The sequence below is a fragment of the Culex pipiens genome, chromosome 3 (genome assembly GCF_016801865.2).
Source record: "Culex pipiens pallens isolate TS chromosome 3, TS_CPP_V2, whole genome shotgun sequence".
In the NCBI taxonomy this organism is placed as follows: Eukaryota; Metazoa; Arthropoda; class Insecta; order Diptera; family Culicidae; genus Culex; species Culex pipiens.
In genome coordinates this window covers 57,450,717-57,522,805 of record NC_068939.1, presented here as the reverse complement: position 1 = coordinate 57,522,805, position 72,089 = coordinate 57,450,717, and the positions used below count along the sequence as shown (strand labels likewise).

At 32.1% G+C, this 72,089-nt stretch overlaps 1 protein-coding gene across 8 annotated transcripts; it reads right to left on the bottom strand.

Moving 5' to 3' along the window:
• Positions 1–26,218: 26,218 nt before the first annotated feature.
• LOC120416061 (uncharacterized) lies at positions 26,219–49,568 on the bottom strand. 8 transcript variants are annotated; one of them, XM_052710786.1, is made up of 11 exons: positions 49,293–49,560; positions 48,686–48,717; positions 41,334–41,367; positions 39,148–39,304; positions 35,053–35,169; positions 34,667–34,792; positions 33,228–33,614; positions 31,404–31,553; positions 31,132–31,232; positions 30,366–30,466; positions 28,940–29,997 (listed from the first exon to the last, which is right to left on the bottom strand). In XM_052710786.1, exons 4-8 carry the CDS (start codon positions 39,296–39,298, stop codon positions 31,405–31,407), a joined length of 930 nt encoding a protein of 309 aa, XP_052566746.1. In that variant the 5' UTR covers positions 39,299–39,304; positions 41,334–41,367; positions 48,686–48,717; positions 49,293–49,560; the 3' UTR covers positions 28,940–29,997; positions 30,366–30,466; positions 31,132–31,232; position 31,404. The 8 variants fall into 8 exon arrangements, with proteins under 8 accessions (XP_039433661.1, XP_052566746.1, XP_052566745.1 ...); XM_052710785.1 differs by having other exon boundaries at positions 39,148–39,273; XM_052710787.1 differs by lacking the exon at positions 41,334–41,367.
• Positions 49,569–72,089: the final 22,521 nt, after the last annotated feature.

Genomic DNA, 72,089 nt, shown 5'->3' with positions numbered 1-72,089 from the left:
TCTAACTGTTTTCTATTCAGAGTTATGAGAATTTCCGTAAAAAATCGAAGCAAAAAATGTTTGCGTGTAGTGGATCCTTTAAAATTATTGTTGAACAAGTATATATTTTTTTGAATACCTTAAATCGGGGTGATATAATGGATATAATTTAATTTTATTTTTCAAATATAGAATTTTCTCATAATTTATATGTTTAAAGTGTGTACTGGGCTTGATCACACAATGTCCATGTACAGGACAATTAAAAATTAGTGTAGCTAGCTTATAAACTAAACAAAAATTATGTAAATTTAAAGTAGTTAAATGAATAGGTTCAATTTCCAAACAACAAAATTCAAATTTACTTAGAAAATCGTTGTGCTGAAAATGCGTTTAAATCTGAAGATTTTTTTTATTTTTGTTTCAATAACGCTGAAAACATGTAACATAAAACAACGAACACTTATCTACCAAGCTTAGTATGGTTCTATACCACTCTTTTTGTATAAATAATTCGTATTTATCATTTTGCAAAACACTCCGAACATAAATGTCACCCCGATTTACAGTATTCGCGCAAGTGTGAACTGAAATGTGAGTGATCCCGAGCAGACGGAAATAACTTGGGAAGGTCAGTTATTGATATTGTGAGAAGATCGAAATATGTTATTGGGATGATCGGATTAGTTGTTAAAATAACAAAAATCAATAACAAAGATTTGTTCGAAGAATAACTTAAACTGTTATTATGTTGTTATTGCAATAACAAACCAATAACACAGAAGGAATCATGAAGGAATAACAAGATTTGTTATTTTGTGCGGAGAGGTGGAGCAGCATAATAACAAAAAATGTTATTGAACTGGTATGTCTCCATAACAAAAAAAGTTATTGTTTTGGTTTATTTGTAATTTGCAAATAAACCTGCAGTTGCCATAACTCCTCTGTACTAGTCAGGGCTGCAGAGTCGGGTACCTCCAAGCGACTTTGAATCCATACTTTGAAGACAACTCCGACTCTGGATGCAGGATATGACGTCAACGACGACTTTAGCTCTCCGAAAATACCCGACTTCACAGATTCCGATTCCAAGTAAAAGTTGCTGAAAATTAGATGAATCCGATGCAGTCTCCGAGGTCACACTCCAGCTCGAACTTCAACGTCAGCTCCGACTTCCTGGCTCTGTGAAAATAATAACAGTTTTTGTTATTCACACTTCAAAAATTCCCAATAAATAAATCAATTCCGTTAGGGAATATAACAAAATAAAAAAACAAGAACTCTCAAAAGTTAATTTATCGGATTAATTTTAGCTTGAAACCCCATTTCATGACCAAAATAATGATCCCGACGAAATTGGTAAAAATTATCCCATAGTTCTAGCCAATTTTAGCAAAGTCCCTTAGGGGGTATATCAAATAATTAAAAAAATCAACTTTCAAAATTTCAACTTTTTAGAATAATTTTAGCTTAAGGACCCCATTTCATGGCCAAAATAATGACCCTGACGAAATTGGTCAAAATTATCCCATAGTTCTAGCCAATTTTAACAAAGTCCCTTAGGGGGTATATCAAATAATTAAAAAAATCAACTTTCAAAATTTCAACTTTTTAGAATAATTTTAGCTTAAGGACCCCATTTCATGGCCAAAATAATGACCTCGACGAATTTGGTCAAAATTATCCCATAGTTCTAGCCAATTTTAACAAAGTCCCTTAGGGGGTATATCAAATAATTAAAAAAATCAACTTTCAAAATTTCAACTTTTTAGAATAATTTTAGCTTAAGGACCCCATTTCATGGCCAAAATAATGACCTCGACGAATTTGGTCAAAATTATCCCATAGTTCTAGCCAATTTTAACAAAGTCCCTTAGGGGGTATATCAAATAATTAAAAAAATCAACTTTCAAAATTTCAACTTTTTAGAATAATTTTAGCTTAAGGACCCCATTTTATGGCCAAAATAATGACCCTGACGAAATTGGTCAAAATTATCCCATAGTTCTAGCCAATTTTAACAAAGTCCCTTAGGGGGTATATCAAATAATTAAAAAAATCAACTTTCAAAATTTCAACTTTTTAGAATAATTTTAGCTTAAGGACCCCATTTCATGGCCAAAATAATGACCTCGACGAATTTGGTCAAAATTATCCCATAGTTCTAGCCAATTTTAACAAAGTCCCTTAGGGGGTATATCAAATAATTAAAAAAATCAACTTTCAAAATTTCAACTTTTTAGAATAATTTTAGCTTAAGGACCCCATTTCATGGCCAAAATAATGACCTCGACGAATTTGGTCAAAATTATCCCATAGTTCTAGCCAATTTTAACAAAGTCCCTTAGGGGGTATATCAAATAATTAAAAAAATCAACTTTCAAAATTTCAACTTTTTAGAATAATTTTAGCTTAAGGACCCCATTTTATGGCCAAAATAATGACCCCGACGAAATTGGTCAAAATTATCCCATAGTTCTAACCATTTTAAACAAAGTCCTTTAGGGGGTATATCAAATAATTAAAAAAATCAACTTTCAAAATTTCAACTTTTTAGAATAATTTTAGCTTAAGGACCCCATTTCATGACCAAAATAATGATCCCGACGAAATTGGTAAAAATTATCCCATAGTTCTAGCCAATTTTAGCAAAGTCCCTTAGGGGGTATATCAAATAATTAAAAAAATCAACTTTCAAAATTTCAACTTTTTAGAATAATTTTAGCTTAAGGACCCCATTTCATGACCAAAATAATGACCCTGACGAAATTGGTCAAAATTATCCCATAGTTCTAGCCAATTTTAACAAAGTCCCTTAGGGGGTATATCAAATAATTAAAAAAATCATCTTTCAAAATTTCAACTTTTTAGAATAATTTTAGCTTAAGGACCCCATTTCATGGCCAAAATAATGACCCCGACGAAATTGGTAAAAATTATCCCATAGTTCTAGCCAATTTTAGCAAAGTCCCTTAGGGGGTATATCAAATAATTAAAAAAATCAACTTTCAAAATTTCAACTTTTTAGAATAATTTTAGCTTAAGGACCCCATTTCATGGCCAAAATAATGACCCTGACGAAATTGGTCAAAATTATCCCATAGTTCTAGCCAATTTTAACAAAGTCCCTTAGGGGGTATATCAAATAATTAAAAAATCAACTTTCAAAATTTCAACTTTTTAGAATAATTTTAGCTTAAGGACCCCATTTCATGACCAAAATAATGACCCTGACGAAATTGGTCAAAATTATCCCATAGTTCTAGCCAATTTTAACAAAGTCCCTTAGGGGGTATATCAAATAATTAAAAAAATCATCTTTCAAAATTTCAACTTTTTAGAATAATTTTAGCTTAAGGACCCCATTTCATGGCCAAAATAACGACCCCGACGAAATTGGTCAAAATTATCCCATAGTTCTAACCATTTTAAACAAAGTCCTTTAGGGGGTATATCAAATAATTAAAAAAATCAACTTTCAAAATTTCAACTTTTTAGAATAATTTTAGCTTAAGGACCCCATTTCATGACCAAAATAATGATCCCGACGAAATTGGTAAAAATTATCCCATAGTTCTAGCCAATTTTAGCAAAGTCCCTTAGGGGGTATATCAAATAATTAAAAAAATCAACTTTCAAAATTTCAACTTTTTAGAATAATTTTAGCTTAAGGACCCCATTTCATGGCCAAAATAATGACCCTGACGAAATTGGTCAAAATTATCCCATAGTTCTAGCCAATTTTAACAAAGTCCCTTAGGGGGTATATCAAATAATAAAAAAAATCAACTTTCAAAATTTCAACTTTTTAGAATAATTTTAGCTTAAGGACGCCATTTCATGGCCAAAATAATGACCCCGACGAAATTGGTAAAAATTATCCCATAGTTCTAGCCAATTTTAGCAATGTCCCTTAGGGGGTATATCAAATAATTTAAAAATTCAACTTCCAAAATTTCAACTTTTTAGAATAATTTTAGCTTAAGGACCCCATTTCAAAAGCTTGACCCCATCGGGGTCAAAATATTGACCCCGACGAAATTAGACAAAATTATCCCAAAGATCTAAACATATTTAACAAAAGAAAAAATAATAACAGATTGTGTTATGGACACTTAGAAACTTTTCCATTTGTGCGATTTGTGGTAATTTTATTTCTAAGTCAGTATACCGAACGAATAACAAATTTTGTTATTAGGAGAGTTTTTGAAATGTATAACATTTCCTCTTATTGGCGTGTTATTAAACATTTTCAATATAATATCACTTCAATACCAAATTTTGTTATTTTATCAGAAACTGTTATTATTTTTTCTTCTTGAAGTTGAACTTCAGGTTAAAATAATAACACTTTTTGTTATTTTAACAGGATTTGTTATTGAAATATTATCAATTTTGTTATTACCGTCTGCCCGGGATGTGATTAATTCATATTTTTAAAATGTTTTAATTACAGATTAGGTGTCGGAGTCGGAGTCGGAGCCGGAGTCAACAAGTTGTGGAAAGCTGGAGTCGGAGTCGGAGTCGGAGTCGGCTAGATTTGGTAGGCCGGAGTCGGAGTCGGAGCCGGAGTCACCAATTTGTAGAAAGCCGGAGCCGGAGTCGGAGTCGGAGTCGGCTTAACTCAGAAAGCCGGAGTCGGAGTCGGAGTCGGAGTCACTTGAAATATGACCCGACTCCACAGCCCTGGATATAACTGTTCGAAACAAGTGCTGAAAAGTTCAGCTTTTCAGCATCCGTTTCATTGCTGAATAAGAGAACTTTTCAGCATTTGTTTTGAAAAGTTTTTCTATTCGAATCTGTCGTTTTTAGTTGAGAAAAGTAGGATGTTTCATCGCTCTAGAATGACAGGAAACGTGAATGGTTTCACGAAGGAATTGCAAAAAAAAATCTTCTCAAAGCATATTTATCCGTCTAAACTATTAAAACAATTGAAAATAAACTAAATTGTAAAATTAACGGCATGATTTCACCTAAAATAATGCGAAAAGTCTGATGACCGGCAGTTTACCCTTTAAAACTTGATTTTTTTTATGTTACCATCCCAAATTTTTTGAAACCAGCGATGGCATAATCATCATCAAAAGAAAATCTCTAGATGTTCATCAAGAGAAAAAATCCGTAGGGAGCTTGGCTCTCCTCTCCTCCGTCGAAATATTACCTGTCACATTTAGTAGATGGGCAATGTGTGTAAACAAAGTGAAATTAATATTATAAAGTGGTGCTGACAAGGAAATTCACAAAAAATCATCAGCAGATTGATTTTCTTGGAGAATTTCGGGAGCGATTTTCTTTTGCGTGATTTGCCTCCTATCTCTTTCGCGGGTGAAGAAAGTTCACAAGCGAAATTGATTTTTTTGCGATTATTCCATCCCTGTTTGTAACTGTGTAATATTCACAAAATGTAGTTTAAAAAGGGGGAAAGGTTATTTACTATTTTTCACACATCTTTTTTTACAAATTGTTAATGCAAACTAAAGTTACAGCATAGTGACATTTCTCCGTGCACCGCAGTTTATGTCACCAGACGGCAACAAAAAACATACCCTAGAAATGGAGTTTGACTTAGTTGCAGATAAATAGATGCTGTGTGCTACGCTTTACATCACTTGAGCAGATGAAAAAGGTCACTTGTCTCCGCATCTCTATGTATCGGGATGAATTGGAGCACTCCGACGTCACAGCACGGTTTCGTTTTCGTACCTGGAAGTGATTTTGCTGAAAAAGAAGGGATTTTCACTCGGTGATGTCGGGATTGTGAGTCCTTATGAGGACACTCTTTCCCCCTTTTCCCTTTCCTTCTACCCTCAAGCGAATCCTCCGATAGGGAATGTTGTTTATTTGTTTGGCCGGATTCATTAAATAGCTGTGTGATGACAGCAAACACACACACACATAAACACAGCTGTGTATGAGGTACGGATTCAAGAGCATTGCCATCCTAGTCAAAACACTGTCCTTTCATAAATGTGTGTGCTCGTAGGGAAAAAGAACGAAACAGGACGCAGATACGTTGTGGTGGTCCTTGGTGAAACCATTGAGAGAAGTTTGCTTCAAGGTGTTTGCGTCCAGCTCGCTCTGTGTGTTATGAACAGAACAGAACTTCCGGCACCGAGCTTGAGGCTTGTATGTGTGTTTGTTTGTACTTTGTGTACCTTCATCAAGGACGACGACGTCGACACAGAGTGTCAACAGAGGATTTATTTTTAACTGCTTGTGAGCTTTGGGAAAAAAGGAAAGGTTTCTTTAAATACACTTCAGGTGATGTGTGAGTGAGCTTCAAATGAGTGAAATAAAACTTCAGGGCAACTTTTGGATATTGATGTCAACATAATGATGAAAATCTAAAAATATTCCGATATTGACCTATCCACACCAACGTCTAAGAGCCAGCGCTAAACCTGGAAAAAATTGTTGTGACTTAAGTTCTGCCGGATATCATCCTCAACTTAGAATAGAATCACTGCAACAACGGGTTTATGTAACATCCAATATAACCAGGACAATTCACAGTATAAATTATTATCCCTCAAAGGCACTCCTTATCGTCTGCGTACACGTGACATTCTCACCACTCAATTTTCCGATAGTTACATCATGATTTTCCAGCACCAGCCGCACTTTGTACTATCAACAAAAGCTGCCCCCTCATTCTGCCCCATTACTGCAGCAGGCAATTCTACTGCTGTGGCCAAGGCATGACCCTAATCTTGGCATCGAATTTGTAGTGTGCAGTGCCACCCTTCAAACTAGTGGTGCCACTTCCATTGGCAAAATGCAAACGACACCGACGACTGACTGACCCATAGAACAAGCCCACTCAATTTGGCCACCCGCACAACAACAATTCGCCCCTTCTTCTTGCCGACTGCAGCAAGCCCGATATCATTTATGCAAATGCTTACAGTGCAGAGTGTGACAATTTTTTGCGGTGTGTTCAAAAACGAGAATGTTAATAAAAAAAATGAATAATAGTCCTTCCTTCACAATTTCATTACTAATTTTCAATTTCAAAATTATGTATTGATAGAAAAGGACCACCGTGAAACCCGACTCCACTATACTGATGGTGTCTACAAAATCATAGTGTTTACATTCTATCCCATCTCCACAGGCGAAACAACCCGAGAGCTAGATCATTCCGGAACACACCAGGCATCAGGATCCTCCAGCAAGTCCAGCAGGCCGTTGCACTCTTTGCCGCAGGATTCGGGTTTTTCGGCAACCCTCCCCCCGTTTTAGCAAGCCTTCCGCAGCGTTCCGATTCGTGCCACAGGATCGACATTCGTCTGTGACTTCGATATTTACTAGTTGGGTGTACTGTTGTGCATCTTCATAGCGCTTAAGTCGTGCTCTATCTGCACTTTTCACAGATCAGCAAATAGATTTGTTGGCGAACACCAATGTTGTGGCGCTGGCACTGACACCGAAAGGGCTGACTTAGGTGAATTACACCCCCGAAGCTAGGGCGTTTTCGGTTGAATGATGTATTGGTGATTTTGTGGATGTATTCCATCATAGTCACGCAGGTTACAGATTTTCTCATGAGTTTTCTGTGCAAAAAAAATAAACGGGAGAATCTAGATAAATTTTTCTCAAAAAAAGAAACCTTACGTAAACAATGCATTTAAAGTGTATCCGCTCAAGAGTGGGTCAAATTTTTGGCGCCTATTGCAGGGCTGAGAGCTGAAAGCAGGTGAATCGAACTATGATACGAACGCTTTGAATTAAAAATAAATTTAATGCTATCCCTTTAAAATGACAGCAAAAAATCCGATGGTAAAATCGCATGCAAAAGCATGCACATCACCTTCGTCAAAAAATTCACTAAATATTACACACTGCATGTACAATAGGGTGCCCAGATATGGGACTTTTTTCAAAACCACGCTCCACAAGCTGAATATTATTCTTTGAGCTATTTTAGGACTATGGGCAAAATATGAGCAAAATCGGTCATCATTTACTCATTGATACTTGAATGTGAAGTTTCTGTGGGAAAAAAGTAAAAAATGTACGAAAAACTTTTTTTACGGTTTAGTCTGCACGGTGCGCTACTTCCATCCAAATATTCCCAAAGTGAGATTCTTATTAAAAATTAAATATTCCACAACATTGTAGAACAGACTTAAGGTGTAAAACTTGATCCTGAAATGTCATTTTTTTTACTTACTTGAGGCTCGGGTATCAATAGATTAATCCCTTCTAATTTCGCTCAAAATTTGCACAGATGCTTAAAATAAGCATAAGCATAAGCATAGGTGCCCACCCGCAGTTGCTACTCCGTTATTGACCAGGACCTCCAGAAGTTACATCCACGAGCCGTGGAAGATAAGTGGGTGCTATCTTTCCTCGCTTCGCAACTTCTCAAAGGCCCCTATCATGCTGATCAATACCGGCGCCGGCCACGACCAGTGGTAGGGTCACGGGGAAGTGGATGGGAATGTTAGTCCGATACTTGAGTGATAGAGACCGCCCAATCGACTGCTTCTCCGACAAAGTATCACATGAGTTTTGAGGGGGTTAGTAGATGGGTATGAGGTCAGGATTCACGAGTGGCAGTGATGTGACCATGAGCATTTTGTTTATCGGTTGAAATTTTAAATCTTAGGCAGCCGGCTGCGGAAAGATAAATAATTGATTATTTAAAAAATTTGTTTTAATCGAACGCGTGCCAACCGAGCGGTAGTGCTATGGGCTGGACTTATCAGTATATTTTTACTGTTGGTACAATTAAGATAACGCGAGCAAATGTCAAAAATAGTAGATGAGTTAATACTAAAGCTGCCAGTTGGAATAAATTATTACGATCAACGAATATAAACGAAAAGAAAACAGGACACCACGTAACCGATTGTAATGAAATAAAAACAATAACTTAAACGAACTTAACCGGCGGCGTGCCTTCCTATCAACGATGGTAAAAGAAGAACTTATAAATTTAAAATATAAAAAGACTCCAAAAAATACGTTGCATAGTAACCGCGAAGTCCCGCTACTCACAATCGAATCCGAAAGATAGCTATCTAGAATTTTAAATATAGTATTAATTCGACCGCGATCCTCCAGAAATTCTTCGTCGGCGTGCCTTCCGATCAACGGTGATGTAAGAAGGGCTTTATTCATTAAAATGATTTTATATCATAAGCCTTAAAACATATTCGTCGGCGTGCCTTCCGATCATCGATGATATAGAAAGGACTTAATCCAGCAATACGACTTGCTTGTCTCGAAAAAAAAAGAATTCGGATCGTTTCTATCGAAAACTATGTAAAGAGAACAAAAATAAACTCATTGGCCAACGAACGCGCGAACTAAAAATAAAGAAAAAAGAAGAAGAAGAAGACCAATCACCCCATGCACACAAACAGCGACACAAAAGAGATGAAAACAACACGAATCAGAAGAAATCCAATCACCCCATGTACACAAATAGCGACACAAAAGAGATGGAAAATAACACGAAAAAAAACAGGACTGCGCGTCCACACAGGCACCGCACTACTGATGCCATTATTTAATTATAATGACCAATCACCCCATGCACTCGAACAGCGACATAAAAGAGACGGAAAATAACACGAAAAAACAGGACTGCGCGTCCACACAGGCACCGCACTACTGATGCCATTATTTAATTATAATGACCAATCCCATGCACTCGAACAGCGACATAAAAGAGACGGAAAATAACACGAAAAAACAGGACTGCGCGTCCACACAGGCACCGCACTACTCAAATTTGCACAGATGCTTAAAATAACCCAAAACCCGTTTTTCGCTTGTGGAGCAGGGGGTCATTTTTTTCTGGGCACCCTAATGTACAATTTTTGTAGACGCAAAAAAAAATTGCAAACGACAGGATTCAAACCCGACGCCAACAGTAAGGACTAGCGCCTCAGCCCGCTCGGCCATCGGACCGATGAAGAACGAAAAGGACAAAGGCATATATGTGCATGACGTTTCCGCAGCAATTGTTCGTCAATTTTTAGGAATCTGTTATTTGATATGGTCCTTGCCGTCGAAATCTTTATTGTGATTAGCAGGAATAATTCACTTTTTCTTTTAAATTAAGAATACGTTTTGATTTAAATTTGATTTTTTTTTTCTAAATTCAACATTTTTAAGTTATAAGTAGTTACAGGCAATTTAAAAAAAAAGTTTTCACAATTTGATAAAAAAAAATCAATTTGGCTTTGTTGATCTTTAGAAATGTTTTCTTTTTGAAACCAAGAAAAACTTGTTCAGCATTTCTACTGCAATCTAAATACTTTTTCAATTTTTCTTATCTTCCACATTCAAAATTGTCAGAAAATTATTTTAATTTTTGGGAAATATTTTATTTTCAGGGTTGTTCAAACTTGAAAATAACTTTTTCTGGCAAAAAAAAATCACAGATAAAACATGAAAACAATAATAAAGCTTTTGTTTGTTTCAAACTTATTTCTTCAGCACTTCCAAATGATTAATTTATTCATCTTATTATAATACCCAAAAGAGAACAATTTCAGTATTTGACATGTTCAAAAATATTATTTTGCGCAATTTTCATGTAAAAAAATGATAAATGATAAAAAATAAAATTTCGAACTAATTATTTGGGTAATTCTCTACCAACTCACACGAAATCGGGAAAAGTTGCCCCGACCCCTCTTCGATTTGCGTGAAACTTTGTCCTAAGGGGTAACTTTTGTCCCTGATTACGAATCCGAGGTCCGTTTTTTGATATCTCGTGACGGAGGGGCGGTACGACCCCTTCCATTTTTGAACATGCGAAAAAAGAGGTGTTTTTCAATAATTTGCAGCCTGAAACGGTGATGAGATAGAAATTTGGTGTCAAAGGGACTTTTATGTAAAATTAGACGCCCGATTTGATGGCGTACTCAGAATTCCGAAAAAACGTATTTTTCATCGAAAAAAACACTAAAAAAGTTCTAAAAATTCTCCCATTTTCCGTTACTCGACTGTAAAAAATTTTGAAACATGTCATTTAATGGGAAATTTAATGTACTTTTCGAATCTACATTGAGTCAGAAGGGTCATTTTTTCATTTAGAACAAAATTTTTCATTTTAAAATTACGTGTATTTTCTAACTTTACAGGATTATTTTTTAGAGTGTAATAATGTTCTACAAAGTTGTAGAGCAGACCATTACAAAAATTTTGATATATAGACATAAGGGGTTTGCTTATAAACATCACGAGTTATCGCGATTTTACGAAAAAAAAGTTTTGAAAATAGTAGTTTATGCAACAAGTTGCAAAAAGAGGATTTTTTCAGCACGAGTCCTACATTTATCCAACGAGGTTCACCGAGTTGGATAAATACGAAGAGTGCTGAAAAATCAAGTTTTGCAACGAGTTCCATACAACATTTTTTGCAATTCCAAAAAACACACACTGAGTGAAATTTTATGTCAAATTTTCATGTATTTTGTCAATAAATCGTTTAAATCAAAAAAATGTTGAAAAGTGTTACTTTTCGAAACAAGTGCTGAAAAGTTCAACTTTTCAGCACCCATTTGAGTGCTGAAAAGTAGAACTTTTCAGCATTTATTTTGAAAAGAGTTGCTATTCGATTCTGTTGTTTTTGGTACAGAAAAGTAGGCTATTTCGTCGTTCAAGAATGACAGAAAATGTAAGTAGTTTTACGACGGAATTGCAAAAAGTTACTTTTTGCGTTTCTCTTTGTTTCGTCGTCCGTGTCTGTCGCGGGTGACGATGAACGGCCATGATCGATGACGACCAACTTTTTCAAAACTTTTTTCCGTAAAATCGCGCTAACTCGTGATGTTTATAAGCAAACCCCTTATATATATATTCAATTTTTGTAATTGTCTGCATGAAAATTCATGTAATTGATGTATGAAAATTCAAAAATCTGTATCTTTTGAAGGAATTTTTTGATCGATTTCGTGTCTTCGGCAAAGTTGTAGGTATGGATACGGACTACACTGGAAAAAATGACGCACGATTAAAATACTTTGTGGTTTTTTATGAAAATTTTTGTCACTAAATTTTGATTTGCAAAAAAAACACTTTTTTGATTTTTTTTTTTTTTTGAAATGAAGACTTTTGTCCCCTAAAACATTTTAAAAATTGTGATTTTTAATTTAACTTTTTGTCACTAAAACTTGATTTGCAAAAAAACACTATTTTTTTCATTTTCGGATATGTTTTAGAGGACAACAAATGCCAACTTTTCAGAAATTTCCAGGTTGTGCAAAAAATCTTTGACCGAGTTATGAATTTTTGAATCAATACAGATTTTTTTCAAAAAATCGAAAAATTGGTCGCAAAAATAATACTGAATGTTTGGCCCTTTTGAAATGTTAGTTTTGATTTACAAAATATGTAAATATTTTTTTCGAAAAGATTGGAAAATTTCACGAATGTTTTACATTTTAACAATGTAAATGGAACCATAAGTTGCTGAGATATCGACGTAAGAAAATGGTGGGTTGTTTGGGTGAGACTTAGAAAATATCAATTTTCATGTTTTTAACCTTTGCTTGGTAATATCTCAGCAACTAATGACCGTATCAACAAAGTTCAAAAAAGCAAAATATAGAGAATATTCTCAGCTTTTCAATTTTTTTTAAAGTGGGCAAACATGTGCACTAATTTAAAAAAAAATGAAAAACTGTTACTATTTTCAAAAAAGTCACTAAATATAGATTTAATTTGAAAACGTTATCACTTTATCGAAATTTCATTTTAGTACTTTTTGATTTTACATCGAAAAATGAAATTGATTTTTTTTGCGACCAATATTTAGATTTTTTGAAAAAATCAGTATTGATTCCAAAATTCATAACTCGGGCAAAGATTTTCTGCACAACCTGAAAATTTCTGAAAAGTTGGCATTTGATGTCCTCCATATCCGAAAATAAAAAAAATAAAAATAGTGTTTTTTTTCAAATCAATTTGTAGTGACAAAAAGTTAAATTAAAAATCACAATTTTTTTACCGTGCATAATTTTTTTCCGTTGTTGTCCGTATCCATACCAACAACTTTGCGAAAACACCAAATCAATAAAAAAAATCCTTCAAAAGATACCGTTTTTTTGAATTTTCATACATCATTTTTGTATGAACAGCTGCCAGCTGTATGGAAAATTATATGGACAAACTAATAATGCAAAATGGCTTCTTTGGGCATACCAAAGTCACCAAAAAAGTATCAGTCAGATTAAAAAATACAAAAAAAATATCAAATGTCTGAAATCTGAGAGAACTACTCATGACCAAATCTTACTCCTAAAGCCCCTCCGTCCAGATCCAATGTCACTTATTTAAAATGAATTAGTTGAGAAGTAATTTTCAGATCAAATTGGCGTCTTGGGCATTTTTGCACTAGACTTAAAGCATAGACTAAAGGTACAATATCTTATACCGAAGATATGTTTTATTAATAAAAAAAAAGTCGAGTTAAACTATGATAACTCATGTAGTTTCCAAACGCCAACCTTTTATCCTTTTAAAACTGTGTTTTTGTGCACTATAGCTATGTAAATATTGTAACACTGTACAAAATTCTTAAAAGACACAAAATAGTAATGGAATATAAACACTAAAAAAATCAAAGAATTATTTTCCAAATGAATTAAAAAAGTCAATCTAGGTTACTTCAGTTTTTAAAGGAAAATTAAATTTTGCGTAACGCGACAATTTAATCAAAATCAAACTACCCAATCATTTCAAAACCTCATGACAAACCACCACTTTAATTTCCACTCCACAGAATTGTTATTAGTCATCCAAAACAACACAACTTAAAAACAGCCCCAGTGGAAAATTTGTCAAGTGCACTCATCCTCGCGACACGGGCATGGTGACAGTTCCCCCCCCCCCCCCTGGGGAAAATTATCAAGTACCACCAGCGTCCAGAGTCGGTGCCGTTGTTGTTATTGTAACTAGTGTGATGATGGATGATGGTGTTGGAATAGGAAAGGAGAGGGGCCTTTGGTAAGGGAAACCTGAAAACCACTGCAAATCGGATACTGAGGGCAATGGAACTTGGTAACTTGGTCACCTAAACAACTACACCTACACAAATTCAACTTCCAAGCTCTGGAAAGCGATTGAAAGATGTATGACGTGTCAGTCGTCAAGCTATTCACCCCTTTGAAGCAACTTTGTTACACAGTGTGGATATGAGTCGATTCACGTAGTATGAATTGAAGCTTTTCTCATTTTCTTGCTACTGTTACTTTATAAAAAAATAATCATTCTAATATATCTTTCAATTTTATTAAGTAGAAAATTTCCAACAATATTTTTTCTAAATGTTCTAAATTCAAGAAAATCTTCACAATTTGTAAGAAAAGCTTTAACAGTACAGCTGTGGGTTTGCAAATCAAGTGTCACCACCACAGAGAGAAAGTGGCATTGTTTCAGATTGTCAGTCAGAAGGGACATACGCCCGGCTAGGACAAGATTAACGATTGAATCTCTAGGAGCAGCAGCCTGCAAACAAGTGTTGTTGACTCACCGTTTGCGAGGTCGTGTCACTGCCACCGGCCAGCACTAGCGAAAGATTTATCATGTTTCTCCGGCAAGGACAGGAACAAGCTCTCCATCTCTCTCTCGCATTCTGGTGTTGATGTTGCGCCCGGATGATATGCAATCGGATTACGGCGGAGCATTCCGTAGCACTATAGTGCTGGTGTTTGGTAGATTAAATGCCAATCAGAATGGAAATCCGGATGGAATAGATATTGGTTATGTTAATTATGTTGACTGGTAAGTGCTGATTGGTGGGTTGGAGCTTTCAGTTGCAGATCAGGAAGATTAATGGTGAAAGTAGTAGCTGAACTCTGGAACAAATTTATGATTTATCAATCGTTTTGGAGAGTAAATCCAGCAATTCACATTGCATACCAAGTCCTTTCCCAATTTCACGAGCAATCCATTCTGAACCAATCGAGAAAATCACAAAAAAAACGTTGTCGCAATACGGAAAAGTAGCCGGGCAAGTGCATGAAAAATTGAAGCTATCCCGTAAACAGTTACTGTATTTATCATTTTTGTCACCAGAACCCAGAAAGGACTTTTGGCTTGCGTCTCCCCCTAGAGACTGATGGTTTATCAGCAGGACGAATGCCATCGATCCTTGGCGTTCTTGAGCTTGCAAAGTCGTCGTCGTTGAGCGCTTTCCGTATTAAGGGCTTACGATTTGCCGGGAAACAGCCCAATTCTGGAGACGGTTACAGTGCGTAAACGTTGTGTGGTGACATTTTAACAGTTTTGAGAAATATTTTAAATATTCTCACAAAATGTATTTTTATGGATCAGCATGCTTTTAAAACAACTGCAAATAATTTAATGTACAACCTAGTGTACAACCTCTTCAGATCAGAAGAAGTTTTGTTTGGTCAACATGTCTATGCATATCTTAATCGAACTTCATAATGATAAACAATACATTTCACATTGCTTTTCAGAATCAGGTGTAAAAAGCTAAGGCAATGCTCGTTAAAATCCATTAAAAACGTAAAAAATATGATGGATTTTTATAATAATCATCTTATTTCAGGTCTTGAACATGACTTTGTTAGGACAAGTTTAAAAAAAAAATCCACCTTATTTGCTAAAAACTGAATTGTTTTCAGAAAGTAATGTATTTGAAACATTAGAAGTAATAAAAAAATTCTTACTTATAATTTGATGGGTTTTTTTTTGGATAGTATTCAGTTATTACGGAGATAAATTGTAAATTTTCAAAATGTCACTATATTTTGAATGGATATTTTTTTAAAACAATAATATTTAAAATCCATATGGTACACTCGCCCCACCAGAAGAAGCAGTTTTAAATGTCTTCACCAAACGGTAAAACATACTTTAAAATACACAACAAAAAATCCGATGGTAAAATCGCATGCAAAAGCATGCACATCACCTTCGTCAAAAAAGACACTTCATTTTACACACTGCATGTAAATTTTTTGCAAACACAAAAAAAAAATTGCAACCGACGGGAATCAAACCTAGCACCATCAGTAAGGACAGGGGCCTCAGCCCGCTCGGCCATCAGACCGATTAAGAGTGTAAAGAATAAAGGTATATATTAGCGTGACATTTCGGTCAAGTTGGTTTCCCATACTGATGAGCTACATATTTCATGGTATAATATTACACATAATTTCATAAAATAAAGCAAAATTTATTTTACGCCCAGGCCTTTCACACGCAGCTGGATTACTACTTTTTTAGCTGTGTGGGTGCAAGTCATTGTAACACTTTTGGATACGAGAGCTGAAAAGTTATACTTTTGTACTGAAAAGCAATACTTTTGTACCGAAAAGTAATACTTTTAAAAATTGTTTTGATTTGAATGATGAATTGTCTTAACAAATTTTAAAAGATATTTTTCAGAATTGCAAAAAAAATGTATGCAGCTCGTTGCAAAACAGGCTTTTTAACACTCGTTGTATTCATCCAACACGGTACCCTTTGAATGGAATTTATCAATTCACTCATAATATCAAAACAATATTGAAAAGAATAACTTTTCAACACTGCCAAATTAAGTGACAAATTTTGCTCAAAAGCTGGCATTTTTTGTTGTATAAAGCACGACAAAAAAAAGTCAAAAAAAAATCTTTGGCGCAATTCAATATTTTTTGTAAAAAATCCAGAAAAACAGATAAATTGATGTACAGAGTGACTTTTTTTCTGAAGAGTTCAAGGTACAGATTCTTGAATATTTCAAGAGTCAAAATTGTAAGGAGACTACAAAAAAAGTTTCGTTGCATTAAAAAATTACAATCATTAATCCTTGATCAAAGTCTCAGAAAATTCCACTTGTAAATAATGAGTTTGGAAAACTACGGTTCCCTGACCCTTAATGTTTTTTTTTAGAGCAGTTTAATAAAAAAAAATTTAAAAGCATTATTGAAGTCATTTGATAAAAAATTACAAATTATTTATGACCAACTTAAACTATTTCTTTTTCACTAAATTTTTGAATAAGTGCAAAGAGGAGAGAGTGAAGCAAAAAAAATAATATTTTTTATATTTTTTTTTTGTAAAATCGTTTATTTAGTTCTGATTTGTTTTACATAGTTAGGTTTTTCACTGTTCAATCATGTTTAGTTCAATCTCGAGTGTTTCTATTGTGAGAGGACAACCTGGCTCTAGAATGTAATTTATATAAACAATAAAAAGCTTAAGAGCCTTGTGTTTTCTCCTTGTACTGCTATGAGTAAGTTCTGGCACTAAAAACATCTCAAACCTAACCCTTCTATCCAAAATCGCCTCCAACTTCGGCTGAAGGTACTCCCACAGATGTTTCACTCGACTGCAGTTGGTAAATTTATGCTTCAGGTCTTCAACTACATTGGGACAGTGTTGACACATTTCACTGTCCTGTCTGTTCTGCCGGAACAGCAGCGCTGCATGCGAGATCTTGTGGTTGACTAACAGGTAGTACGTAGACCTCTCTGCCGATGTGAATCTTTTACACCGGATGTTGTGCCAAACGAGTCTCCACGAAGTGGCCGAGCGTTCCGCCATGACCTTTGGTTTACTCAGCGTTTTCCGGTAGAAATCGTGCAACTCCGTAGCAGTCGGGTTCGTCGCCAGGCTGTGTGGTACATAAGCCAGCTCACGAGCAATCACCTTCAAACATGGGTACATCGCTGGGATTCCACTAAGATTAGGTGGATTTTCGAGTTGGCTCGTAAACGACAAAGCAAAAGGAGTTACCTCCGTATCACGAATGAAGCGATTGATGAGAAGAGCTTTACTCTTCACTCTGGGCGTGTACAGGTTGAGTCCACCATCGGCTATTGGCAATGCCAGTTGATCCATGGGTACTCTGAATGAATACCTTCCCCAGATAAACCGCCCCATCTGAGAAGTCATTCTAGCTACCGCAGCGTTTGGCATACTAAGCACCGATGACAAATACCACAATTTGGAAGTTACGAAGACGTTTAGCAGAGTCACCTTCTGGTGAATGGTAAGGACACGTGGCTTGAAAAGCCACATGAGGAAGGAAGTCTTCCTAATAAGTTCGCTCCAATTTTCGTCGATGGTCCGTTTCAAGGAGTTGAAGTATATCACTCCCAGGATCTTTACAGAGTCAGCAACAGTCGGCCAAACAGCTCCCGTTGCAGTTCCTCGTTGTATTCCCACGTTCACCGCTACGGTTTTCTCCAAGTTCAGCATTGCTCCCGAACACAAGCCGAAGTCCTCAAACGCCTGCTTGATGTCTGCCAGCTTCGACTCTTCCACCAGTATGACGGAAATGTCGTCTGCGTAAGCTACCAATAGCTCTTGGGGATGGTTACATATGGACAGGAGTTTCTCAAGGAGGGGATGCAGGAAAAGGACAAATAGATGCATGCTGAGGGGATCGCCTTGGCGTACCGACCTTTGGATGGGAAATTCTGCAGACAGATTCCCGTTGATGATAATTCGCGATCTAGCTGCTGCCATCAATTTGGCGATGAGAGCCACCAGGTCCTCGTTGAATCCCATGCTGCGCATCATGTTTAGCAGAAAAGATTCATTGTAATGTTTATATAAAATAATCATAAGAACCCTTGACCTCGGCCAGGGCCGAGGGACAAAAACTTTTTTAAATAATTGCATCGGCCTTAATAGAAAATATTGTTGTTCCAAATATATTTGAAATATGTTTGTTGTGGCAAGAATATTTCAAAAAATTCGGAACAAACTTGAACTAAAATATTACACAAAATTACAAACTTCACAGAAAATTTAACCTTTCGATACCTGAAATGTTTGACAACAAACCTTCTGAAAAAAAAAATTATTTAAATTTTGTTCTTTTTTTCACAGCACTAAAACTTGTATATTTTTAAATTTTTAATTGAAAAACATATATATTATATATATTTCAAAAAATTAGGAACAAACTTGAATTAAAATATTACACCAAAATTACGAATTTCATAGAAAATTTAACTTTTCGATACCTGAAATGTTTGGCAACAAACCTACTCGAAAAAAAATTATTTAAATTTTGTTCTTTTTTTTCACAGCACTAAAACTAAAATATTTTTTTTTTAATTTTTAATTGAAAAACATAAAACTAATATTTTTGATGACAACATTTTAATTTATTAAGAGACATTTACAAAAAAGATTTAGTTGTATATTTTGTGCATCCTTCTTCTTCAGTGTATTTCGAAACTTGTAATGTTTACAATGAAAATTGAGAAATTATTATTTAATAGTTGTTTATGCAACAAGTTGCAAAAAGAGGATTTTTTCAGCACGAGTCGTACATTTATCCAGCGAGGTTCACCGAGTTGGATAAATAAGATGAGTGCTGAACGAGTTCCATACAACATTTTTTCGCAATTCCAAAAAACACACACTGAGTGAAATTTTTTGTCAAATTTTCATGTATTTTGTCAATAAATCGTTTAAGAGGCAGTATTTGTGAATTCTGCTCGGTTTGTTCTAGAGGTCGTATCGAGGTGCTCCGATTTGGATGAAACTTTCAGCGTTTGTTTGTCTATATATGAGATGAACTCATGCCAAATATAAGCCCTCTACGACAAAGGGAAGTGGAGTAAAACGGGCTTCGAAGTTTGAGGTCCAAAGAACCTAAAAAATCTTAAAATTGCTCACATTTCCGTAAAACTTCATCAATTCCAACTCTCGTAGATGCATTTGAAAGGCCTTTTGAAGCACTTCAAAATGGGCCATAGACATCCACGATCGGTTTGACTTTTTCTCATAGCTTTTGCAAATTACTGTTAAAAATTGATTTTTTTAAAACCTTAATATCTTTTTGCAACAGCCTCCAACACCCATACTCCCATAGGTCAAAAGATAGGTAATTTTATGGACTATAAGCCTACGGAATTAACTTTTTGGCCAATCGCAGTTTTTCTCATAGATTTACGATTTTTCTACAACAAACATTTAACAACGTTAGTTTTTGCCCTGTAGGCCTCCATAGCTGCACTTTTTGGTCTCAACTTTATCATATTCGGAATCCTCGGAAAATTTCACGTTAGTTTGAAGTATTGGAGTGGTAAATTTGATTTAAAAAATAATTAAATAAAACATTTTTGAAAAAAGAAATAGATCTTATTTACTCTGTGATCAATACGTCAAATGCTGTATCAAGTAGGCGAAAACCTGTTTCACCCCTAATCCAACAAATTGTAAAAAAATATTTTAATTCATTCTAAATGGCAATTTTTCCAATCAAATTTACCACTCCAATACTTCTAACTAACGTGAAATTTTCCGAGGATTCCGAATATGACAAAATTGAGACCAAAAAGTGCCGCTATGGAGGCCTACAGGGCAAAAACTAACGTTGTTAAATGTTTGTTGTAGAAAAATCGTAAATCTATGAGAAAAACTGCGATTGGCCAAAAAGTTAATTCCGTAGGCTTAAAGTCCATGAAATTACCTATCTTTTGACCTATGGGAGTATGGGTGTTGGAGGCTGTTGCAAAAAGATATTAAGGTTTTAAAAAAATCAATTTTGAACAGTAATTTGCAAAAGCTATGAGAAAAAGTCAAACCGATCCTGGATGTCTATGGCCCATTTTGAAGTGCTTCAAAAGACCTTTCAAATGCATCTACGAGAGTTGGAATTGATGAAGTTTTACGGAAATGCGAGCAATTTTAAGATTTTTTAGGTTTTTTGGACCTCAAACTTCGAAGCCCGTTTTACCCCACTTCCCTTTGTCGTAGAGGGCTCATATTTGGCATGAGTTCATCTCACATATAGACAAACAAACGCTGAAAGTTTCATCCAAATCGGAGCACCTCGATACGACCTGTTACACATTGGTGAAAAACTCGCTCTTAAATCAAAAAAATGTTGAAAAATGTTACTTTACGAAACAAGTGCAAAAAAGTTCAACTTTTCAGCACCCATTTGAGTGCTGAAAAGTAGGACTTTTCAGCATTTATTTTGAAAAGTGTTGCTATTCGATTCTGTTATTTTTGGTACAGAAAAGTAGGTTATTTCGTCGTTCAAGAATGACAGGAAAAGTAGATAGTTTCACGAAAGAATTGCAAAAAAAAAAACATTTTTCTATCATTTTATTTGTCATTTTGTTGTCATTTTCAACATCATTTTTATTTTATTTACATACGGTCTTAGTATGATAAATTCATTTTAAAAATCTAAAAATTATTGAAAATGAAACAAAAATGGGTCATTTCGTGTGAACTTGACACACTTTTGGACTTGACCTTCACAAAACTTGGAGGGAACGTCCTCATGTTTGGGTCCAGAAATTCAGAGTTTTTATTTTTTAGAGGGCTGTTTCTTGGCATTGTTTTGGTTTAGTTTGAGATATGCATTGATTCTTATGTAAAAATGTGCGGGAAACACGATGGTGATGAAATTAAATATGTAAGGAATTAGTGAGAATCATGTTGGCATTTGAGAGTTGAATTTCTTAGCCAATTTCCTTTAAAATTCAACCAGAAGAAAGTCTTTTGGTCCATTAGTTGGATTGTTACGAGTAAACGAATTAAAAGTTTTTTTAGAAAATCGTCAAAAAGGAGGCCGATGCCAAAGAATAAGGGATGGGCCAACCGGCACCAAACTTGGGATTTCTCTTAACTATCGTTAGATGAACGTTCCTTCCAAGTTTGATCTAAATCGGTGAAGGTCGAGTCCAATAGTGTACCCAGTTGACACCAAATGATCCAAATACATTTGTTTAGTAGCAAAAGATGCTTGAATTACTTCTTGATTTTGGTAAAGGCACTTTTTTCCCTTCAAAGATTTTTTTAAACCGTTTCAATCCCAGCTCTGAACACTGTAGGACCTTGTCGATGTCGCTGCCGGTTCACCCGCCGCCAGCTGCTAGAGGGGGCAGCTAGTGAATGTGACTGCTTCCCATCGCATAATTTATCGTTCAGCGTCCCGTAAATTATGACCATTGTTATTTTTATTTCCATGAGTTATGACGCTCGGCCCCAGACCAGATCTGGGAAATCGAAGCAGCAAAACAAAAGTTCGGTACACGACCATAGTCAACCTACTCGATAGGCCTTTCAGTGTCGGGGATTACAGGACCTTTCTTTTTGCTGGTGAAGTTGCTCCTCGTAACTTCCTGGAGTTGTTGCTCAGATATATATATTGCCGCCTTTACTCCGATGGCAGCTGTCAGCGGATTTACGACAAACGCCACGTTTGCCAAGGTCTGGTTCATGGTAATGAAGAGTCATGACCATCGCCCGGTGCACATGAAAACGTCGTCGGCAACCGTGACTTCAAAGTCGAGCTGCGATAAATGAAAACGAAGTTAAGCATTAATTGAATTAGCACCACCCAACTCTACCTTCTGCATCCTCCTGCGGGTAGTCCTCTAGTTGTGCGTATGACTGATGTGTTTTTCGTCGTTCACCAGAAATATAATTTGTCTTCCACCTTGGATGCCGAGAATCGTGTGTTTTCGATGTTGTCATCTAGAAGACACGACACGGTGGTCATCATACCGTATCGTCACAAGGACCCTTTCGCGCACTGTGATTATGAATTATGAATAAAGTTGGCTAATAATATGTGGTCATGAGCGGCACCTCGTTGGTGCAGAGGTACACTGTTGACGGGCCAGTGCAAGCTGGTCATGGGATCGAACCTCAGCTCGAAATGTCACACTACGAAGAAAAGGTCGCCATAAAAATGCCATGCTAGAGGTTGTTCATGATAGTGCAAGAGTGTGCTGTATGCTGTGGATGAAGGACGACCACCGTAGGTTGGCTCCGAGCCAACTTAGCCAAGGTGTGCACCCCGTAACTTCCAACAACGGGGAACACCCGTCCGACCGAACGGGCGATGAATGAGTACATGCCAGAGCTCAACCAGAACACCTGTTTGTTTGCTTTTTTTTTTGTTGCTCCGGTAGATGGGCCATGCTGGTGAATCGATGATAATCTCTCTGGGAACCGTACACGAGTCATACGAATCAACAAGTTTGCGCTGTGAATTATTAATATAAAATATAATCGTCTCTGGGAGGTTGCACTCGTTTCGGGGTAACGATGTATGTATTTTTTTTAGAAATCACCATGAGACTGGCAATGTTGCGAAAACATTACCTAAACATTTCCATTAAAATTGCGTCTAAAGACAGTTGTTTACCCCCTTGATTGACACTTTGCATTAACAACTAGCTGCAATGAGATGCACATGCAGTTCAAAATACTAATAATTTACAAACATTTCATCTCCTCACCACACTAATTGACGTCCAAAGCAATCGTCAAAACTAAAAGCGCAACTTCTGGCGCACATTCATCCCACTTCTGGCGAATGTTCTGACCCAGTCGAGTCCAGAACCATTTCCACGACGACCGTGGCCCGCGCCCGGGACGTGTTTATTGATATTAAGATATATGGTATTATTGTTTGGCTGTAGCAAATGTAGCAATGTGTTTTTTTTTTGCCTGAAATGTTTATCTTACGCGTCTAGCTTGTTTCAAATTAGGGCAGCATGATGAGCCGTTCCGGAATGTTTATCGTTATTCATCATAACCGATTACGAGTTGGCTGCGTTCTGTTTTTATTTGGGAAAATTCTGGGAAATTATTAAGACTGACTTTACAGTGCCACCTGATAAACAGATTTCAGTTGATTTTGTTTTTTGCCTTCCTCACTGAGGTAAGGCTATAATCCTGCTCGAAAAATGAACTTTTGAAATACAGCTCGTAGACCTATATTCATGTATACCTATCGACTCAGAATCGAAAACTGAACAAATGTCTGTGTGTGTGTGTGTGTGTGTGTATGTATGTATGTGTTGAAAATTCTTGCCAAGTTTTCTCAGCACTGGTTGGACCGATTTTGATCAAACCGGTTGCATTCGACTTGGTTTAGGGTCCCATACATCGCTATTGAATTGTTTGAAGTTTCGATAAGTAGTTCAAAAGTTATATATAAAAATGTGTTTTCACATTTATCCGGATCTCACTTATATACATGAAAACTATGTCCGGATCCATCATCCAACCCATCGTTAGTTAGGTAATCAAAAGATCTTTCCAACGAGTCCAAAACATTGAAAATCTGGCAACCCTGTCTCGAGTTACGACCACTTAAGTGATATTTATGTACTTTTTTGAAGCCGAATCTCACTTAAATGTATGTAAACGAAGTCCGGATCCATCATCCGACCCATCGTTGGTTAGGTTATCAAAAAACCTTTCCAACGAGTCCAAAACATTGAAGATCTGGCAACCCTGTCTCGAGATATGTCCTCTTAAGTGATATTGATGCACTTTTTTGAAGCCGGATCTCACTTATATGCATGAAAACTATGCCCGGATCCATCATCCAACCCATCGTTGGTTAGGTAATCAAAAGACCTTTCCAACGAATCCAAAACACTGAAGATCTGGCAACCCTGTCTCGAGATATGTCCACTTAAGTGATATTGATGCACTTTTTTGAAGCCGGATCCCACTTAAATGTATGTAAACTATGTCCGGATCCACCATCCGACCCATCGTTGGTTAGGTAATCGAAAAAAATTTCAACGAATCTAAAACACTGAAGATCTGGCAACCCTGTCTCGAGATATGGCCACTTAAGTAATATTTATGTACTTTTTGGAAGCCGGATCTCACTTAAATGTATGTAAACTATGTCCGGATCCACCATCCGACCCATCGTTGGTTAGGTAATCGAAAAACCTTTCCAACGAGTCCAAAACATTGAAGATCTGGCAACCCTGTCTCGAGATATGGCCACTTAGGGGAAATATGCCCATTTTAATCACTCTAAGCCGTTCGACCAATTCTCATCACTTTTGCCTTTTCCGCTATAAAATCAACATTTTCAGATGTATCAACAATGGAGAGTTGCTTGCTCACTTTTGTTTGAGCTATTCATTACTTTGGAACAGTCAAAAACACTTTATGAAAGCTGTAATTGATGATCAAATTGCTGATAGGCCGATAATAGAAAGGGTATAGTTCTCCTAAGTGATATTGATGCACTTTTTGGAAGCCGGATCTCACTTAAATGTATGTAAACTATGTCCGGATCCACCATCCGACCGATCGTTGGTTAGGTAATCGAAAAACCTTTCCAATGAGTCCAAAACATTGAAGATCTGGCAACCTTGTCTCGAGTTATGATTACTTAAGTTATATGTGTGTACGTTTTTTTCTGGATTCAAAAAAATAGCTGAAATATGTGTCCAAACCACTCATATTACTCATTTTTGGTAAAAAGTGAGGAAGGCATCAACCACATTGGTGGATTAAATTAGACTGCATTAATTAATTAAAAAAAATGATTGTTCACTAGGGTCGTCCAAATCTTGGCCTCTTCAGGGCTACCCATGAGATCAAATATTATCCCATCACCAGGCTCAATTCAATTCAATTAGTGTTTAGTGGCCGGGACCGTGGTGTAGGGGTAAGCGTGATTGCCTCTCACCCAGTCGGCCTGGGTTCGATCCCAGACGGTCCCGGTGGCATTTTTCGAGACGAGATTTGTCTGATCACGCCTTCCGTCGGAAGGGAAGTAAATGTTGGTCCCGGACTAAACTAAAAAAAAAGGTTAGGTCGTTAGCTCAGTCCAGGTGTAGGAGTCGTCTCCCTGGGTCCTGCCTCGGTGGAGTCGCTGGTAGGCAGTTGGACTCACAATCCAAAGGTCGTCAGTTCGAATCCCGGGGTGGATGGAAGCTAAGGTGTAAAAAGAGGTTTGCAATTGCCTCAACAATCAAGCCTTCGAACACCTAGTTTCGAGTAGGAATCTCGCAATCGAGAACGCCAAGGCAATGCTGTAGAGCGAATAATTTGATTTTTTTTTTTTATTACTAAATAATCAATTCACAATTTCGTGTTCCTTATAACCTAATAGAGTTTTGAAGTTCCTTTTAATTATGGTTTACCCTATAATTCATTTAGATGTAATTGGATATTCTAACAATTGATTTGGCGAGATAAGGAAAAATTTTAGATGTACTTTTGTTGTAGATGTACTTCATCATCAGCTCACTAAAAGCTTGGAATTGATCTGCCTTGTTCTGGCAGGCACGAGAACGCGTAAGCATCTCTCCAGCAAGGGCGAAAAACTCGGGAAGCGTAAAGAGATCATCACCGATAACATCAGCTTGTCCCGGGGAAGTACCGGCCCCAGAAGCGGCTACTCTAGCGTACGAATCTCCCCAACCGGGAGGGAACGCTGGTTTGGTCGATGCTGCTGCGTTCGAGCTCGAAGTCTTAGGGTGCCTACAGAGTGGACGCTACAACCCACTTAGAGCGTTCCGTTTGAATTCCGTTTAGAATTCCACTTGAGCGAAAAAAGTTCGATTCGAATTCTAAACAGTGTTCGTTTTAGATTCTAAACCGTATTCCGTTTCAAACGCAACAACCGGTTCCGTTTGACTTTTCGCCGCAAATCGGTTCAAGCGGAATTCAAACGGAATCGAAACGGAATGGACGGGTTGCTTTTGACAGGAGCTTCTTCTTCTTCTTCATTTTTCTGGCTGGTTTTCTTTTTCGTTTTGGAGGATTGTACGAAAAAAAACAACAAGTTTTCAATTGAATTATTATTTATTATGCGGAAATTATAAAAAACGGTTTAAACTATAAATACACTTATTAAGGTAAACAACGTACTAAGACTGGTTAGACTAAGCTGATTGCCCGGCGCTCGAGCTCGCCGGAAATGCCATCGGGAAAGAATATTTGACACAATCTTAAAAAATAATGGGGTGAATAGGGACTACTCATTAAATTAGAACTGGCATGTTTTTGTTTTGTTTTTGTTTAAATTTCCTATTTGCCCCATCCTTGTAAATGAAATCGGAAAAAAAGTATTTTAAACTATCTGAAATCATTCTGGGGTGAATAGGGACTACACTTTACAAGAGAACTGAGTACATGGTATGCTTTTTGGTTTTGTTTTAGTTTAGTAACTAGTTTGTTACTTTATATAGTCCCTATTTGCCCCATTTTTGTGTATGACATTGGCAAACAATATTTTAAACTATCTGAAATCATTCTGGGGTGAATAGGGACTACACTATACAAGAGAGCTGAGTACATGGTATGCTTTTTGGATTTGTTTTAGTTTAGTAACTAGTTTGTTACTTTATATAGTCCCTATTTGCCCCATGTTTGTGTATGACATCGGCAAACAATATTTTAAACTATCTGAAATCATTCTGGGGTGAATAGGGACTACACTTTACAAGAGAACTGAGTACATGGTATGCTTTTTGGTTTTGTTTTAGTTTAGTAACTAGTTTGTTACTTTATATAGTCCCTATTTGCCCCATTTTTGTGTATGACATTGGCAAACAATATTTTAAACTATCTGAAATCATTCTGGGGTGAATAGGGACTACACTATACAAGAGAGCTGAGTACATGGTATGCTTTTTGGATTTGTTTTAGTTTAGTAACTAGTTTGTTACTTTATATAGTCCCTATTTGCCCCATTTTTGTGTATGACATTGGCAAACAATATTTTAAACTATCTGAAATCATTCTGGGGTGAATAGGGACTACACTATACAAGAGAGCTGAGTACATGGTATGCTTTTTGGATTTGTTTTAGTTTAGTAACTAGTTTGTTACTTTATATAGTCCCTATTTGCCCCATGTTTGTGTATGACATCGGCAAACAATATTTTAAACTATCTGAAATCATTCTGGGGTGAATAGGGACTACACTTTACAAGAGAACTGAGTACATGGTATGCTTTTTGGTTTTGTTTTAGTTTAGTAACTAGTTTGTTACTTTATATAGTCCCTATTTGCCCCATTTTTGTGTATGACATTGGCAAACAATATTTTAAACTATCTGAAATCATTCTGGGGTGAATAGGGACTACACTATACAAGAGAGCTGAGTACATGGTATGCTTTTTGGATTTGTTTTAGTTTAGTAACTAGTTTGTTACTTTATATAGTCCCTATTTGCCCCATTTTTGTGTATGACATTGGCAAACAATATTTTAAACTATCTGAAATCATTCTGGGGTGAATAGGGACTACACTATACAAGAGAGCTGAGTACATGGTATGCTTTTTGGATTTGTTTTAGTTTAGTAACTAGTTTGTTACTTTATATAGTCCCTATTTGCCCCATTTTTGTGTATGACATTGGCAAACAATATTTTAAACTATCTGAAATCATTCTGGGGTGAATAGGGACAACACTTTAAAAAAGAGAACTGAGTACATGGTATGCTTTTTGGTTTTGTTTTAGTTTAGTAACTAGTTTGTTACTTTATATAGTCCCTATTTGCCCCATTTTTGTGTATGACATCGGCAAACAATATTTTAAACTATCTGAAATCATTCTGGGGTGAATAGGGACTACACTTTACAAGAGAACTGAGTACATGGTATGCTTTTTGGTTTTGTTTTAGTTTAGTAACTAGTTTGTTACTTCATAAAGTCCCTATTTGCCCCATCTTTGTGTATGACATCGGCAAACAATATTTTAAACTATCTGAAATCATTCTGGGGTAAATAGGGACTACACTTAACAAGAGAGCTGAGTACATGGTATGCTTTTTGGATTTGTTTTAGTTTAGTAACTAGTTTGTTACTTTATATAGTCCCTATTTGCCCCATTTTTGTGTATGACATTGGCAAACAATATTTTAAACTATCTGAAATCATTCTGGGGTGAATAGGGACTACACTTTACAAGAGAACTGAGTACATGGTATGCTTTTTGGTTTTGTTTTAGTTTAGTAACTAGTTTGTTACTTTATATAGTCCCTATTTGCCCCATTTTTGTGTATGACATTGGCAAACAATATTTTAAACTATCTGAAATCATTCTGGGGTGAATAGGGACTACACTATACAAGAGAGCTGAGTACATGGTATGCTTTTTGGATTTGTTTTAGTTTAGTAACTAGTTTGTTACTTTATATAGTCCCTATTTGCCCCATTTTTGTGTATGACATTGGCAAACAATATTTTAAACTATCTGAAATCATTCTGGGGTGAATAGGGACAACACTTTAAAAAAGAGAACTGAGTACATGGTATGCTTTTTGGTTTTGTTTTAGTTTAGTAACTAGTTTGTTACTTTATATAGTCCCTATTTGCCCCATTTTTGTGTATGACATCGGCAAACAATATTTTAAACTATCTGAAATCATTCTGGGGTGAATAGGGACTACACTTTACAAGAGAACTGAGTACATGGTATGATTTTTGGTTTTGTTTTAGTTTAGTAACTAGTTTGTTACTTCATAAAGTCCCTATTTGCCCCATCTTTGTGTATGACATCGGCAAACAATATTTTAAACTATCTGAAATCATTCTGGGGTGAATAGGGACTACACTTTACAAGAGAACTGAGTACATGGTATGCTTTTTGGATTTGTTTTAGTTTAGTAACTAGTTTGTTACTTTATATAGTCCCTATTTGCCCCATTTTTGTGTATGACATCGGCAAACAATATTTTAAACTATCTGAAATCATTCTGGGGTGAATAGGGACAACACTTTAAAAAAGAGAACTGAGTACATGGTATGCTTTTTGGATTTGTTTTAGTTAAGGAACTAGTTTGTTACTTCATATAGTCCCTATTTGCCCCATTTTTGTGTATGACATCGGCAAACATTATTTTAAACTATCCTATATCATTCTGGGGTGAATAGGGACAACACTTTAAAAGAGAACTGAGTACATGATATGCTTTTTTGTTTTGTTTTAGTTTAGTAACTAGTTTGTTACTTCATAAAGTCCCTATTTGCCCCATCTTTGTGTATGACATCGGCAAACAATATTTTAAACTATCTGAAATCATTCTGGGGTGAATAGGGACTACACTTTACAAGACAGCTGAGTACATGATATGCTTTTTGGTTTTGTTTTAGTTAAGGAACTAGTTTGTTACTTCATAAAGTCCCTATTTGCCCCATCTTTACGTATGATATTGAAAAAATATTTTATTTTAAGCACTCCTTACTAATACAACTTATGGAAATATGATGAACTTGAACTTGTAAATGTCGGCGATGACTGGCGCTGCAACACCTGATTCGACGGCGCTGCATACGGGATGAAGGTAGCTGGAGGAGAGAAGCAAAAGAAAACAAAATAAGCAAAATTTCAATTATTCTGGGGTGAATAGGGACTACACATTAAATTGGAACTTAGTATATATATATATATATATATATATATATATTTTTTTTGTTTTAGTTCATAAAGTCCCTATTTGCCCCATCTTTGTGTATGACATCGGCAAACAATATTTTAAACTATCTGAAATCATTCTGGGGTGAATAGGGACAACACTTTAAAAGAGAACTGAGTACATGATATACTTTTTGGTTTTGTTTTAGTTAAGGAACTAGTTTGTTACTTTATATAGTCCCTATTTGCCCCATCTTTACGTATGATATTGAAAAAATATTTTATTTTAAGCACTCCTTACTAATACAACTTATGGAAATATGATGAACGTGACTGTAAATGTCGGCGATGAATGGCGCTGCAACACCTGATTCGACGGCGCTGCATACGGGATGAAGGTAGCTGGAGGAGAGAAGCAAAAGAAAACAAAATAAGCAAAATTTCAATTATTCTGGGGTGTGAATAGGGACTACACATTAAATTGGAACTTAGTATATATATATATATATATATATATATTTATATATATATATATATATATATATATATATATATATATTTATATATATATATATATATATATATATATATATATATATATATATATATATATATATATATATATATATATATATATATATATATATATATTTTTTTTTTTTGTTTTAGTTCATAAAGTCCCTATTTGCCCCATCTTTGTGTATGACATCGGCAAACAATATTTTAAACTATCTGAAATCATTCTGGGGTGAATAGGGACTACACTTTACAAGAGAACTGAGTACATGATATACTTTTTGGTTTTGTTTTAGTTAAGGAACTAGTTTGTTACTTCATAAAGTCCCTATTTGCCCCATCTTTGTGTATGACATCGGAAAAAAGTATTTTAAACTATCTAAAATCATTCTGGGGTGAATAGGGACTACACTTGAAAAGAGAACTGAGTACATGATATACTTTTTGGTTTTGTTTTAGTTAAGGAACTAGTTTGTTACTTCATAAAGTCCCTATTTGCCCCATCTTTACGTATGATATTGAAAAAATATTTTATTTTAAGCACTCCTTACTAATACAACTTATGGAAATATGATGAACGTGACTGTAAATGTCGGCGATGACTGGCGCTGCAACACCTGATTCGACGGCGCTGCATACGGGATGAAGGTAGCTGGAGGAGAGAAGCATAAGAAAACAAAATAAGCAAAATTTCAATTAATCTGGGGTGACTTCATAGGTATTTATTTTTTTTTTGTTTTAGTTTAAGAACTCAAATTTAAATTTAAACGAGTCCATGTTTGACCTTTGAAATTAATAAGAAATATTTTGTTTTGTAGCATACCTCAATGATCAGATGGACCTGCCACTTGTGCATTGATCGCTCCTTTTTTCAATGCATTTTTGCGATTAATATCGTTAGTGTTGGAAAGTGTCCGCATACACACACTAACAACATCTTTTTCCGATGTGTTAAAGATGGATATGGCCAAATCTGCGAATAAAAAAGGGTATAAAAAAGTGTATTAATTAAACTAAAGTAGACCAGTTCTCTCAGATTTTGGTCGTCCGATTTTTTTTTGTATTTTTTAATCCGACTGAAACTTTTTTGTCCATATTATTTTCCATACAAATTTGGCAGCTGTCCATACAAAAAGAATGCATGAAAATTCAAAAATCTGTTTCTTTTGAAGGAATTTTTTGGTCGATTTGGTGTCTTTGGCAAAGTTGTAGGTATGGATACAGACTACACTGAAAAAAAATGATGCGCGGTTAAAAAAAAAATGGGAAAAAAAACTTTAAATAACTTTTAATAAATTTCCGTTTTGAAGTTATAGCCATTTTTAGGTAACTTTTTTGAAAATAGTCGCAGTTTTTCATTTTTATAAAATTAGTGCCCATGTTTGCCTACTTTTGAAAAAAAAAATTTTTGAATAGCTGAGAAAAATCTATATTTTCAACTAATGGTCCGATTTACAATTTTAAAATATGAAACATTCGTGAAATTTTCCGATCTTTTCTAAAACAATATTTTCAAAAATTTTAAATCAACACTAATATTTCAAAAGGGTCAAACATTCAATATTAATATATCCTTTTAAAATGTTAATCTAGGTTTAAAAATTTTGAAAAAAAATCGGAAAGATTGGAAAATTACACTACTGTTTCCTATTTTAACATTGTACATTGTAAGTTGTTGAGAAATCGACGATAGAAAATGGTGGGTTGTTTGGTTGAGACTTGGAAAACATAAATTTTCCTGTTTTTAAACCTTTGCATGGCAATATCTCAGCAACTAAGGGTCGTATCAATAAAGTTTCAAAAACGCAAATATAGAGAATTTTCTCAGCATTTCAAAAATATTTTTTACAAAAGTGGGCAAACATGTGCAACTGCAACAAAAATGAAAAACTGCGACTATTTTCAAACAAGTTACCTAAAAATAGCTATAACTTGAAAACGGTGCACTTCATCAAAATTTCACTTAAGTACTTTTTAATTGCAAATTTGATTTAACATCTAAAAAATAAGTTAAAACATTTTTGCTACCAATATTTCGATTTATCGAAAAAATCAGTATTGATTAAAAAATGCATAACTCGGTAAAAGATTTTTTGCACAACCTGGAAATTTCTGAAAAGTTGGTATTTGATGTCCCCTAAAATATATAAAAAAATAAAAATAGTGTTTTTTTTTGCAAATCAAGTTTTAGTGACAAAAACTTAAGTAAAAAATCACCAAATTTTTTTTACTGTGTATCAGTGTAGTCCTTATCCATACCAACAACTTTACCGAAGACACCAAATCGATCAAAAAATTCCTTCAAAAGATACAGATTTTTAAACTTTTATGCATCATTTTTGTATTGACAGATGCCAAATTTGTAAGGAAAATTATATGGACAAACAAATGATGCAAAATGGCTTCTTTGGGCTTACCGAAAAAAGTTTCAGCCGGATTAAAAAAAAAGTTCTAAAAAAAGGAACGATTTCGTGGAGAATTGCTCAGTAGTAATAAGTTTTGATAGGGTTGTCACATCTTTAATAATTTAGATTCGTTGGAAATATCCAATAATGAGTCGCACAGGTGCAAAAAGGATGAAATTCATTGAGGTGATTTTAAGTGGGTTTGAAATTATGGAATTATATTTGAAAAAAATGCTACTCACCTTTCAGTAAACCCACACTCTTCAAAGCCTGCGCGCACTCAGACTTAGGTGCGTCTGGCTTTGCGTTGGATGGCTTTCCTGTCCACGTCCAGCGTCCGGCTTTTCGCAACAGGTTTCGTAAATTTGTAGAAACAAATTTATACAGGTCGCATTTATCTGCACGTTCCCAAATTTCCATAAGAGAATCCTTGACGAAATTGTCATTGTCGGCCAGCTTTGCCTCGATCAGGTCAAGCTGGCTCCGGTCTGGAACGGGCCAAAGGAGTCGAGGTTCGGGAGACTTCTGCTTTTTTGGTGGGATTAGCAATTTCTCTATCCGTTCCAGTCGCTCTTCCTGTTTTTTTGATTTATCCATGACGAGGCGGTAGGTTCCTCGGATGATTTTTTCTATAAAAATTACGTTTAATTTTGTTGTATATTCATATTGGTTAATTCTCCGTCAACTCACATGAAATCGGAAAAAAGTTGCCCCAGTCCATCTGAGATTTGCGTGAATCATTTCGTAATGCGAGAAGTGTCTATCTCAGCACCATTTTGAGCTGCCATTTAATTATTTTTAATTGCAAAAAATGAAAAGAGACTATTTTTTTTTATTTGGCTTATACTTTGGGGGTCCTCTGACCAAAGAAACCATATACGTAATATTCGAAAATCTGTAGCTTTTGAAGAAATCGACTAATCGAGGAACAATAAAACATGTTTTTGATTTTAAATTAAGTTTTTTTTGAAAAATTGTGTTTTCTAGAAAAATAAATTTAGGAAGCACAGCAACCATCAAACTTGTAGTCTTATTATACCAAAATTGTCAAACTTACGGACCCAATCCTGCAACAATTTGATTTTAAAAATAGTCAAAAAAAATAAAGCCTCGTTTTCAAGATATATTAGCCTAATATTTTATTTTAACTGAAAACTTCCAGTTTTGCGATTTTTAAAATGGTGCCCATGATTGCCTATTCCTGGGAATATTTTTTTGGAAAAGTTCAGAAACTTTCAAATTTTCGAATATTTACGTACCATCTTTGTATGGACAGCTGCCAAAATTGTATGGCACCTTGTATGGGTAAACCAATGACACTTCTTTGGTCATGGGCACCTTACAAAGTTTGAACCAAATCAAACAAATTAAATTAAATCCATTTCAGGTTTTGGTAGAGAATTCCCCAAAGCAAGAGATAACAAAATTTCATCATATGGGACGTAATAACCCTTAGGATAAGTCTCTCGCAAATCTTAGAGGAATTGGCGCAACTGCTGTATGAGTTGATGAAGAATGGTCCGAACAAAAAATAAAATAAAATGAAATATAGTCCCAAAAACACGAAGCATTCAATGTTTATCATGTAGCATAAATTTAACGATTTCAAATATGAAGTATGCATTTTTTGATTTCGGATTGTTTGTAGGACTATTTTTCATTGTTTGCGTTAAATTCTTACGAAGATCTGAATTAGTGGGTTGCGATGCGGATGAGTTCTGGTTTGCTGGTTGACCTGGTTTTGGAGTGCTGGTGCCGGGACTCATTTCTGTCTCGATCGGATCCAGGATTGATTCCTGTTCAGTGGCTGTGTTAGAAGGATTTCTATCGTTAATAATCTTCATAATTAGTTGCAAAATGGAGCCCATTTTGAGGTTATGTTAAATAAAATAAAAAGTTACAAAACTTACAGGGTAATAGACATGATATATACATACAATGGGCAACAATGAGAATAATCAACAAAACATTGACAACAAACAATAAAACATTTCTATCAAATACTTATTTACCTCAAAATGGAACTCTGTGCGTTTCTATGAAATAAAAATAATACCAATGACTCACTCGTGTTATCATATTCAATTACAGGATCAGCTGATGCGGTGTTCGGAGTAGTCATAACAATTCGGACCTTCGCCCTTTGGCTAGTGGTTGGTGTGTTGAGTTCAAATTCGGGTGGCACTATGCGTAGATACGAAAAAGTTAATTGAAACAATTCGACACAAAATTCTAAACTTCTACCATTACTATGTTCTGAAATTCTAAGGTTCTAAACTACAAATCTGAAATTCTGAAATTCTAAAATTCTAGAATTCTAGAAATCTAAAATTCTAAAATTCTAAAATTCTAAAATTCTAAAATTCTAAAACTCTAAAATTCTAAAATTCTAAAATTCTAAAATTCTAAAATTCTAAAATTCTAAAATTCTAAAATTCTAAAATTCTAATATTCTAAAATTCTAAAATTCTAAAATTCTAAAATTCTAAAATTCTAAAATTCTAAAATTCTAAAATTCTAAAACTCTAAAATTCTAAAATTCTGAAATTCTAAAATTCTAAAATTCTAAAATTCTAAAATTCTAAAATTCTAAAATTCTAAAATTCTAAAATTCTAATATTCTAAAATTCTAAAATTCTAAAATTCTAAAATTCTAAAATTCTAAAATTCTAAAATTCTAAAATTCTAAAATTCTAAAACTCTAAAACTCTAAAATTCTAAAATTCTAAAATTCTAAAATTCTAAAATTCTAAAATTCTAAAATTCTAAAATTCTAAAATTCTAAAATTCTAAAATTCTAAAATTCTAAAATTCTAAAATTCTAAAATTCTAAAATTCTAAAATTCTAAAATTCTAAAATTCTAAAATTCTAAAATTCTAAAATTCTAAAATTCTAAAATTCTAAAATTCTAAAATTCTAAAATTCTAAAATTCTAAAATTCTAAAATTCTAAAATTCTAAAATTCTAAAATTCTAAAATTCTAAAATTCTAAAATTCTAAAATTCTAAAATTCTAAAATTCTAAAATTCTAAAATTCTAAAATTCTAAAATTCTAAAATTCTAAAATTCTAAAATTCTAAAATTCTAAAATTCTAAAATTCTAAAATTCTAAAATTCTAAAATTCTAAAATTCTAAAATTCTGAAATTCTAAAATTCTAAAATTCTAAAATTCTAAAATTCTAAAATTCTAAAATTCTAAAATTCTTAAATTCTTAAATTCTAAAATTCTAAAATTCTAAAATTCTAAAATTCTAAAATTCTAAAATTCTAAAATTCTAAAATTCTAAAATTCTAAAATTCTAAAATTCTAAAATTCTAAAATTCTAAAATTCTAAAATTCTAAAATTCTAAAATTCTAAAATTCTAAAATTCTAAAATTCTAAAATTCTAAAATTCTAAAATTCTAAAATTCTAAAATTCTAAAATTCTAAAATTCTAAAATTCTAAAATTCTAAAATTCTAAAATTCTAAAATTCTAAAATTCTAAAATTCTAAAATTCTAAAATTCTAAAATTCTAAAATTCTAAAATTCTAAAATTCTAAAATTCTAAAATTCTAAAATTCTAAAATTCTAAAATTCTAAAATTCTAAAATTCTAAAATTCTAAAATTCTAAAATTCTAAAATTCTAAAATTCTAAAATTCTAAAATTCTAAAATTCTAAAACTCTAAAATTCTAAAATTCTGAAATTCTAAAATTCTAAAATTCTAAAATTCTAAAATTCTAAAATTCTAAAATTCTAAAATTCTAAAATTCTAAAATTCTAATATTCTAAAATTCTAAAATTCTAAAATTCTAAAATTCTAAAATTCTAAAATTCTAAAATTCTAAAATTCTAAAACTCTAAAACTCTAAAATTCTAAAATTCTAAAATTCTAAAATTCTAAAATTCTAAAATTCTAAAATTCTAAAATTCTAAAATTCTAAAATTCTAAAATTCTAAAATTCTAAAATTCTAAAATTCTAAAATTCTAAAATTCTAAAATTCTAAAATTCTAAAATTCTAAAATTCTAAAATTCTAAAATTCTAAAATTCTAAAATTCTAAAATTCTAAAATTCTAAAATTCTAAAATTCTAAAATTCTAAAATTCTAAAATTCTAAAATTCTAAAATTCTAAAATTCTAAAATTCTAAAATTCTAAAATTCTAAAATTCTAAAATTCTAAAATTCTAAAATTCTAAAATTCTAAAATTCTAAAATTCTAAAATTCTAAAATTCTAAAATTCTAAAATTCTAAAATTCGAAAATTCTAAAATTCTAAAATTCTAAAATTCTAAAATTCTAAAATTCTAAAATTCTAAAATTCTAAAATTCTAAAATTCTAAAATTCTGAAATTCTAAAATTCTAAAATTCTAAAATTCTAAAATTCTAAAATTCTAAAATTCTAAAATTCTTAAATTCTTAAATTCTAAAATTCTAAAATTCTAAAATTCTTAAATTCTAAAATTCTAAAATTCTAAAATTCTAAAATTCTTAAATTCTTAAATTCTTAAATTCTTAAATTCTTAAATTCTTAAATTCTTAAATTCTTAAATTCTTAAATTCTTAAATTCTTAAATTCTTAAATTCTTAAATTCTTAAATTCTTAAATTCTTAAATTCTTAAATTCTTAAATTCTTAAATTCTTAAATTCTTAAATTCTTAAATTCTTAAATTCTTAAATTCTTAAATTCTTAAATTCTTAAATTCTTAAATTCTTAAATTCTTAAATTCTTAAATTCTTAAATTCTTAAATTCTTAAATTCTTAAATTCTTAAATTCTTAAATTCTTAAATTCTTAAATTCTTAAATTCTTAAATTCTTAAATTCTTAAATTCTAAAATTCTAAAATTCTTAAATTCTTAAATTCTAAAATTCTTAAATTCTTAAATTCTTAAATTCTTAAATTCTTAAATTCTTAAATTCTTAAATTCTTAAATTCTTAAATTCTAAAATTCTAAAATTCTAAAATTCTAAAATTCTTAAATTCTTAAATTCTTAAATTCTTAAATTCTTAAATTCTTAAATTCTTAAATTCTTAAATTCTTAAATTCTTAAATTCTTAAATTCTTAAATTCTTAAATTCTTAAATTCTTAAATTCTTAAATTCTTAAATTCTTAAATTCTTAAATTCTTAAATTCTTAAATTCTTAAATTCTTAAATTCTTAAATTCTTAAATTCTTAAATTCTTAAATTCTTAAATTCTTAAATTCTTAAATTCTTAAATTCTTAAATTCTTAAATTCTTAAATTCTTAAATTCTTAAATTCTTATATTCTTAAATTCTTAAATTCTTAAATTCTTAAATTCTTAAATTCTTAAATTCTTAAATTCTTAAATTCTTAAATTCTTAAATTCTAAAATTCTAAAATTCTTAAATTCTAAAATTCTAAAATTCTTAAATTCTTAAATTCTTAAATTCTTAAATTCTTAAATTCTTAAATTCTTAAATTCTTAAATTCTTAAATTCTTAAATTCTTAAATTCTTAAATTCTTAAATTCTTAAATTCTTAAAATCTTAAATTCTTAAATTCTTAAATTCTTAAATTCTTAAATTCTTAAATTCTTAAATTCTTAAATTCTTAAATTCTTAAATTCTTAAATTCTTAAATTCTTAAATTCTTAAATTCTTAAATTCTTAAATTCTTAAATTCTTAAATTCTTAAATTCTTAAATTCTTAAATTCTTAAATTCTTAAATTCTTAAATTCTTAAATTCTTAAATTCTTAAATTCTTAAATTCTTAAATTCTTAAATTCTTAAATTCTTAAATTCTTAAATTCTTAAATTCTTAAATTCTTAAATTCTTAAATTCTTAAATTCTTAAATTCTTAAATTCTTAAATTCTTAAATTCTTAAATTCTTAAATTCTTAAATTCTTAAATTCTTAAATTCTTAAATTCTTAAATTCTTAAATTCTTAAATTCTTAAATTCTTAAATTCTTAAATTCTTAAATTCTTAAATTCTTAAATTCTTAAATTCTTAAATTCTTAAATTCTTAAATTCTTAAATTCTTAAATTCTTAAATTCTTAAATTCTTAAATTCTTAAATTCTTAAATTCTTAAATTCTTAAATTCTTAAATTCTTAAATTCTTAAATTCTTGAATTCTTAAATTCTTAAATTCTTAAGATAAAAATCAAAAAACGATTATTCTGTTTTTAACAATTGATTCTCACCTGGCCGCATGTCATTCAAGGAAAGCTTAAATGGTGTTGATTGGCTCGCTGGTTGAGATGTTGCTGGATTTTTGCGCTTCGGGGCTGACTTGCGAGAATTTTCCTGCATATTTTCCAAATGGAAACCTTCATCCAAATATTGCGAGTCCATTATTCACTATGAAGAATGGAAACAAAAAAAAAAGCCTCATCCAATTTCAGACACATTGCTTTACTTGCTTCAGATGCCAATATGTAACAGGATTCATGAGAAATTTTCAATTCGTTACAACAATAAACACCGAACTCTGCTGATTCCATTGGATATTTTTCTAAACAGTACAGCTCATTTAGTTTCTTGCATTCCAAGACGAACAATCCTTCTGATTTTTTAATCTTACTAATTTTGAAAATGCACTTGTTGTAGTACACGAAACAATCAGGGCTTTCAATTGAAAAATTTATTTTCTTTTCTGAAACAATCTTCGCATAGTATCCGGGAGAACTAGCTAATTTCTTTGTTTTAGAAGCCCTCTTGAAATTTGAAGCAAATCTTTGAGGATTGTATTGGATGCTTTCTTGAGTTCTGTTCCTTAGTTGATGTAGTGGTAACGGAGCACATTTAATCATTTTTACAATTTTCTGGAGAAAATTCTCAAACGGAAAAGCAGAAAAATTATCCAACGGAGCTTCGAAATGTAGACACTCATTGTAAAGGTGAATCAGCAGGTGCATATTGTAAATGAGTAGTTCATCTCCATATAGAAATTTGAAATCGTTGACAAATCTAAACAAATAATCTTTCGCAATTACATTTTTGGTACGATGGTGCTCCGGGTGACACAATATCCTTATAGCACAATGCAGAAGTAGATAATGTTGATAATACTGTTCCTTGATTACGTTATAAAAAATAAAGGGCCCTGTGTATAGCAGCATCAGTCGCAGTTCGGTTGCTTTGTAGAACGAGAGATCATCTAATTCTCGCGGCTTTCTCACAAAATCGGTTGTTATTTGGTTTCGAAACATGGCAATACGACGGTTCATTTCATTCTTTCGACTTTGAGACAAACTAAATGGCTTCGTTTTGGTTTTGACCCAGTAGCCTAGTAAAGTTTTAAAAACCCCTTGCAAAACGTTATGCATATAGTCTATACATGTGTCACTAATGCAGTTCAATCCGATAATTGCGAAAGGTGGTAAAATGGCATTTCGATGAATTGGATCATGAATGTTCAAAAAAGAATCATCTGTGCGAAGTGGCGCAATCAAGTTTGGAAATACTACTCGGGGGCCTACCTTTCTTCCAATAACTGTGCACTTCGGGCACGAATGAAATCCTGTTGGGGATATTATATCCATCACGAAGCATTTAGCTTGTGCATCAAACACTAATGCGTAGATCGAAAATGTTATATGAATTCCCTCAGTTGTGTGTCCATTTTGGAGCAAATCTCTCAGTTCTGTGGCAAATTCGAACAAGTAGTCATCTGCCTTATGCGGTTTTCCGTGTCCATAGAAAACTCCTATCGGTAAAACAGTATCATAGCCTTGAAACATTACCAAAATTGGCCACAAGTTTGCTTTTGAACTTTTCGAAATGGGAACACCATCGATACCGACTTTTAACCTAAAATGTTGTTCTTGGGCGATGTTGATTCTATTGATATTGATAAAAACTTGAAACATAGGTTTAATTCCAAAATAACAAAACTGTCCAGTTCCCATTGCTCGGATAGGTGCATCAAGAATATGTGCCTTTTTTCTGAGAACGTTAATCGTGGTCGGTAAATGTGGAAAGAATTTTTTCAGCCGTCCTAGCAAATTGTTGGCTGCATTCGCTGAAATGTTGCACTCAGTCACCCAATCAATTATCTCTTGACCTATATCGAGTACTCCTCTCCTAGTATTCACTTCTTCTTCTTCTGATTCATCGCTATCTGTAACGTATTCTCTCTCCTCATTTTCAAGGCGCAAAAGCTCTTCTTCGTTATCCCACAAATGTTCTTCTTCGTCCCACATGACACCATCACCTAACTGCACTATTGGTATATTGTGGGGATTGTTTTGGTTGTCATTATCCTCAAGTGGCTCTATCGGTATAAGATTTGGATTATTTTGGTTGTCATTGTTATCCTCGAATCCATTATGATTTTCATCGGCAGCATCCTCTCCCTCTCGTAATAGTTGTGCGATCGCTCGTTCACCTCTTCTATAAGCCGAGCTTCGATGCATGTTGGGCTAATCAATGGATTTTGTGACAAAACTAGTTATATTTCTATGAAATTTTAAACAAGGAAGGCAAACAAAAACGTGCAGAAATTTAACTATTATATAACAGCACAAACAACGTTAACACAAATTTCTTGAACAAACAACAAATAGATTTTATTTTTAAATTTATTAATGAGCTGAGCAATTCTCTACAAAATCGGCCGATTTCGACCATTTTTATTTTTTTTTGTATTTTTTGATTTGGCTCAAACTTTGTGGGGGCCTTCCCTATGACCAAATAAGCTATTTTGTGTCTTTGGTTCACCCATACAAGTCTCCATACAATTTTAGCAGCTGTCCATACAAAAATGGTACGTAAATATTTAAACAGCTGTAACTTTTGAGAGAATTTTCTGATCAATTTGGTGTCTTCGGCAATATGTAGGTATTGTTGAGGACTTTTGAGAAAAAATAGGTACCAGGATTTATTTTTTTTATATGTTTTAGGGGACAAAAACCCGCAAGTTTTGAGCTATAGAGAAGTATTGTCAAAAAACCTGTCGCCGAGTTATAAAATTTTGAAAAAGTAGTGATTTTTGAAAAAAAAAAATCTAAATTTTATACAAAAAAAATTCGACCTCAATTTTTTTATGTAAAATTGAAATTGCAATCGAAAAGCACTTAAGAATTTTAGAATTTACGAGGTTTAGAATTTTATAATTTTAGAATTTAAGAATTTTATAATTTTATAATTTTATAATTTTATAATTTTATAATTTTATAATTTTATAATTTTATAATTTTATAATTTTATAATTTTATAATTTTATAATTTTATAATTTTATAATTTTATAATTTTATAATTTTATAATTTTAGAATTTTAGAATTTTAGAATTTTAGAATTTTAGAATTTTAGAATTTTAGAATTTTAGAATTTTAGAATTTTAGAAGTTTAGAATTTTAGTATTTTAAAATTTTAGAATTTTAGAATTTTTGTAATTTTTGGAATTTTTGGAATTTTAGAATTTTTGGAATTTCAGAATTTTAGAATTTTAGAATTTCAGAATTTTAGAATTTTAGAATTTTAGAATTTCAGAATTTTAGAATTTTAGAATTTTAGAATTTTAGAATTTTAGAATTTTAGAATTTTAGAATTTTAGAATTTTAGAATTTTAGAATTTTAGAATTTTAGAATTTTAGAATTTTAGAATTTTAGAATTTTAGAATTTTAGAATTTTAGAATTTTAGAATTTTAGAATTTTAGAATTTTAGAATTTTAGAATTTTAGAATTTTTAGAATTTTAGAAGTTTAGAATTTTAGTATTTTAGAATTTTAAAATTTTAGAATTTTTGGAATTTTTGGAATTTTTGGAATTTTTGGAATTTTTGGAATTTTTGGGATTTTTGGGATTTTTGGAATTTTTGGAATTTTTGGAATTTTAGAATTTTTGGAATTTTAGAATTTAAGAATTTAAGAATTTAAGAATTTAAGAATTTAAGAATTTAAGAATTTAAGAATTTAAGAATTTAAGAATTGAAGAATTTAAGAATTTAAGAATTTTAAAATTTTAGAATTTTAGAATTTTAGAATTTTAGAATTTTAGAATTTTAGAATTTTAGAATTTTAGAATTTTAGAATTTTAGAATTTTAGAATTTTAGAATTTTATAATTTTAGAATTTTAGAATTTTAGAATTTTAGAATTTTAGAATTTTAGAATTTTAGAATTTTAGAATTTTAGAATTTTAGAATTTTAGAATTTTAAAAGTTTAGAATTTTAGTATTTTAGAATTTTAGAATTTTTGGAATTTTAGAATTTTTGGAATTTTTGGAATTTTTGGAATTTTTGGAATTTTAGAATTTTTGGAATTTTAGAATTTTTGGAATTTTAGAATTTTAGAATTTTATAATTTTATAATTTTATAATTTTATAATTTTATAATTTTATAATTTTATAATTTTATAATTTTATAATTTTATAATTTTATAATTTTATAATTTTATAATTTTATAATTTTATAATTTTATAATTTTATAATTTTATAATTTTATAATTTTATAATTTTTTAATTTTATAATTTTATAATTTTATAATTTCATAATTTTATAATTTTATAATTTTATAATTTTATAATTTTATAATTTTATAATTTTATAATTTTATAATTTTTTAATTTTATAATTTTATTATTTTATAATTTTATAATTTTATAATTTCATAATTTTATAATTTTATAATTTTATAATTTTATAATTTTATAATTTTATAATTTTATAATTTTATAATTTTATAATTTTATAATTTTATAATTTTATAATTTTATAATTTTATAATTTTATAATTTTATAATTTTATAATTTTATAATTTTATAATTTTATAATTTTATAATTTTATAATTTTATAATTTTATAATTTTATAATTTTATAATTTTATAATTTTATAATTTTATAATTTTATAATTTTATAATTTTATAATTTTATAATTTTATAATTTTATAATTTTATAATTTTATAATTTTATAATTTTATAATTTTATAATTTTATAATTTTATAATTTTATAATTTTATAATTTTATAATTTTATAATTTTATAATTTTATAATTTTATAATTTTATAATTTTATAATTTTATAATTTTATAATTTTATAATTTTATAATTTTATAATTTTATAATTTTATAATTTTATAATTTTATAATTTTATAATTTTATTATTTTATAATTATAGAATTTTAGAATTTTAGAATTTTAGAATTTTAGAATTGTAGAATTGTAGAATTGTAGAATTTTAGAATTTTAGAATTTTAGAATTTTAGAATTTTAGAATTTTAGAATTTTAGAATTTTAGAATTTTAGAATTTTAGAATTTTAGAATTTTAGAATTTTAGAATTTTAGAATTTTAGAATTTTAGAATTTTAGAATTTTAGAATTTTAGAATTTTAGAATTGTAGAATTTTAGAATTTTAGAATTTTAGAATTTTAGAATTTTATAATTTTATAATTTTATAATTTTATAATTTTATAATTTTATAATTTTATAATTTTATAATTTTATAATTTTATAATTTTATAATTTTATAATTTTATAATTTTATAATTTTATAATTTTATAATTTTATAATTTTATAATTTTATAATTTTATAATTTTATAATTTTATAATTTTATAATTTTATAATTTTATAATTTTATAATTTTATAATTTTATAATTTTATAATTTTATAATTTTATAATTTTATAATTTTATAATTTTATAATTTTATAATTTTATAATTTTATAATTTTATAATTTTATAATTTTATAATTTTATAATTTTATAATTTTATAATTTTATAATTTTATAATTTTATAATTTTATAATTTTATAATTTTATAATTTTATAATTTTATAATTTTATAATTTTATAATTTTATAATTTTATAATTTTATAATTTTATAATTTTATAATTTTATAATTTTATAATTTTATAATTTTATTATTTTATAATTATAGAATTTTAGAATTTTAGAATTTTAGAATTGTAGAATTGTAGAATTTTAGAATTTTAGAATTTTAGAATTTTAGAATTTTAGAATTTTAGAATTTTAGAATTTTAGAATTTTAGAATTTTAGAATTTTAGAATTTTAGAATTTTAGAATTTTAGAATTTTAGAATTTTAGAATTTTAGAATTTTAGAATTTTAGAATTTTAGAATTTTAGAATTTTAGAATTTTAGAATTTTAGAATTTTAGAATTTTAGAATTTTCGAATTTTCGAATTTTCGAATTTTAGAATTTTAGAATTTTAGAATTTTAGAATTTTAGAATTTTAGAATTTTAGAATTTTAGAATTTTAGAATTTTAGAATTTTAGAATTTTAGAATTTTAGAATTTTAGAATTTTAGAATTTTAGAATTTTAGAATTTTAGAATTTTAGAATTTTAGAATTTTAGAATTTTAGAATTTTAGAATTTTAGAATTTTAGAATTTTAGAATTTTAGAATTTTAGAATTTTAGAATTTTAGAATTTTAGAATTTTAGAATTTTAGAATTTTAGAATTTTAGAATTTTAGAATTTTAGAATTTTAGAATTTTAGAATTTTAGAATTTTAGAATTTTAGAATTTTAGAATTTTAGAATTTTAGAATTGTAGAATTTTAGAATTTTAGAATTTTAGAATTTTAGAATTTTAGAATTTTAGAATTTTAGAATTTTAGAATTTTAGAATTTTAGAATTTTAGTATTTTAGTATTTTAGTATTTTGGAATTTTAGAATTTTAGAAGTTTAGAATTTTAGTATTTAAGAATTTTAGAATTTTAGAATTTTTAGTATTTTTGGAATTTTTGGAATTTTTGGATTTTTTGAAATTTTTGGAATTTTTGGAATTTTTGGAATTTTTGGAATTTTTGGAATTTTTGGAATTTTTGGAATTTTTGTAATTTTTGGAATTTTAGAATTTTTGGAATTTTAGAATTTTAGAATTTCAGAATTTTAGAATGTTTGAATTGTAGAATTGTAGAATTGTAGAATTTTAGAATTTTAGAATTTTAGAATTTTAGAATTTTAGAATTTTAGAATTTTGGAATTTTTGGAATTTTTGGAATTTTTGGAATTTTTTGATTTTTTGGAATTTTTGGAATTTTTGGAATTTTTGGAATTTTTGAAATTTTTGGAATTTTTGGAATTTTTGGAATTTTTGGAATTTTTGGAATTTTTGGAATTTTTGGAATTTTTGGAATTTTTGGAATTTTTGGAATTTTTAGAATTTTTGAAATTTTTGGAATTTTTGGAATTTTTGGAATTTTTGGAATTTTTGGAATTTTTGGAATTTTTGGAATTTTTGGAATTTTTGGAATATTTGGAATTTTTGGAATTTTTGGAATTTTTGGAATTTTAGAATTTTAGAATTTCAGAATTTTAGAATTTTTGAATTGTAGAATTGTAGAATTGTAGAATTGTAGAATTTTAGAATTTTAGAATTTTAGAATTTTGGAATTTTAGAATTTTAGAAGTTTAGAATTTTAGTATTTAAGAATTTTAGAATTTTAGAATTTTTAGTATTTTTGGAATTTTTGGAATTTTTGGATTTTTTGAAATTTTTGGAATTTTTGGAATTTTTGGAATTTTAGAATTTTTGGAATTTTAGAATTTTAGAATTTCAGAATTTTAGAATTTTAGAATTTTAGAATTTTAGAATTTTAGAATTTTAGAATTTTAGAATTTTAGAATTTTAGAATTTTAGAATTTTAGAATTTTAGAATTTTAGAATTTTAGAATTTCAGAATTTTAGAATTTTAGAATTTTAGAATTTTAGAATTTTAGAATTTTAGAATTTTAGAATTTTAGAATTTTAGAATTTTAGAATTTTAGAATTTTAGAATTTTAGAATTTTAGAATTTTAGAATTTTAGAATTTTAGAATTTTAGAATTTTAGAATTTTAGAATTTTAGAATTTTAGAATTTTAGAATTTTAGAATTTTAGAATTTTAGAATTTTAGAATTTTAGAATTTTAGAATTTTAGAATTTTAGAATTTTAGAATTTTAGAATTTTAGAATTTTAGAATTTTAGAATTTTAGAATTTTAGAATTTTAGAATTTTAGAATTTTAGAATTTTAGAATTTTAGAATTTTAGAATTTTAGAATTTTAGAATTTTAGAATTTTAGAATTCTAGTATTTTAAAATTTTTGGAATTTTTGGAATTTTTGGAATTTTTGGAATTTTAGAATTTTAGAATTTCAACTCACTCTCTGTAACAGTATTCCTAATTCCAGTCCAAGCTCGTTATGTCCTAGTGTTAGCTTTTTGGATAAAAAAAAGGTGTTTTAAAATTCATTTTACACGCGTCCAGTTGTTTTCCAATCATCAGCTTTCAAAATATCGATGTATTTACGGAAAACAATAATTTCACAACAACAATAATTGTGGGACTGTACATTGGTATATAACATTAATTCAAAATGTTTGTAAAGGAGTACAAAATTTGAAGTTTTTCTAAAATTTGTTTTTTTGGGCTAGCTTTGAAGGGGAGGGGGCTTTTTTAAACTTTGAAAAATATTTGCAACGGGTTTGAAAAAAATATTAGAAATGAAGTATTTTAGAATTTGACAATTTGAGAACCTTTTGTTAATATAAAAAAAATCTTAGAACTTCTATAATATTAAATTTTGGTAAAGTGTCTTTAATAAAACTAATAAAAATAATAATAAAATAAATAAAAAACGAATCATATCTTCTAAAATTTTTAAAATAAAAAAAATTCAAATTCTAAAATTTTTGAATTTTATAGTTCTAAATCTAAAACTAAAAAAAATCAAAATTTCGGAATAAATCTGTAAAATTTCTAAAATTACAAATATTTTAAAACATCTAAAATTACGAAATTTTAAACAAATTTGAAAATTTTGAGGAATTACAAAGATTTCTACAATAACAAAAATTTATAAATTTCTGTATCCTATAAAATAAAATAAAAATTATAAAATTTTACAGTTTCTCAAGTTGCTAAAATTATTATAATTACTAAATTTTGAAAAATTGAGGAATTTATAAAATAAAAAAAAAATTGTCAAATACTACAATTCAACAGTTTCTATTTCTATTTTTGATTTTTAAAATCAGCAAAAAAACTCTAAATGACAAATTATAAATTTTTACAGTCTGTTATGTTGTTAAGATTTATTAAATTACTATAAAAAATATAAAATGCCTTAACCTTGAAATTTGAAAAATTCAGTAATTTCTTAAATAAAACAGAAAATGAAATTGTCAAATTATAAAATTCTATAGTTCTGAAATTATTTAAAAAGCTGAAATTCTATAGTTCTAATATTTTAAATTTCAAAAATCAAAAGTATACATTTATAAAAATTCGAAATTTTTCTTGAATTTATAAAAATTTCTAAAAATTTAAAAAAAAATTAAATTGTAATAACTTTTAAGATTTGTAAAATATAAAAAAATCAAATTGTCAAATTCTAAAACTATATTTTTTGAAAATAATTTTGATTTTTTTATATTACAATTTTTGAATTGTAGAAATTTATAATTTCTGAATTTTAGACAATTTGAGAATATTTGTTTTTTTTTATTTCACAGTTTCTAGATTTTTGAATGTATGAATTAGAATTTTAGAATTCTAGAAGTTTTTAATTTACGAATTTTGATAAAATGTTTGAATTTTGTATGATTTTAATTTCAAAATTTCTTGAATTGAAAAAAAAAATTAAGTTTCAAATTTTAAATTTTACCATCGAATTGTTTTGGGAACAATGTAAATTAAAAAAAATCGCTCAGTCCATCACCTCACCCTTCACAAAACCCACATCAAGTAAAATTATTGTTCGTTGCACTTACCAGGTTTTTTTCTGCGACTGCAATTCTTTTTACTGCACAACGAAAAGAGAAAAAAAAAACTAGTGAATTTAAATCGCTATTCTTCAAAATTCTGTCAAGATAAAATTAAACAAAAACAAATGTATGCAGCCAGCCCCCGCGAGAAGCACAGCATCCACCTTGTTCCCGCGGAAGCACTTCACATGGACACTCGGCAAATTCAACAACTGGTTCCCCACAGCCCCCCCCCCCCCCCCCCCCGAGAGGCAGAGTATCCACCCGGTTCCCGCGGAAGCACTACACACGAACACTTTTTTTTTTTTGAGGTTATAAACTCGATGAAAACGGATCATCGTGAAAATTATTCACGATGATCCCCCACTTCTTAGCGCAATTTTTAAGGGCACAAAACTACCAGACCAGCAGCCGGACGATTCACTTTAAAAAAAAAGTAATAAAATTCGGCCTGTTCCTGCCGGATTTTTGCCGGATTTTGGGGGAGGGGGGGAGAGGGGGCACGCGCACTTTTACGAGGCCAGAGGCCGGCCAGTTATCGCTGGAACTTCGCTACTCTTATAAATTTACTTTTATATTGGCACTTTTAAAAAAAAACGAACTGAAAACTTACATTTTCACATAAAAACTTAATAAAAAAAAACACGACATAGACGCGAACACCCAATAAAACGATTTTCCGCTCGACGGACACGACCGCGCGGCGCAAAAAACAAAATCACAATGGCCGACTCGTCAGAGTCGACAGACTCATCAGTTACACCAACACTCTGACAAAAAAACCGTTTCGGCGAAACGTGGCGAAATGTCACTGCAGTTCTGCCATACACCAGCAGGTGTCGCTCTTGAGCAAAAATAGCCCAAACGGAATCCAAACGGAATTCAACCGGAGATTCCGTTTAGAAAATTTCGAAGCAATTTTCGAAGCGGAATCGAAGCCGAATGAACCCGTCGAGCGGAAAACCGTTTGATTGGGAAGCGATGCTACAAGCGACGCGACTAATTTGACAGACCAAGCGACTATACGCGACAACGCGCGACTGGATTTTTGCCCCAGAGTGGACGCGACTAGAAGCGACTCCAAGCAACGCGACTGAAAGAAGCAATTTCGATGCAAACATAATATTTTTTGATGTTAAATGCAGTATTTGCTGTGCTCTAGTTCCAGAAATGGTTCTCCGAAATAATTTGGTGGCCACTGGCCACTCCAGAACCGATACTGAATGTCCCCCGGGGAACCACCGAAGAGGCCAATATCTGATCAGAGCAAAACCTGTCATTATTGGATTTTTTATTTTTTTTTTCATTTTGGAAGGACATCTCAGACATGGACAACCTAAATAATTGAATAGCCACTGGCCACTTTGGAACCGGTTCTGAATGTCCCCCAGGGAACCACTGATATGACCAGTATCTGATCAGAGCAAAACCTGTCAAAATTGGTATTGAAATTCTTTATTTTAGAAGAACATCTCAGAAAAAAAATATTTTGGAAGAACCTGGCCACTCCGGAACCGGTTCTGAAACACATAAATTTAGAAATTCAAAAATACAAATACAGAGCAAATGTTCGCTAACTGAAACCTGGGACGGGACGGCTGGATAGAGTCTTCTTTTTGAGTGTTTACGTTTGTATTCTTCTTCTGTTTTTTGCAAGAAAATTCGTGTTCGAAAACAAATATCAAGCAATCTGTGATTCAGATAGCTTGACAATTCAAATTTTCTTGATGATGTTTTTCAACTCAGTGCTCAAGCATGCGGATGACTTTTTCTTTGGTTGAAATGTTGTTTAGTTTTTCCTCGCAGAATTTGGCAGTTAAAATTTGCGGTTGGACGTGGGTGGAGAATCCTGAGTTTATGTTCCATCGTTTTACGGTGGATCCGTTCATAAGGAGCTGCCGGATACAAATTACTTGAAATGGTTAGCAAATCAAAGATGAGTCAAAAAATGTTCACTTCTTCATTTTTTATGTGTTTTTTATATGAAAGATTTTTAATTTTCATTTGGATGTGAAAAATGCAATACGATTCAAATGCGTTTTCTTACTTCAATCTAAAAAAATCCTAAAAAGCACACAAGCGAGCCTGCAAGTCATTAAATGGGAGGGGAGATTTTTTCTTAGATCTGCTCCTGTCGTTGTCCCGTTACGCAAAGAAAGTAAATAAATCTTTTCCAGTTCCCCAAAGAGGAGCACGTCGAATTTAACGGCAATTTTTACTCAACTTTAAAGAAAGTTAACATTCCATAGGTCGCACGCTCTAAGGTGTCAGAATCGAAAGAAATGGCTGGCAAAAATTCAAATTTGTACCAATTAATTCACTTCAAAGAGCAAAAAAGTTTGTTTTTCAATTTGTGGCAAAGAGTTGAAATAAAAAGGTGCGAAAAAAATCAAATAGGCTAAACTGTGGCCTTTTTCTTTGTTTACTCTTTAAATCCAGTACGATGTTGTTTCTTCACGCCACATTTTAATTTCATGGGAAGCACAGGTTTAATATTGTTCAATCTAGATGACATTTCTATGTAACGCGAAAAAAAATAACAATAGTTTTAAATGGGCAAAAGAATAGTCAGTTCATGAAATGTATTGTTTTTTAAAATGAAAATGCTGATAAGTCAACATTCGGTGTACGATAGAAATAAATGCCTTTCAATTGAAAATATTTTAAACAATCTATTAATGCAATTTACAATTATTAATTTTTTTTAAATTTTTTTCAACTCAAATTACAATACTTCTCATTTTCTCCTAATAAGAAAGGACTGGTTTAGATTGACAGAAGCGGCCATGTTGAAAGTGGTTTAGTTTGACAATAGGTTTTTTTCTCTCTGTTTATCCCATCCCAGACTGAAACGAATTCGAATTAAAAAGCACTCAAACGTTATAACCAGTTGTCAAACTGGCTTCGACATTTCAACCCCATTGTTCGACGATATCCGAGCACGTTGTTTTGCTTTTTAATTATCCGCACAATCCGTACTATCCGGATATTTGTAACAAAACATAATAGTTTTGGAGATTTTGCCTAATATTTTTTACTTTAATCATTATCTGGGGTGGATATGGTAGAGCAGCCAGAAATCGCTCCAGTATTCACCCACTTACAGAGTTTAAACTGTGTTTAACTAACTTATACCATTTTTGGATAGAATGCAGGTACCTACTTAGCCGGGTCCGGTGGCGCAGTGGTTAGCGTGGTAGCCTCTCACCCCAGTATGGCCTGGGTTCAATCCCAGACGGACCCGGTGGCATTTTTCGAGACGAGATTTGCCTGATCACGCCTTCTATCGGATGGGGAAGTAAAACGTTGGTCCATTTGCGTAAAAGAGGTTTTGAGTGACTCACCACACATAACCTTCGGACGCCTAGAAATGAGTAGAAACTTGCAACAGAGCCCACAAAAGACCCAGGGGTCGTTAAAGTGGATTGCTTGTGCACACGCGGTGCTGGTGTTTGATCGAGTACAGAAAACAGAGAACGCGGTTGAACGCGGTGCACGGGGATCACTTTTTTTGTAGGTACTTATTTATTGATTTCCAACACTTATCAAACCTGAACTAATTTATTTATTCATGAAACTGGTAGAGGGGTAATTTATGAAACTTGTTTTATGCAAAAATGGATATTTTATATCGAATTAACACAGCGTTGCTCAGTGGGTCAAAGTATCTCGAAAAGTTTTTACAGACTTTTAAAATTTTATTTACTCCACTTAAAGTTTTTGCTTTGAAGGCACAGTCTACCTTATTTTTAAATATTTTTTTTTAAATTTATAAATAAAAACAATTAAAAAAATATTAAAAGAGGAGCAAAATAATCAAAAGTTTAAAATTTTCAAAAAATTATAGGTTAAGAACATAAAAATTAAAATTTTTATCAATGCTATATAAGAATTAAATAAACGAAGAAATTATTATTTCAAAAAAATTAAACTTTTAAAAATCAATGTATTAAAAAAATTTAAGTACATTCAAATAATAAGAAATCTCAACGTTTCGTACTCCGTAGTAAATTTAAGAATTTAAGAATTTAAGAATTTAAGAATTTAAGAATTTAAGAATTTAAGAATTTAAGAATTTAAGAATTTAAGAATTTAAGAATTTAAGAATTTAAGAATTTTAGAATTTAAGAATTTAAGAATTTAAGAATTTAAGAATTTAAGAATTTAAGAATTTAAGAATTTAAGAATTTAAGAATTTAAGAATTTAAGAATTTAAGAATTTAAGAATTTAAGAATTTAAGAATTTAAGAATTTAAGAATTTAAGAATTTAAGAATTTAAGAATTTAAGAATTTAAGAGTTTAAGAATTTAAGAATTTGAGAATTTAAGAATTTAAGAATTTAAGAATTTAAGAATTTAAGAATTTAAGAATTTAAGAATTTAAGAATTTAAGAATTTAAGAATTTAAGAATTTAAGAATTTAAGAATTTAAGAATTTAAGAATTTAAGAATTTAAGAATTTAAGAATTTAAGAATTTAAGAATTTAAGAATTTAAGAATTTAAGAATTTAAGAATTTAAGAATTTAAGAATTTAAGAATTTAAGAATTTAAGAATTTAAGAATTTAAGAATTTAAGAATTTAAGAATTTAAGAATTTAAGAATTTAAGAATTTAAGAATTTAAGAATTTAAGAATTTAAGAATTTAAGAATTTAAGAATTTAAGAATTTAAGAATTTAAGAATTTAAGAATTTAAGAATTTAAGAATTTAAGAATTTAAGAATTTAAGAATTTAAGAATTTAAGAATTTAAGAATTTAAGAATTTAAGAATTTAAGAATTTAAGAATTTAAGAATTTAAGAATTTAAGAATTTAAGAATTTAAGAATTTAAGAATTTAAGAATTTAAGAATTTAAGAATTTAAGAATTTAAGAATTTAAGAATTTAAGAATTTAAGAATTTAAGAATTTAAGAATTTAAGAATTTTAGAATTTAAGAATTTAAGAATTTAAGAATTTTAGAATTTAAGAATTTAAGAATTTAAGAATTTAAGAATTTAAGAATTTAAGAATTTAAGAATTTAAGAATTTAAGAATTTAAGAATTTAAGAATTTAAGAATTTAAGAATTTAAGAATTTAAGAATTTAAGAATTTAAGAATTTAAGAATTTAAGAATTTAAGAATTTAAGAATTTAAGAATTTAAGAATTTAAGAATTTAAGAATTTAAGAATTTAAGAATTTAAGAATTTAAGAATTTAAGAATTTAAGAATTTAAGAATTTAAGAATTTAAGAATTTAAGAATTTAAGAATTTAAGAATTTAAGAATTTAAGAATTTAAGAATTTAAGAATTTAAGAATTTAAGAATTTAAGAATTTAAGAATTTAAGAATTTAAGAATTTAAGAATTTAAGAATTTAAGAATTTAAGAATTTAAGAATTTAAGAATTTAAGAATTTAAGAATTTAAGAATTTAAGAATTTAAGAATTTAAGAATTTAAGAATTTAAGAATTTAAGAATTTAAGAATTTAAGAATTTAAGAATTTAAGAATTTAAGAATTTAAGAATTTAAGAATTTAAGAATTTAAGAATTTAAGAATTTAAGAATTTAAGAATTTAAGAATTTAAGAATTTAAGAATTTAAGAATTTAAGAATTTAAGAATTTAAGAATTTAAGAATTTAAGAATTTAAGAATTTAAGAATTTAAGAATTTAAGAATTTAAGAATTTAAGAATTTAAGAATTTAAGAATTTAAGAATTTAAGAATTTAAGAATTTAAGAATTTAAGAATTTAAGAATTTAAGAATTTAAGAATTTAAGAATTTAAGAATTTAAGAATTTAAGAATTTAAGAATTTAAGAATTTAAGAATTTAAGAATTTAAGAATTTAAGAATTTAAGAATTTAAGAATTTAAGAATTTAAGAATTTAAGAATTTAAGAATTTAAGAATTTAAGAATTTAAGAATTTAAGAATTTAAGAATTTAAGAATTTAAGAATTTAAGAATTTAAGAATTTAAGAATTTAAGAATTTAAGAATTTAAGAATTTAAGAATTTAAGAATTTAAGAATTTAAGAATTTAAGAATTTAAGAATTTAAGAATTTAAGAATTTAAGAATTTAAGAATTTAAGAATTTAAGAATTTAAGAATTTAAGAATTTAAGAATTTAAGAATTTAAGAATTTAAGAATTTAAGAATTTAAGAATTTAAGAATTTAAGAATTTAAGAATTTCAAATGCTTAGATTTTTAAAATTTCAGGATTTAAAATTATATTGAATTTTAGAATGATGATCTCGATGATGATCTGTTTTCCTTGAGAATTAGTGACGGCTTCACCTGAATTGCTTACTACATTACCATATTAGTCCTACATTTTTACCAATGATTCAAGATTTTGCATTGTGTCCTATGTCCATACAAAAATGTTTTCAAAATACAAATTCAAAAGACGCTTACTGAAAAGTGTTCTGATCGATACGATTTCTTTGACAAAGTTATGCAGTCCAGCCTTGATTATCCGAAGGTTTCTATGGGAGTTTGGGGTTCTATGTGGACTTCCGATAATCGTATCAAATTTTTGTTTTGTTTTTTTTTGTATTTTGTTACTTTGAACAAATTTAAGTTCTGCAACTCCATTTTATTAAAATTCAAATGGTTGATTGTCATCCAAGTACATTTTCCTTATGAACACCATGGACCATTTCCGAGATGTCCTTCCAAAATGAAGAATTTCGATACCAATATTGACAGGTTTTGCCCTGATCAGTTATTGGCCACTTCGGTTGTTCCGGAGAACCAGTTCGGTGGACCCTTTCTGAGATGTCCTTCCAAAATGAAGAATTTTGATACCAATATTGACTGGTTTTGCTCTGATCAGATATTGGCCACTTCGGTGGTTCCGGAGTGGCCAGTGGCCACCAAATTATTTCGGTGGACCATTTTTTAGACGTTCTTCCAAAATGCAGAATTTTGATACCAATATTGACTGATTTTGTCCTGATCAGATATTGGCCACTTCGGTGGTTCCCCGGAGGACATTCAGAACCAGTTCCGGAGTGGCCAAAATGAAGAATTTCGATACCAATATTGACTGGTTTTGCTTTGATCAGATATTGGCCACTTCGGTGGTTCCCCCGAGAACATTCAGAACTGGTTCTGGAGTGGCCAGTGGCCACCAAATTATTTCGGTGGACCCTTTCTGAGATGCCCTTCCAATATGAAGAATTTTGATACCAAGATTGACTAGTTTTCTTCTGATCAGATATTGGCCACTTCGGTGGTTCCCCGGAGGACATTTAGAACCAGTTCCGGAGTGGCCAGTGGCCACCAAATTATTTCGGTGGACCCATTCTGAGATGCCCTTCCAATATGAAGAATTTTGATACCAACATTGACTAGTTTTCTTCTGATCAGTGATTGGCCACTTCGGTGGTTCCCCGGAGGACATTTAGAACCGGTTTCGGAGTGGCCAGTGGCCACCAAATTATTTTGGTGGACCATTTTTGAGATGTCCTTCCAAAATGAAGAATTTCGATACCAATATTGACCGGTTTTGCTCTTATCAGATATTGGCCACTTCGGTGGTTCCCCCGAGGACATTCAGAACCGGTTCCGGAGTGGCCAATGGCCACCAAATTATTTCGGTGGACCCTTTCTGAGACGCCCTTCCAATATGAAGAATTTTGATTTTTTTATTTTTGATTTTTTATTTACAATTTAAAATTCATTTCGAACCATTTTGCAATTTTTTAATTAAATGTACTTTATTTATTGCATTAAACAATTCTACTGCCCATTTTATTTGTAATTTGAATAGCGAAAAGCTGAACAAAACATCAGAATCAATTTAAATCGCTTGATTTGCAAGCGACTGACCTCGGTTTGCACAGGTCGGTCGCGCGACCAATTTGACAGTTGCTTGTTCGTCGCTTGTAGCGCAGCGAAAAATCGCTTCTACTCTGAACAGGCGAGCGATTTCTGCTGGCCGCAAATGAGTCGTGCGTAGTCGCTTCGCCTGTCAAATTAGTCGCGTCGCTTGTAGCGTCGCTTGCAGCGTCCACTCTGTAAGGGCCCTTAGGAGGTTGGCAAGACGCTGGCGCTTTCTTCTTTTTGTCCTGCTCCTCGAGGTACTTTTTCCGTGTGGCACAGCCACGGCAATTCGCCGTGTGGTTTCCACCACAATTGGCGCACTTGACGCGCGCTTTGTGCTGCTGTTTGTGGGCGTTTTCCCTCAGCTGGTCTTTCCGCGGAAGACTGCACCTTTCGGTGAAGTGGGTCTCACCGCACTTTACGCACCGGGGTGGGGGATTGCAGTTTCTTGTGCCGTGTCCGAATTTCTGGCGGGATTCTTCGTGTAGAATCGCCACGTCACAAAGAAGCCGTCCAGTGCTTTGATTCGCCGATGGTCCCGGATTTTGACGGACCCACGACCTTTCTGCACTCTGCCGGTAGATGAGCTTCGCGGGTTTTTCGAAGCCGCACTCGAACTTCCACGGCCACGGCCGGCCCTTGGCATGCTGGAGCAAAAAACTCGCGGGTAATCACTGTTAATTACGGCGAAAAAGTCGAATAGTTTGAAGAGCTCCGAACACTTGACTGTTGCTGGCTGATGTTGCCAGTTCCAATGACATCACCAGGCTAAATTTCAAATTTGTGCTCATTCTGACCACAGGAACCCTTCCCTCTAATCGCTTAAAGTTTGTATGGAAAAAATCGTCAAAATGTATGGAAGAAAGCTTATCAAAGCTTATTAAAATGTTATCAAAATCTTACCATTTCTCGAATATTTATTAAATTTGGAACAACTTTCCGAAAGACACCATAAGATTTTTTGCTGAAACGTTATTAGCTTCCAACTTTTGCACTGGGTTACCTAAAAGAAATTATGTTTTAATCAAGTGTGTGCTCTTTTGCTTGCCTGTCGGTCTGGTAGTGCGCATGGTATGTTGCCCCTTACAGCTGGCCATGCAAAAATGGTCAGTTTTCGCTAGAAAAATTCCTTAAATGTGGCATCTTCAGGAAAGTTGTTATAAATTAAATAAGAACCTTCATCTAAGAAATGGTAAGAATCTGGTAACTATGGCGGCCTCCACAGAAAACAAAGTAAGACAGTTGCTTTTCTCCATAAATTTTGATGATTTTGCCCATACAAACCTCCAACGATTAAAGGGGGGGTTCCCGTGGTCAGAATGAGCTCAAATTAGAAATTTAGCTCTGAGAACGCCCGGATTTGAACCACCCAAATTGTTTCCGCCTCATGAAACGCACATGACGAAATAAGCTCATGCATATTTAATTAAGTTCCACTCGTAATCATCGTCAAGTTCAATCATCCGCAAAAGTAAGATCCTCAGATATATTTAAAAAAAAATGAAACAACAACAGTCATGAGAACGAAGGAATCAGGTGTAAATTTAACATGTTTTTCTGAGTTGAATTGAAAAAAAAACAGATTAATGTGCTGTGCTGTAAAAGGTACGTGTTAATTGATGTATGAAAATAGTTTGCAACATTGTTTGCCTGTGGTTTTGTTTTGCAGTACCACCAACATCATATCTAGAGTTTTTTTTGAAAGGTCCTATAAACCTAATTTTGATTTTTTGCTTTTTGGGTGTTTTTAGAACCGCCTTGAATCAGGGGTATTCAAAAACACCCAAAAAGCAAAGATTAAAAAATTGGTTTATTGGACCTTTTCAAAAAAAACTCTGGATATCATCATCATCTGATCTGGTCTGGTAATGAATTATCCATGGTGATATCAGCTCTGGCTGGACTGCCGTGAGCATGAAGAAGATGATGAATGATTTTTTATGTTTAATGAGCTTTTAAATTCAAATTCATGAATAGTTTTTTTGTAGGGTCCAAAACGATTTAAAAAATTAACGATTTGGACCATTAATTATTGGGTAATTCCCTTGCAAATATTTTCAAAGTTTATGATTGCAAAACAACTGGACAGGTGTCATTTGTCCATATAAGTCACTCAATAGGATGTCCTGTTCCAATGAACGAATGAACACGCGAGAGGACTATTCTCTCGCAAAAAAAGCACTTTCCTCACGTTTCCTTTCATGAGGACTATCCCCTCGTTCTTTAACTTTTTGGGTGTAAATAGTTACGATGTTCGCTTTGAAAGCGAATGTTCCTTGGTGCTGAACTCATTGAATTTGAAATAATGAAAAACATGTAGCTCGCGGCGTGGTTCGATCCCTTGACCTTTAAATTGGCAAGCAAATAGGCTTTCCACTCGAACGTGGAGCATAGATTGTTGAGGTGGACTTAGACTGACATCTTTGAATCCAAGAATTGTACGAGATTCAAGTTTCAATGCGATTTGAATTTCAGAACTATACAAAATTGCAGGCGCACATGGAATTGAAACTATACATTACCTCGCTAAAAATAGCCTAGGTGAGTAATAGAATCATCCTATAAGAGATGAGGAGAATTGAAAGCTTTCCGATTAGAAATGAGAACACACGAAAAATTCAAACAACTGTCGTTTCTTCTCGCCTAAGGTGGCTTCTTAGATCATTCACCTTTCCAAATCGTGGTGATTTTCCCTTAAAACTCTGGAAAAAGTAAAGCATCATTTTTTTTTAATTTCAGGTCTTCACCAAGCGATAAACAAATAAAAATAAAAGTGAAAAATTTGCATTCATCTTTATGGTACACCCAAACGGCGGTCGCATGATTGTGATGCATGGTGGCATGAAAGTATATCAGAATCTGCATGAAAACTGTCCTCATGCATTTTTTGCGATATAGGGGTATGACATTTTTGCCCGTTACCGACAATTATCGACATTACCGACGGCTTTTTGGTTGTATTTCACAAAAAAAAAACATTAACAGAACGAGGATTGAACCACCAACTACCACCGCTACCACCGCGCCATGGACGCTTGATGAAATGTGAGTGAAAGAGCACCAACATATTCTTCTCTTTGGAGTGTTGCTCGGGGTCGGGCCAGCCTTATATGTGTTGGTGAGAACTGCAGATCGCTGAAATGTTTACACGCGGGCAAAAATGATCTACGGGCTTGCTGCAAAAAATGTTATAAAATGTGACATTTTCTGCCGCAAATCCACTGTTGCAGATTTTGAGATATATTTTTCCTTTGGGTGTATATTAATTATTAGACCAAATTTAATTTTAAAAGTTCTAAACATTTTTTTACCAGTTTTCCCGAAAAACAATTTTATGCAATTGAAGAAAGTAATCTGAATATTCAGCAATTTTAAAATAAATTTTAATCCAAAAAAGTACTCTTACAAAAAAAATTAATATTTTTTGAATAAAAATGTTTTCTATTCTACTTGATAATCCATCCTGTTTCTGTACCTTTTTTGAGCGAATAAAAAGACTTCAGCTTATACCGTCAGTGGGGGTGACATTGGGTCTGGGGGGTGAGATTGGGTCAAAGTGATTTATTACGGACTTTACCATTTCTCAGGTTCTTCTCAATGAAACTAAATTCTGTTAAAAGTAGAGGTGGGCAAAAAAAGAGCGAACCGCTCAAAGAGCCGGTTCACTGAAAAGAGCGAACGAACCATGGCTCACAAAAAAAAGAATCGCGGTTCTTTTTCAAATTCCGGTCTTTTGAAAGAACCGGCTCAAGATGGAATGATTTTTGTTATAAAAATAAGTTATTGAATTTCCAAAAAAATGTAGTATTAAATTTGTTTTGGAAACTTGAAAATGTAATTTCAAAACTTTCAATGCTTATCAAAATTAATTCCAAAAGTAAATGATTTTCTTAACAAAATGAAGTAAACTTTTCATTGTACAACTGATTGTACATTAAAGTAACACCGGAATACAAATTTGAGCATTTCGAATAGCATAATTTGTCAAATATTACCAAAAATCTACTGAATATTTGAGAAATTTCGGAAAAAAATAATCATTTTGTCCGAGTAAACTGTAGCGTTTATAGACCTTATCTATTAAATCAGAATGTAGAGAAGAGTTCACATAATATTTTCTCCAAATAAAGTATCAGCATTAGTCTTTCAGAAATAAACGCAATTTTAAATCAATATAAATTTTTCCATCATCCTAGATTTCAGTATGGATGCCATTCAATTACTTGAATGTTTAGTTTTGAGTAGAAATCTTGACATAGAGACCACCAAGAACATTTTTTCGCTTTTTAAGATTTATTTATTTTTTGCATAAAATAAGGCCGTTACAAACATTGTTTAAAGTTTATGTCACCCCTCCCCTTCAAAATCGGTCCAAAACATCAGGGGGCAAAACAATATTTTTTTCAAAACACCTCCAAATTTCTGAAAAATTTAAAAATTTTGGGATCGATCAAAAATATTTTGAATTTTTGTGAAATTCCGTTTGCACAGTAATGCAAAAAGTTTTTTTTTCGGCTTAAAAAACGGTTCATCAATACTCCGATATTTTGAAATCTGATGATTGCAATGCAACTGGGGATGTGTAAAATGCATTTTAAAACACTTTTTTCATTGTAATGTTTATACCATGGCTTGTTATTTTTTTGCTACTTTGGCCAGAGTTGAGGGACATAATAAACTTCAAAAAATGTTTGGTACGGCCTAATTTATAAAAGCCAAATGTGAAATAACTTATAAAATCACACGATTCTTGAAAAACCCCATTTAATCCAAATTTTAAAAAAGAGCGAAAGAACCGTTCAAAAGAGCGGCTCTTTTTAAAGAGCGAACGAAAATGAGCGGCTCCTAAAAAAAGAACGGATTTGCACCTCTAGTTAAAAGAGTTATGTAGAGGGCATCCTAAGATGACTTCGCTGAAAAAATCTCGTTCCTAAAACAAATCCTGTTATTTTGGCAGCTGTCTAAAGTTGAGGTACGTTTTTGGCCAAAACGACCTCTCAAAAAATCATTTTTCTAATATACCCAAATGTTTGAAAATCTCTACTTCAAACATTGTAGCATGTCAATACGATTCCGTAGCGTTGGAGAATTTGAACGGTGCGCGTCGCGGTCATCACGCAGGATTTTCGTTGCCGTTTCCGTTGTTGTTGTCCCCCCGATTAAGTGTGTTTTTCGATCCGGGCGGTTTCGCGTTTTCGCATTTTATTTGGTTTTATCTTTCCACAGCCGGCTGTCTAAGATTTAATCATTTATGCTAAACTCAACACCAAATAACCGGGAATAGTCTCATCCGCATACTCCGACTGTTTGCCTAGAGAATGCATAATACATCACACCATTAAACAAAATTTATTGATTATTGGGTCGCATCATCATCCTCTATGTTGAATCCTGGCCATTACCCTTACCCACTAAAAAAATCCCAAGTAGAAGTAGTTTTCCGGCACACGTGGCGGTGTGGATATCGTATAGAACCCACCCTTTGTAGCAACCTGTGCATTCTCACATTCCCGTCCCAAACTGACATGGCGGGCGCCGTTGGTGGCCAACGACTGTTTCCTATTAGCAACGGCTCTAGTTTTGATGATCGTGATGTTTTATCTTTTCAGCGTATTCATGCATGCTGTTGATAAGGGAAACATCATTTGATCGTTTAAGCGTATGGTCGGTTGTATTGATAGGATATTACGGTCCTGTTCAGCAACGGAGAAGGACAACCATGGGTGGTCTCTCATGCTCATGCTCATTAGGGCGGGTACGGATTTTGAAAAGTTCTCAGATCAAGTTCTGGTGTGGTTCCCCTTGTACGGCATACCCATAGGGACTCTCACGCCAAATTTCAGCTCATTTGGTTGAAAACTGGCTTGTCTCAAGCGAGTTCAAGTTTACATGGAAATTACTGTGGGAAATTTTGAATTTTCGTTCATTCGCTCCTACAGGCCTGGGGAAAACATGTAGAAACTTCTAGGATGGCCAGAAATAAGCGGAATCGTCTGGAGAACAACTTTCTCTAAGAGACCAGGTCGATTCGTTCAACCCCCATCGAGCTCAACGGCAATACATCCGGGGTTTTCGGAACCAACGGTTTTCCGCAGAAAAGCGTCAAATTGTCCTTAGCATGCTATGAATGATTGATGAACACCTCAACGCCACATGTCATTTACGGTAATCCTCTTACTATTTAGCTGTATTCTGAACCTCCAAATAAGAAAAAAAACTGTTATGGTGCAAATTTTACAATCACGTGGTAGCTGTTTGACATGTGGCGTCGCGGTGGTCATCAAGCATTCATAGCATGCTAAGGAAAATTTGATGCTTTTCTGGGGTAAACCGTTAGTTCCGAAAACCCCGGATGTATTGCCGTTGATGGGGATGGGGATTGATCGAATCGACCTGGTCTCTTAGGGAAAGTTGTTCTCCAGACGATTCCGCTCATTTCTGGCCATCCTAGAAGTTTCTACATGTTTTCCCCAGGCCTGTAGGAGCGAATGAACGAAAATTCAAAATTTCCCATAGTAATTTCCATGTAAACTTGAACCCGCTTGAGACAAGCCAGTTTTCAACCAAATGAGCTGAAATTTGGCGTGAGAGTCCCTATGGGTATGCCGTACAAGGGGAACCACACCAGAACTTGATCTGAGAACTTTTCAAAATCCGTACCCACCCTAATGCTCATGCTCATGCTCATGAGCATCATTTTAGTTCCATTTGACCAAATGTCACCCCTTCTAAGGGGTGAGATTGGGTAAATTTTCAAACTATGGGCATTTAAGGTAGTGTTCATCAAATTAGACCATATTTTAGGAAAATGATAGTTAACTATCTAAGAACAAATCTACGTTGAATGATTTTCGATGTTATTTAAATTGTTTTAGTTATTAAGAAATTACGAGAGGTGTATCGTTTTTAGACCCCAAAGTCACCCCCACTGACGGTACGTCAAGCATGTCTCGGGAAAACTACGTCCAAACTTTTAACGAAGAAAGTCTGGCAGACATTGACGTCAGAGCAGCAAGTTATATTTCGTCGAAAAGTCGTTAGCTTTCCCAGTACCTAATTATGACATTCCTGGGAATTAAAGATTTCAATAATAGTTACGGTTTTACAACAACATTTTGCACTGTCTTTTTCATTTTATTTCTTATAATTCACACTGTGATTTTTTTTTTGTCTAGTTTTAATTCAAATACCAATTTGCCTCACACCTTTAAAGCATTATCAATAAGGCCATCTTTTAAAACCATTTCTTTAATTATTTTTTAACCACCATCTAGCAACCGATTACCAAACACGTGCCACGTGGCTACCACACAGATGAAAGTTGCTTAGTAAAAGTTTTCTCCTCTTCCGGCCTGCTCAGGAGAGAAACCTCCACCAAAGAGACCGGCTCGTGGCACGTGTCACGAAATGCGCAACCGAAAGGTGAAGCATTACTTTTTGATTAGCCTAATTGGCATAATGCTTCTTGCTCTGGCCGGCTCAGAGCTAGAGCAGAATGGTTCTCCGATGACCGTCAATCTCGATGGGGGTAACATTTTGGGAACATGCAATGGCCGTGTATCACTTTTGATGTTCTTTGACACTTTGGTGGGACGGAACTTTTAAGTGAGTGTCGTATTTAGCATTTTTTTTATTTTTTTTTATTTGAGTTCATTACTGTAAGAAACATTTTCTAATTGGTTTTATTGTATTTGGGACATTTTTGCTTTTCCTAAACAAATGCACATTGTACCCAGTGACCCGACCAGTGAATGTGTGAAGCCGTGGCACTTTGGAATTCATGACGCGATTGTGGTGTGGATGGCCACCAGCTCATTCTTGTGTGTTTGTGGAGGTCAGTTCTTTGTGCAGTGTATGGCAGATTCCAACTTGGTTGGTGGCAACAGCTATGGTGTGACACGCCACATAATGTATTAGCATGCGACACCGTGACCCCGTGCCGTGGAAAGCGGGTTTTCGGTCGCGTTAGCTTCTTCGTCCGCTTGCTATCCGAGCATGTGTGGCGTAATTTGATGACCAAACTTGCTGAAAACTTGCTATCTGGCTCGCAAAACTGGTTTTATTCAAACTGAAAAAAAAAATAATATATTTTTCAAGATATTTTCAAAAAAAATTCTCAGTATTCATAACTTAATCATACAAGTTTGTATAGGAGTCGAAGCTTGAGTTGTAAAATCAGAGTTTTTTTTTTCAAGAGCTGATGCAGGATTTAACTAAACTTTAGTTGGGGATGAAATTTTATTTTTATTTCTGGTAGCTTTAAACTTTTGCTGTAGACTTTATTTTCCTGAAACGCTTAGATTTAAAAAAAAATACTTTGCCAGGTTAAAATTATTAGTTCTGCTACTTGGAATGCCCTGCTATCTCCACTTTTGTCCGGTTTCAGAGGGGGTTAGCGTGACAGTTTCGCTTATGTGCATAATGTCTCCCAGGGCAAAGGCAGCAACCAAGCCAAAACCAAGCCCCATGTGTTGAGTATGGCACGAACCGGCAACTCCACGAACCGTGACACCTTGGCTTGTCCGTTCTGCTCACACACACACACACACACTAACGGAAGGAGACTAATTTCACCGAGGGACCATAAATGCAAACAAAATGTGTGCGGCAACCTTTAAAACGCTTAGCGGACAAAGTGTCCCACGACCAACCGGGCTGTGGTGTGGACACCATTTGTTGTCATAATTTTCCGGACTTGATGGCCAGACCTCAGGACCCGGACGATGGCCTGAAGGTGCAGACAGGTTGATGTGTTCATTTCGAAGACATCGCCAGCACTAGGGGCACCACCGACGGACGGTTGACGAAAGTTATGGTGTCGACGGGGTCATTCCGGAAAGTTCCACCCCATAATGAAACGATAACATTGTAAATCTAAGTGAAAATGTGAGAAGTTGTGTTGTGTCCGGTGAAAGATTTCAAGAGTTGAGAGCAGAAATAAAGCTGGCTAATTCACATCGACTTTTCTTCGTATTTTTTGACTCGACTTTCAATCGCAAAAATAAACCTTTTATTAAATTTTCTGCTTTTTTTATCAAAATGATTTCGAGTTTTAAAAATCTATCTTAAAAATTTGAAAATTTACAAAAAATGTGATTTTTGCTCTTGGGTAATTCTCCACCAACTCTCACGATATCGGAAAAAGTTACTCCGACCCCTCTTCGATTTTCGTGAAACTTTGCTCTAAGGGGTTATTTTGGATCCTGATTACGAATCCGAGGTCCATTTTTCGATATTTCGTGACGGTGGGCGGTACGACCGCTTTCATTTTTCTGGTTTTTTACTAAGACACGTTTTTCAGTGATTTGTAGCTCGCAACCGTGAAGCGATAGAAATTAGGTGTCAAAGGGAATTTTGTGTAAAATTAGACGCCCGATTTGCTGGCGTACTCAAAATTCCGAAAAAAACGTAATTTTCATCAAAATTTTCCGTCACTCAACTGTCAAAAATCGTGAGACATGTCATTTTATGGGAAATTTAATGTACTTTTCGAATCTGAAATAATCCAGAAGGGTAATTTTTTCATAAAAACCAAAATATTTAATTTTAAAATTATGAAGGATTTTTTTTGATCGATTTGGTGTCTTCGGCAAAGTTGTAGGTATGGATAAGTACTACACTGAAAAAAATGATACCCGGTGAAAAATTCTTTGCTGATTTTTAATTTCACTTTTTGTCTGGATTAGCAAAAAAACACAATTTATATTTTTTTTCTGAAACGTTTCCGAGGAAATCTAAAATCTACCTTTCAGAAATTTCCAGAATGGGCAAAATCTTTGACCGAGTATTGAATTTTAAAATCAATACTGATTAAAAAAAACGAAAAATTTGTCGAACAATTTTTTCGACTTCATTTTTCGATGTAAAATTGAATTTGCAATCAAAATATATAGTAGTAAAATTTTGATAAAGCACACCGTTTTCAAGTGATAGTCATTTTTATGCAACTTTTTGGAAATATTCACAGTTATTTTTTTTTTAACTAGCGTCCATGTTTGCCTAGTTATGAAAAAAAATATTTTTGAAAAGCTGAGAAAATTGTCTATATTTTGCTTTCTTTAACTTTGTTAATACGACCCTTAGTTGCTAAGATATTGCCATGCAAAGATTCTAAAACAGAAAAATTTATGTTTTCTAAGTACAAAACAACCCACAATTTTCTAATGTCGACATCTTAGCAACTAATATTTTCAATCTTAAATTATGAAACATTCGTGTAATTTTGCGATCTGTTTGAAAACAATATTTTCAAAAAAAAATCAGGACTAGCATTTCAAAAGGCCCTTTTGTAATATAAGTCTTGATTAAATAATAATAATATATTGATTTTAAATAGATCGGAATATTCCACGAATGATTCATATTTTATTATTCAAAATCCATTTACAAAATTGTGGATTGTTTGGGTGAGAAAGGTCAGGTTGGATTAGATTAGATTAAATCAGATAAGGTATGATTAGGTTTTGTTAGATAAGATTGGATAAGATATGATTAGCAACACTGAAACACTGAGAAATATTTGCAACGGCCTTAAAAATTATAAAGAAAATTGAAAAAAAAAATACTTATGGCAATAAATAAAAATTGGGATTTTTTCCGTGTACTACTTTTTCTAAAATGTTCAAATCATAATCTTTAACCTTGCGCAAGACACCAATTCGAACAGAAAATCTCATCTTACGATACAGATTTCCGCATGCCAATTTTGCTATTTCAAAGATTATTTTGTTACTTTTTTTCCTTCCCCTGCTGAATTTGTTATCCCATGTACCAGTAAACTCTTACTTCATTTGAATTAGTCAGCTTTTTAAAGGTACCCCATATCTGAGCTTAGGTTAGTTACTGTACTGATGTTTTTGCCAAAACATTCCAATAAATGAAATGAAATGAAACATGCCAACCTTGTATGACCAGAGCCTTCGATGAAAAAAAAATCATGATGGAAAATGGCTCCTTTTGACACAGGGAAATCATATACAAAGTTTCATCCAAATCGAAAAATACCAATTTAAAAACACGACAAAAATGCAATTCTGATGTAATATTACACATTTTTTTTGACACAAAATCTGTCGCAATCCCTGATCAATTTTTTGTCCGTGTTTATATTATATTTGAGATTGTTTAAAAATTAAAAATTGAACAGTTGATGTTAAATATTTTATAATATTTTTGCGATATTCCAATGTTCTATGAATACTGTTTTGCGAGAGTACAGTCCTCTCGCGTGTTCATTCGTTCATTGGATCAGTTCATCCTATTGAGTGGCTTATATGGACAAATGACCATCACTTAGTTACCGAACCATGGTGGCCCGGCCCATACGGCAAAGGCACGATTGAATATGCAGAAGGTCTTGGGTTCGAGTCTCGGTACCGGTACTTTTTTTTTATAGATGAACTTTTTTTGAAGATGAACCCATGAGTAAAGTACTCTCGGTAATTTCGGGATTTATCCTCTCAGTCCGCACACAGTACCATTTTACTACCGAATCGTGCTCTTTATCCTCTCGTATGCCGATGTCCAGTTCTGGGTGTTCTTCTGACAAATCTCGCAGGATTTTCTTATCCAAATTAGCATTTTCTTTTTGCACATAACTTTATAAGAAAGCTCGTATTGTTTATTGCACTTTAAAAATATGCTCAAGTGCTGCGGAAACAAAAGCAACTGTGCTGGAGAAATCTACCAACTGTTGTGGTCCCCAAGCGTCTTTAGTGTATTCACAGCATCCCGCTGGCCCATAAAACGCACCTCCATCCCCCCAAAAAACAGCCAGAGGTTGGCACAAACGATCCCAGATTTATGAGTATCATCTTGCCCCAGCAGTACAAACCAGAATCACCAGAGCACAATGCAACGCTCCATTTTTATCGCAAACAATTGGCGCAAATGTAGGTTAATAGTGGATCATATTCATTTCATTACGGACCAAGTCCGGCGGCGTCGTCGTCGACGGTGTCCATTTCGCAATCCACGCCCATCAATAATCCAGAATCATCATCAACCGGAGAGAAGACATCAAGCAAGAAACGTTTCTTTTGACAGTGCACCTCGGTCTCGGAATAACGAGCCGGAATGACCGTGGGGGAAAAAACCAGATCCTTGTTATGTCTGCGTTTGCTGCCAAATGGATGACGTCCTTGAAGTATTCAGATTTCGTACAAGATCTCAATTACAACTTGTGACATTGTTCTGTCCGATCTTCCATCACCATCTGCAACATTTGCCGAGACACAAGACGCAATCATAATTCCCATTTTGACTCTGTTGTGGTATCTTGTCACAGCATGGATAATATTTTAGATATTCTACTTGCTCTATATTCCACATATTCTTTGTATATTCTGACGGATTGATAGATACCTGGCTTCCAGATTACAAAAGAGTTTGTGCAAAAATAGTACGCAAACAACGAATTGCTCAGTTCTGACAGCAAATCGCACGATGGACGTTGCGCAATTGTGATATTCTGCATTCCAACAAGCAAAAAAAACTCACACAAATCGCACATCTCCATCTGTTATGCAAACCCCCCTCAGAAACGTCGACATCCCGCAGGGTATTTGGCATTTGAAGACACACAGGCAAGCTTGAGAGCTCGATTAGGATGAACCTGGAATTGTACTTGAGCGAAGATGCGACTGTTTCACTCTTGTGTAAGGGCGCGGGCGATGTAAACATTCAACCTTACTCCGTGCCTCACTCGTTCTAAGCATTTCTGAAACGACATTGATTACATTCGTCTTTCGTTGCACTATCTTGGTTCTTTTGTCAGAGTTGAGTCGAAGGAAAAATAGCGGAAAAATTCTCGACAAAAAGAATCGCATTTTTTCTGTATTTTTCTGCATTTACCATGTATAGTTTACGGAACTTTCTAAAATCTTTAAAAATGATATTACAAATTTCAATTAATGTTATTGTCTCTCGGTTCAAGTCATTGTTCAAAGGGAGGCAAATAATAATATTTTTTTCAATTTTTAATCAAAAATAAAAGTAAAGTAGCATGGAAAAGTTATAATTTTGACCATTTTTGACCAATTTTTCGAATTTTTAACCCCAAAAACTGAATCGTGTGCTTTTGAACGTATTTTTCGGAATGTTCAGCTAATATTGCAGCATAAGATGACCCCTTGGACGATTGCTGTGGCTTGTGCGGGATTTTTCGAAATTAAAAAAACAAACCGGATACACTCACTCATCACAAAAATATTTTTTTGATAAAAAAATCTGATTCTCGCAATGCACGAGTCACAACCATCGTCCGAGGGGTCATTATTATGAAAAGTTAGCTGAACTTTCCGAAAAAATATTTTCAAAAGCACACGATTGAGTTTTTGGGGTTAAAGATTCGAAAAACTGGTCAAAGATGGTCACAATCATAACTTTTTCAAAAAACTTTTTTGTAAAATTCTGATAACTCGTGAAGAATCCATGCAATCCCCTTATGTTTACATATCAAAATTTTTGTTTTTGTTTGCTCTACAGCTTTGTAGAACATCATTACACTCTAAAATGTAACCCTGCAAAGTTACGTAACTTAAAATGAAAATTTTTGTTCTAAATGAAAAATGACCCTTCTGGGTTATTTCAGATTCGAAAAGTACATTAAATTTCCCATAAAATGACATGCCTCACGATTTTTTACAGTTGAGTAACGGGAAATGGCAGCGATTTTTAAACTATTTTTTAGGGCGTCCAAATTTCCCGGGTTTTGTATTTCCCGGGAAACGGGAAAAATATTTTTGGAATCCCGGGAATTCCCGGGATCCCGGGAAATTTTCGAAACAGTCATAAAATCTATGTTTTCATTATATTTGATATGTTTTTAAGCTTGAAATCATAGAAATAACTGAATCAAATTAATTGGTGATACTCTACACTGCAATATAAACAATGACGGCAGTTTTCTATAGCTTAAATGAAATTCATTTTTTTTGTTCATTGTTGTGCTTTGGATTTCAAATAAACTACAATGTGATTCTAATCAAATATGGCTTATATAAATATACATATCTTTTTTATAAGACATGACCAGAGAAGCTTGAAAAATTTCTTTGAAAATATCTTCAAAAAAACAAGAGGCGACAACAAATAAATTGACACTAATCAATGTAAAATTTTAGATAAGTTTTGAATTTTATATTTTATATAATAAAAGATTATACAACAAGGGGTAAATATCGATTACTTTTTCAAAATGTCTGATGTACATAAGAAACTGTTGGCACATTGGTTGTTATGAAAAAGTAAATTATAAATACGACAAGTGCTGGAAAAAATAAGTTTTACAACAAGTTGCTTGCAACATTTTTTACAATTTTGAATAAACGCTATTTGAATGGAATTTTTGCAAACATCCATGTGTTAAATAAATTCACCGCTAGAAAAAATACTTACTGATACTAGTTTTCAAAAGTTCAACTTGAAAAAAACTTTTACAAAAAAAAACATATTTTAAAAATTATCTTCAAGTTACTATCAACTAGGAAAACACAGGAATACAGTCATAATAGGTAAAGAGGAGATTTTAGAGTGATAAATTTGAAAACCGGTTTTTCGTGGAATTTTTGTTATGTTCCTGTTTGAACAAAAGTCATTCAAAATATCGTGCAAAAAAATGGCTTAATAGCTGATTAATGCTGATGTCTACCGAATATAAATTTTAATGCTTTGAAATTATTATCGATTATAAGGTATTCAATTGTTCATCTATTTCCACAACCAAATCTGAATTTCCAGACCAAAATTTGTTTTTTTTTAATTTCGGGAATTCCCGGGACAAATTACAAAAAAAAACCCGGGATTCGGGAATTCCCGGTTTAGGAAAAATCCCGGGATTTTTGTCCCGGGATTTCCCGGGATGGACGCACTACTATTTTTTAACTTTTTTTGATGAAAAATACGTTTTATCGGAATTTTGAGTACGCCATCAAATCGGACGTCTAATTTTACAAAGAAGTCTCTTGGACACCAAATTTCTATCTCTTCACGGTTGCGAGCTACAAATCACTGACAAACGTGTCTAAGTAAAACACCAGAAAAATGAAAAGGGTCGTACCAAAATAACCCCTTAGAGCAAAGTTTCACGCAAATCGAAGAGGGGTCGGGGCAACTTATGTGTGAGTTGACGGAGAATTACCCATGTGTATTTTTTCATCACAAAAAAGGTAATTTTGCATTATTAGTTCTTTCATACAATATAAAAAAGGCTTTCAAAATATTCAATATTTATCATTCTATATTGAAATCGAATTTTCTGATCGGTTCTTGCGAAACATTTCTGATATTTCAGAAATAAATATTTTCAGAAAAAGGCAATCCTCCACAACAATTTTGAACAACTTGTTGCTCAGGTCAAAGTCTGGTGTTTTGTGTTATCAAAAACATACCCAAAAATGGGAATTTCAAAAATTAAATATTATGCTCAGTTCCATTTTGTATGCAAGGTGTCCAATTAAAAAACCGGTTATTTTTTTATTTTTTCTAAAAAAAAAATAATCGAGGCTCGATAACGATAATTCTATCGGCGATTATCTTTTCGCTGATGATTAACGATTACTCATTTTTACTATGTTTTTTAAACCGGCTTAATAAAACT

What these genes read in the sequence shown, in the direction of transcription:
- LOC120416061 (XM_052710784.1), bottom strand. Translation starts at nt 41,148, where the DNA reads ATGTGGGACGAAGAAGAACATTTGTGGGATAACGAAGAAGAGCTTTTG.